At 39.8% G+C, this 72,089-nt stretch overlaps 2 protein-coding genes across 2 annotated transcripts; both read left to right on the top strand.

Moving 5' to 3' along the window:
- The first annotated feature begins 17,931 nt into the window (after positions 1–17,931).
- emilin1a (elastin microfibril interfacer 1a) lies at positions 17,932–41,833 on the top strand. The gene is made up of 8 exons (XM_036581403.1): positions 17,932–18,578; positions 30,971–31,090; positions 32,828–33,027; positions 33,121–35,202; positions 37,116–37,232; positions 37,345–37,362; positions 37,455–37,589; positions 39,868–41,833. Exons 1-8 carry the CDS (start codon positions 18,442–18,444, stop codon positions 40,203–40,205), a joined length of 3,147 nt encoding a protein of 1,048 aa, XP_036437296.1. The 5' UTR covers positions 17,932–18,441; the 3' UTR covers positions 40,206–41,833.
- Positions 41,834–46,006: 4,173 nt separating this feature from the next.
- Positions 46,007–66,060, top strand: ankef1a (ankyrin repeat and EF-hand domain containing 1a). The gene is made up of 11 exons (XM_036581402.1): positions 46,007–46,081; positions 47,259–47,414; positions 50,107–50,465; positions 52,951–53,150; positions 54,865–55,014; positions 55,580–55,703; positions 57,065–57,899; positions 59,558–59,784; positions 60,184–60,350; positions 62,357–62,497; positions 65,804–66,060. The coding sequence occupies exons 3-11, from the start codon at positions 50,114–50,116 to the stop codon at positions 65,954–65,956; spliced, it is 2,349 nt and encodes a 782-aa protein (XP_036437295.1). The 5' UTR covers positions 46,007–46,081; positions 47,259–47,414; positions 50,107–50,113; the 3' UTR covers positions 65,957–66,060.
- The last annotated feature ends 6,029 nt before the right edge of the window (positions 66,061–72,089 follow it).

The raw sequence follows: 72,089 nt of genomic DNA, 5'->3' as shown, positions 1-72,089 counted from the left end.
TCGATTCACTTTTCTTGCATAAAATGGACCTGATTTTGTGTGCAGGGGTCCTTTTTGGGTAGGTTGCTTGGGAGGAAATGATATAGAGCCGTGTTCCCTGAGGTTTGTGAGACCTGGCTTGTGGCTGGCCAAATCCATTCCACTGTTGCACAATGTTGCTTCTAGGCAACAAACATATTTCTGCAAATTCTCATAACAAAAAAAGTGATACTGAATGTTGAAAAAGAGGTTTAAAAGTGCCCACTAAGAGATGCTTTTCATTGACTTACTCAAAGTCTTCCCTTTATTGTTAACCCTATTGTTGTCTTTAAATATGTATAATGTTATCGTAAAGTGTGGGAAATGGGTTTGTTGCCCTGAGGCAACGTTGTGCAATAGAGGGTTAAAAGATAAAAAACTGGCATCCAATTTTTTGCTAAATAAAGATAGAATCACCATTTTCTTCATGATTTTGTTCCACAACTGAGGTAAGAGTTACTCTAATGTTAGCTTAGTTGTATTTATTAGCTTAAAGAGCAGTGGGTCAGGATAGCAGGCTAGCAGTCAGAATTGGTTGACACCACAGGGATTGACTAAAATGTGATTATATAAAATTGTGATTTCTATCAAAATGATGAAGATGAGGGATACACAACACAGAATAGCTGCACTACAGAATACTACAGCATAAAAAAGTAGCATATTAAGGCCAGAACACCCCTTTAATGAAATGGGTAATTGTAAATACCGGCCTGCTTTGAGAAGACCCTTAGCAATCGTTAAGCTGATAGACTGACAGGAATAAAATCACAATTTCTTATGTCAATGTTTATGTATATAGTATTATTAATGTTTTTGTCCAAGCAAATGAATCCTTATTGCCCAGATAAATATTGGACTGTATATGTTCTGTATATCAGCAGGACTCTGTAGGGACAGCAATACTCAGAAACATTAACAACAGGGAATATTAGCATAGAAGTGTTTTTTTCAGTGTTGAACAAACCTCATTAGCGAAGCCTTTGGCAGTGGAATTCAGTAAGCGGAGAGAACAGGATACAGTTGACTGGCGTTCTTGGGCCCCGTCGGGTTCCGTGGGCTAATGTCTTAAGACATAGGAATTAACATTTGTGTTGACTCTCAAAACATATTTTTACGACAGTTCTAAGGGTCATGAATTCCCCCCAGTAATGAATCACAAGCAGACAGCACATTTCAAGAGTTACTGAAATCCCAGCCACTTATAATGAAACTGGAGTCACAGTATTTATAAAATCTTCATTTGGTGAAGAAGAATCTCTCCATTTACCAAAGCACCCAACACCACCCCACACATACTATTTCAGAACAGTGGTAAACTTATCTCCTGTGTGACCCTGATGATGCTCAACTCCCTGTGTTTCATCGATTGGGCACTAACGGAAGTCCAGGACGGGGTCTGTGAAACCTTTCCCTACTTTACAGAGCCGAGTGTCCCCGATACCTCAGTTGATCCTTTGTCCTGTTTATTCTGTACCACAAACCCAGCTGCTCACCAAGGATTCTATAAGAGATTATTCAACACAAGTGAACACATCATACACCGATCAGGCATAACATTATGACCACCTCCTCGTTTCTACGCTCATTGTCCATTTTTTCAGCTCCACTTACTATATAGGTGCACTTTGTAGTTCTACAATTACAGACTGTAGTTCATCTGTTTCTCTGCATACTTTGTTAGCCCCCTTTTACACTGTTCTTCAGTGGTCAGGACCCCCATGGACCCTCACAGAGCAGGTACTATTTGGGTGGTGGATCATTCTCAGCACTGCAGTAACACTGACGTGGTGGTGGTGTGTTAGTGTGTGTTGTGCTGGTACGAGTGGATCAGACACAGAAAATAGTCCACCAACCAAAAATATCCAGCCAACAGCGTCCTGTGGGCAGCGTCCTGTGACCACTGATGAAGGACTAGAGGATGACCAACACAAATCGTGCAGCAGCAGATGAGCTATCGTCTCTGACTTTACATCTACAAGGTGGGCTGACAAGGTAGGAGTGTCTAATAGAGTGGACAGTGAGTGGACACGTCTATGTTACTGCAGTGCTGAGAATGGTCCACCATTAATGTTTACTGTCATTTGAGGATAATAAGCAGGACAACACCTTGTTAAATCTAATATCCTTATATGTTCTACTATGAGGGTATGTTGGCTAGTTTAACTAATGCAAGCTAACGTGCAAGTTGGCTTAAGTAGAGAATAAACCTGGTGAAACCTTGGAGCATCTTTCTGTGAAGTCAGTATTAACTAAAAGTAAGTGAAAGTAATAACTTTTTAAGTTCTTCTATAAGTTTAAGTTTTTGTAATGAATATTTTTACTTACATTGATGCACATTATCATAACAGAAGCACTACTTTACATAAATTACATTGAAGTAGAGGCCTTTAAATGCCTTTTCCTGCATTTGGTTTAATTAGTTCACGCTTACAGCTCATTGGAACAACAGAGGAATTCTGTAGGAAGTGCAACTTTCCATCAGTACCATGTTTTTGTAAGAAGAAGAGAAATGTTGTTTGAACTAGAACAGTTATTGCTGTGTGTTAAGTCTAATTTTGTATGATGCTTTGGCAACTTTTGCCATGTTTTTGTGATTTTACGCATAAATAATTATGCCATCTAAATGGAATGCAGAGCAAAATGACAGTTGTAACTCTTCTAAGGGTTAACTTGGTGTGAGTGAGTGTCAGCTGGAGCTGGTTTCAGGTGAGGGAGTCCTGCTGATTGGCTGGAATGCTGAGGCTGCTGCTCCACATTCCATCCACTCCCCCACTGTCACCACTGATGTCAGCCAGGTTCTCCACTCTGACCTCAGCATGGAGCCACTGACCTCATGTTGCATCTTAGTTTTAAAGGAGAAGATCAATTCAAATGCAAAATAAAATAGTCCTTTGTGGCTTTCATATGTGATGTAATGTAGAGGAGACAACTTAATGTGTGGTAAAGTGCAATTTCAGTATCATTAAATTGCAATTTATGAACGTGTTGTAAGCACCTCAGCTGACCAAGCTGTTTGTCTTCAGTAATGTTGATGAAATGTATTAAGATGGAAATGTGTCCAATTCAACGAACCAGAAATAATCTAGATTTAGCAATCTAGCAGTCTACAGCAAGTGAGTTTACACATCTATGAAAGTGTTATGATTGTATTTAAATGCTGTTTTTTATTGTTGTACACATTTGTTTGATATTCAGAAAGCTGAAGTTGTGCTGTCTGTTTTATCTCAGCACAGCTGTCTTTGTGTGAATTGTTTTCACACCAGGGGATTCTCAACCCTCCACTTTTACCACTCATTGCTCGCTAACAGCTCAACACAGAGACTCAATATTTCATACACAGAGAGCCAACAATGGTCTAGTTAATCAAAGTTATGGGGAAAACATTATATTTGATTATATTAATTAAAATACCTGCATCGATTTTCATTCTGGCAGCAGAATGAGGTTAAACAGATTCGAGCAGAACATGCCTTTAGTCATCTTCTTGTATTCCTATAGCAGCATCATCAGTGGATGCTGACAGACATCTCTAAAGATACAACCTGAAGACTGTTTTGTACCAGTTAAGTAACTTTTCGGTCAAAAATGTTTTTAATGACTGAGTTTTTCACACAAGTCACACACAGTATTCAAAGCTATATTATTTCAATCATCCCCCTGTCAGATGTAATTAAAGCACAAAAACAACTCACAATGATTAAAGTGCAGCCTCCACATGGCAGGGTTAGCCTCCTACAGTAAACAATGAGAAGTCCATATCCCCCATATAAATATTAAAAGTAAATTTTGGAACTTTTTATTTACAGATTCATCCAATACTATACTGTAGTACATGTGAATAATGTCAATATAGTAAAATAAAACACGTGAATACATGAAAATAAAATATACTTGGATTTTATCATGCTCATATTTGCTGTTCTGCTGTGTGGTCAAAAATACATTTGTCAGTGCAGTTAAAATATGAAAAAGAGGCTTCACTAGTTTGTCCAAAATCCACAATTGAGGTCAAAAAACAGGCGAAAGCCAAAACCAAAATGAGCCAACAATGTACAAACATAACAAAGATAAATCCAGGCAACCAAAGTCCAGAATGGGTGCAGGCAAATGGGAGAGCTGAAAATACAAATGCTGGGTCAGATACACAAAAAGCAGATCAGAACACACACAAGAACGATCCGAAGCTCTGAGCAACTGATATAGCTTAACCCTTGGGTGGTGTTCAGGTCTGTGGGTCCCATTTTCAATGTTTAACAAAAGAAAAAAATATGTGATTTATTATTATTTCAACCTCAGATTCTTGGCCTTTGCTCATTTTCTGTGAAGAGCATATAAAATAACCCATTTTCAAACAATAATGTGGTGGGTCCACCAGACCACTGAGTAACACACACATCAACACCACACAAGGGTTAATGCCTAGACTTATAAACTAACTGAATCTAGTCACGATAGATAAAACATGTGAAGAACATTAATAGTCAGGGGCAGCTGATCTCTTATGATGGAACCAGATGACCTTGGCGTCACCTATTCACCCAGAGGGTTCTTGGAAATGGAGCTCTGGGAGTCCTGGCTGGAGGGATGTGTGACATTACAACTTCCTTTATAAGTTAAGAAAGTTTTTTCTTTCTCCTGAAAAGTTAAGGAAGATACAAGGTTTTATTCTGACAGTTATATATTTTGTTGTGGATTGTTTAGCTGAAGTCATTTGTCTTGAATGAATTGTGTTTGTATAAATGTTACAGATTTTCTAGGGAATTTTACAACTAGCCCGAGTTACATTTAACCTGTGTTTGGAGAAAGTTGTAACATTTGCACTCATGGCACTTTTAGCTGAATTGTTTGTAATGATAAAGACGAAGCTGTTTGAAACAAAGAATATATTTTTATTTGTAACGGAGATGTAGCTTGTAAAAAAATTAATCTCGCTCAAATACGTCTTCTTACGGAGATAGGGGGGCAAAAATCTGCACTTTTTACTAAATAATTCAGAAGATACAGAGCCCCTAAGGGGCCGTGGTTAAAAAAAACATTAATGACATTGCGTTCCCTCGTTATATATATTCACGTCAGACAGCAAGCAAACGTAGGACCAGAGGTGCCCAACCACATTGCCTAGATTAGAGCTTTGTTTTTAGCATAGCTAACTTTAAAAGCTGTTTTCCCAGTTTCGCCAGTCTGAGCTGAGTTTATTCAGCAATTGTTCTTTCTAGTCTCTATAAATGTAGCTTTTACTGTACGAGGACACTCGGTCTCAGTTTGAGTCACTAACAGCAGAATCATGTTTTAGTTTGAGGGGCAACACGTCTTTATATTTCAATTCAAGATCAAGGTAAAATTCAATGAGCGGCTTCATGTCTGAGCTTAAGCAAAGCACAGCTTTTGCACGCGAATGCAAACCGTTTGCATCATAATGCAACACATTTACAAGGGAATGCATTTTATTTACAGGGGAACACAAAACCTTTGCGAGGGAAGGCTGTCACTTTTTTTTTAACCACGGCCCTTAAGGCCTCCATATCTTCTTAATTATTTAGTAAAAAGTGTGTATTTTCCCCCCCATCCTACTGCTTTTTCATATAAAATTCACTTGTTATTGCAATTACTTACAGTCATCTTCCAGGTCCTGGTGTTAGTAATCACACATCCTGTAATTATAATATTACTTTCTTCTGTCATTTGTAACCCACTAAAAGCCATTTTAGCTACGTCTGTCTTTCCCAGTTGATTTGTTAGTGTGTTATGTGTGCTAATGGTGTTCATTCCTGCCTGGAACATATCAGAAACGAAGATGCCTGACTCCTCCAGCAGTCTGAGAAGGTGTGGTGTGTTGGGGCCAAGCACCAGGCTTCCCCATAAGACCAGTTAAACCCCTTGCTCTTCATCTCAGGCATGGCGGAAAACGCTTTCGGATCAATCGCTCTCTGAGCTCTTATTCTTAAGCTGAGAAAGCGTTGTTAACCCCCTAAATGGCCAGGGCCTGTCCACAGGCCCAAAGTTTTATTACACACTTCTACAACCTAAGAATAGCTCAACCAGTTTGCATTGAAGTCCCTGCAGTTACCAAATAATAAGAATTAGCATTTAATAAGCCTAGTAGTAAGTAAGTAAGTAAGTAAGTAAAGTTTATTTATATAGCGCTTTTTACAACAGGTGTTGTCACAAAACAGCTTAACAAGGAAAATCAGCATTACAGAAAGAAATCCGGGTCCAAGCCCCCATGAGCGTCGCCAGTGGCGACAGTGGCAAGGAAAAACTCCCTAAGAGAAACAAGAAGAAACCTTGAGAGGAACCAAGACTTAGAAGGGGAAGCCATCCTCCTCTGGTCGACACCGGATAGTAAACAAGTAAACACATCACCACCACGTCAGTGTTACTGCAGTGCTGAGAATGATCCACCACCCAAATACTACCTGCTCTGTGAGGGTCCATGGGGGTCCTGACCACTGAAGAACAGGGTAAAAGGGGGCTAACAAAGTATGCAGAGAAACAGATGGACTACAGTCTGTAACTGTAGAACTACAAAGTGCACCTATATAGTAAGTGGAGCTGATAAAATGGACAATGAGCATAGAAACAAGGAGGTGGTCATAATGTTATGCCTGATATATCTGTGTATATATTGATATATTTGTCACAAGCTTCAAATAAAGCATGAAATGTCTTTTACAAGCTTCAAATGTCAGCAGCAATGTGAATCGCCATTAACTTAGCTAACATACTACAAATTAGAAGGCCTTGATGATCCCCCTTTGCTCAAACATAGGCTCTCCAAAGCAAACAAGTTGCGTCATCTTTTACAGGAAACATTTTGTGGTTGCAGGGCAGCAACACAAAGCTAACTCACAGAATTTCATTAAGTGCTTTACACTTTTATTACAATGTACTATTTTAGGTGCAGAATGCCACCACAGCACTTTCTTTTCCATCGACTAAGGACCACTATTCAAACCCACCTGTCACACCCAGTATTATGCATTTTTCTCTGAGGATGTTGACACTCTTTTGCTGGACTGCCTGTGTGAAGTATGAATGTCGTTCTTTATACCTACCGATCAGTGGGCCATAGTTGCGTCCCACCCCTCCGTTTCAGGGAGGAGGAGAAAAGAAAACAAAGTGTTATACACTCCTCCGTGCCCACCGCCTCCAGGTCGCTTGTAACCAAAGTAGCAGCTGAAATGTTGTTCTTGTTGTGCTATTTTGCTATTTTTTCAGCCTCCATGTTGGTGGGTCACCAGAAATTGGAAGGGCAGTATCAAATGTCTTGACCTCCCACTTAGTCTGTAATGAAGTGCATGTCATGGGACTCTTGAGCTCTAGGCTTGAGATTAACTGGTTTAGTTTCACAGACAGTGTCTTAAGGGTCTTGTTTCTCCAGTAGGCTCCAAGTTACATGTCCAGTTTGTGGCAGCCTCTAATTTCTCTACTACTTTCTATACAGAAATGAGGTTCTCAAAGGAACCATCCACTGAATGAAAAGTGGTTCTTCTATTGCATTGCTCCAGAGAACCCTTTTTGGCACTGTTATTTATAAGAGTGCACTTTACCAAGAATCCATGCCTGGATGTTCAGCTGAAAGAAGTTAAGAAGCATGTTTGGCTTGTATGGGATTTCACTGCTGGCTCCCAGGGTTGGGGTGCTATGGTAAAGCGGGGGATGGAGGAAGGAGAGGATGGCTTCTCCCCTCGTCCACTCATACAAAGGAGGGCTTTCTTCCCCTCTGTCCCTTTGCTTTCTTAACTCTTGCTCCTATTAAAATCCCCCTTTCCCCTGTGTGGGTCACTGAGGCCAGAATGACTCACCAGAGCAGCACCAGTCAAGCTCAGCGCTTTCAATGCACAGCAGGGGCACTAAGTGTCCAACCCAGAAGACCACTCCCTGGGTCTGGTGCCCAATGGACCACAATTTTCAACCTCAGGGACATGACAGAACACTGTGCAAAACAAATAATCTCTGTATTCACTGTTACAATAACCATACCTACATACATATAATACAGAGACTATGGGCTACTATAAGAGCATCGCTATGAGCCACAATCTTACGACCACTGCCATATGTATTACTGATTTTTCTAAGGAGATCAGATATAAGATCAGATCTTACGACAGCAGATGGAGAGAGAAAATAGAGGAGAAAATCAAGCTGCTTCATATCTGAAAACATCCACAGGTGTTTCTGTCCATCCTTCCACTGCGAGAAGACGACTCAACGCTATGAGTCTGAAAGGATATGAAGCTGTCAAGAAGCCGTTACTGAGAAAAGGAAACAGATTTTAAAAAATGTGTAAATCAAACAAATACGCTGGTTTTCTCAGTTGAGGGCTGGTCAGAGCAACATCACTGAATATGTTTGGGATTACTTGGATCGTGAGAAACAGAACATGCAACCAACTTCTAAGTGAACTTTGCAGGTGTGGACCTGCTGACCTGTATACTGTATATATCATTGTTGTTGGAACAAAACCTTGTTTTTCAGTTTTTGACATAATTTGAAAATACCTGTTGTCCTTTACATTCTATGTAGATATCATGATGAAAGGACCATACAAAATGACCAAAAATGACTTGGAAAAAAGTCTGGTTCCATTGAGTTACATAAAAGTAAAGTATGTTTTTTCCTTTTCCTGCAAAGATACCATTTTGGAGATGCAAGGTTTTAGCAGGGATATTATATACACAGGGTGGCACAATGGCGCAGTGGGTAGCACTGTTGCCTCACAGCAAAAACGGCCTGGGTTCGATTCCCCAGCCGGGTGACCGGGGTCCTTTCTGTGTGGAGTTTGCATGTTCTCCCCGTGTCTGGGTTTCCTCCCAAAGTCAGGCTAACTGGAGATGCTTAATTGCCCCTAGGTGTGTGTGTATGTGAATGTATATGTCTGTTTGTCTGCCCTGTGATGGACTGGTGACCTGTCCAGGGTGTATCCTGCCTTCCACCCAATGACTGCTGGGATAGGCTCCAGCTCTCCCTGCGACCCAGAAGGAGAAGCAGCTTAAAAGATGTGTGTGTCATATACACACAGTATGACCTTTCTGAGTCATGTCTTTTCAGCTTTGGTATTTGTCTCACTGTTCTGTTCTGCACTTTTGTATTGTCATGTGCATGTCGCACCACTGAGAAAACTATTTTTAATGTTGTTCTGGTACAAAGACATTCAATTCAATTTCGCAGAACTGTTGGCAGATATGTTCCATTGGTCAGTTATTAAAGTCTTACCAAAGCCTTAAAGATCTCATCTGTGGCTTGTTGTTTATTCACAGCCAGTAGTTGGATATGTGTGGTCTGCTTCAATGAAATTCTCCTTTGATCATTAAAAACATCAGCACAAATAACATTCCACTGTCACAATGTGAAAATGTGTCTGGCAGGGTCTGGTGTGTCTGACAAAAATGAACCTTACAAACTGCTTCTGCTTGTTTTGAACCGAGAAACAGCCGAGGTTGTTTTTTTCTCATGGGAGATGCCAACTCGTAACAGCCGTCTGTGACTGCTAACTGCACAGCTTCTCCTGAGAGCAAAGCAAGGTGCAGATGGTAAACATTACAGGCAGCATAGCAATCTCATAAATGAACAGAGTTAAAACGTGTTTAAATGGTTATTTTTTTGCCCTACAGAAATGTTTCATTAGTGTCTCCCATGTGTTGCCTGCACTGTGTATAAATGGCCACTTACAGCTTGGTTTTATTGCTTAAGGACCCCAATTGTTGTGTGGTTAGGTATTGCACGCATGGAGCTCAGGTTGGACTGCTAGAAGCAAGCGAGGTAGTTAGTACTGCCATGTTACTGTCCTGGCCCTATTATGAAATAGTAACAGGCATTTTAACACAAATACTTGCTCGTGCTGTTGCTAATGCTAAGTATAACTGACAGAGGGATCTTGAAGAAACAAGTTCTGTTCATTGTCTGTGAAGTCTGAAGCTGCCAAGGTCCGGTGTCTCTGCCAATAAACATCCGTGATGGTAAGAAGACAAGATAATAACCATAATCGGTGCTGAAATCACTTGAAATGTTAACCACCCAGCTTAACCAAACAATGACTGCCTGTACTGTATACACAATATTCCTTTAAAAGATTTCCAGTGTACGTTCTAAAAATAAAGGTAACCAAAAAAAGGTTCTTGCGTCAGTGAAATGATGTCACAGAAGAGCCACTTTTGGTTCCCTAAAGCAATGGTCCATATTTTTGCTTTATCCCTATGCACTGTTTGGACTGGAGCAGTAATGTGAACCATCTGAGAGGTCAAGAGGACTGGTTTGAGAACCACTGCCCTAAAGATCCTTGGGATAAATTGGTTCTCCAAAGAACCCATTGATGTGTGAATGTGAAGAACTTTTTATACCAGCTAGAGATTTTTCCTAGAACCACATTTCCAAGCCAAGAACCATTCAGGAACCGTAAGAGTAAAGAGCCTTGAAGAAGAATCTGTTCTGATTGGTGACTTTGACATGACTGACTTTGGAATGATTTAGTGATAGCAGAAGTTGTTTCAACTAATTTTTTTTTTTCAAATAAAAACATTTCATTGAATGGTTCCTTAGGAAACCAAAAGTGGTTCTAACATGACAGAGGTCTTTAAACTGGTTCTCAGGCCTCCCCTAGAGCATTAATCCTTAGGCATTGTGAGTTGGTTTGGAGAAAAACATGGACCATCTGGGGGGCCCTGAGAACCAGTTCGAAGGCCTCTGTTCTATGGCATCACTCCAAAGAACCCTTTTGGGCTTCTTGACAGGGCAGTTATTGGTCAATGTGTTTTCTCTCATATGTTAGTTTATTGGTCAGGCATTTAGCTTATGGATTTGTTGTAAATTGCAATATCATTCACATTGGCTTTATGTGCAAAATGGGCAATGATTTATTAAAAAAAACAACAATTAACTGAATCATTTAACCCTTTAAACTGCCAGGACTTAAATCAGCCAGTTCCTTGTTATCATACCTAAAATGACTTACATATTAGTTTCATATTTGTCATCAAATAATCTGTGGTAGATATTGAAAGACATAAGATTAATGTATGAATAATAAACCTGCTGTTTAGGGGCTCAATGAGGTGTGTATATGAAGAGAGTCTGAACATGAACTGCAACTCACCCTACAGTGACACAATGAAAATAATTATTAGAGCTCGACAACATGATGCTAAGCTAATCTTCGAAGTAGAACCAGTTCCCAGAGACTGACCTCCGTGTGGCTGTGTTTTGCTTTTGGGGCAGCTGTCACTGAGTTTGATTGAACGTATTTATGTTAACTCTAGGAATGTGAGTGGGGACGCTATAGCGGAGTTTGGAAGCAACGCGTGTGGTAGTGCACTGTAGTTTAATGACTCATGTTAAGCACTAATGATCGCCCCTCTTCAGCTGCTCCTTTTAAGTTGGGCCTTTTTCCTGGTAGCTGTGTAAAAATATATTGCAGCAGAGCAGCAGTCTACACTCATAGGCATTCTGTGGGTGTTTGAAAGTGCAAAATAACAACATGAGCTGTTCTAGCTCACAGAAAACCAAACAAAAGGCCTGCTGGTACTGGAAGAGAAGTCAGGAACAATATAAACACTCATCAGGACAGTAGATTATAAAGAAAGAAGCCAATAAGTGCAGTTTAGTATGTTGTGGTATAATTAATGGATATTTGATAACTTACAAATATAATAACTATATAATAGCTTACAAATGCACCCTTAGCAAAGGGTTCCATATACTGTAGAGTACATAGCAAAAGTCATAGACCTTCATTTATTTCATTTTCTGTCAAAAAGGCAGATAAAAGCAAGCTATTTATTTTTCAAGAGATGTTTCTGAGGAGATTAGATAGAACCTAATCCACTGGCAAGCTTAAAGACGAAGGAGGAAAAGTGAAAAATGGGACTCCAAACAATCGTGCAAGACCTGGTAGGCCACCAAAAGTGTCACCATCTGTTAAACAGTACTTTAAGCTTTAAGAGATAGGAGAAAATCAAGCTCCACTTTTGCCTCAGATCTGAAAACATGCACAGGTGTTTCTGTTCATCCTTCCACTATGAGAAGACAATTCAACACCATGAGTCTGAAAGAACGAGTACACTCTCAGAAAAAAGGTGGTAAACTGTTCCGCTCTTGTCACTGGGGTGGTTTCCTCAAGGGTCCATCTCAGTACCTTTAGTCAGGGAACATAACTGTACCATAATCCACTGAAATTATATGTTCTAAGCTGTACTGACTCCACACACCCCGTCTCGTCTCCAGGCTTTTTATTTTATTGTTACGTTTTAAAACATTCGGTTATGAAAAGGAACAAATATAAACTTTTCACCTGGAAAAACTTATTTAAGGTACATAATTGGACCTTAAAACCACTGTTGTACCTTTGAGGGAACATTTACAGTGTTTATACCTTGATGAATGAAAAATGTACCTGTACAGAACCTTTATTTCTAACAGTGCAGCTGTAAAAAAGCCAATAATGAGAAAAGAAAATAGATAAAAGTTTGGAAATGCTTGTTATAAGAGCAATTCAACCAACTTCTAAGACTGAACTTTCGATGGGTGGAAAATTATCCTTTAGATTTATGTGAAGAACTGAAAGCATGTCCCCTGAAAGGAATAGTAGAGGAATAAAGGCAACAAGTGGACACACTGAATGTAGAGCAATTTGATATCAGTTGTTGAGGCTTCTTTGCACTTTTCTGTTAAGTATATGTTTTCTGCTTTTTTCTGACACTGAAAAATGAATAATGTCCATTTTTACTAGGAATTAAACAAATGAGGTGTGGTCTGCATGGACTGAGTTTTGCATATTATGTAGTACCAGAAAAGGTTGTAACATTAGTGGAACCCATTTTGGTGCTTTATAGGACTTTTAATTAAAATATAACCTTTATTCATTACTGAAGAACCCTTCAAGAAATACTTGCTTAAAAGTGCATATTTGAATGTGCAAGAACCTGAATATTCATGGAAAGACTGTAGAAATCACAGCGTGCCTTAGGGTCTTGTGGAGACAATGAGCTCTGTTCTCTAAGTCTCAGGAGTGCTTGTGAATACATGAAACAGACTGTGTCCAGCAAAATACCCTCTTGTTTGTTGTGCGTTGTGTACCACAGCTTTAGTTCCCTCACTGCAAATAAACTGTCCTCACTGGAATTTTAATCTTTTGTCCAAAGTCCAGAGTCTTAACAGCGCTTTGAGGTTCAAAATGAACGAGGGGAAGATCCAGCAGAGACAGGAACATAATATCACAGCCCAGTTTAAATGACTTATAAGCACTTCAGTGCTGGACGCAGAAATCATGGCAATTAATACTTTATTTTTTACTGTTTAAAGGGAAAAAAGCATTAGGAGGATGAAGATGGAGCAGAATCTAAGTCAGTTTGACATAATTGGAGAATAGATTGGAACATGCTGTGATGAACGTGACACCTAGTACAGACAAATGTGGCATTTGTGTTATTTTAAAGATTATGAAGATCTCACTTTGCACCAACATTCAAATCCAAGAAAGGGGGTGGTTTAATGTCAAGCTGTGCTGGCTGCGAAAGCAATGAAAGGAAGACGCACACATTCCATGCTCAGAAACTTTTCTTATCTATCATCTACCCGGCTTAGTTGCTGACTTTAAATACATCCAACTTGATTGTTGTCCAAAAAACAGGACCCCCTGAATTTCTCCCTTTCACACAGATTAACAGCTGGGCCTCTGGCCTGAGAAGATACTGCTTTATTTCACATGGAGATAAGTGATCACTATATATCATCACACTCCTGTATTCCAAACTATCTGTGTTCCTGGATGTTAAGCAAATTGGTCCATTTAGGCCGTGGCTCTCAGATCTCTGGGCTCAAATGAAAATTCCACTGATTTGTGAAAATCTCTACTTAATGAAATGGCTAATATATGAACAAAGTCATTCAGAGAGGTTTGATATAAAAAGTGCCATTCTAGAGAAACATGGCAAGTCAGAACTATTCACAATAGTGGTGATAGGAACCAGACATCCGAAGCATTCCATGCCTCTGAAAGCCACCACACAGAAAACTGTTACATGTAATGGTTACGAATATTAGATGAAGACACTGTTTTACAATAAAAATGCAAGATATTATTTTACAATATAAATACCCGGTATTGTTTTACTAATACAAAACATTGTTTAATGGTAGTTCTGTGAAAATGCTTTGGCCTAAAACATAAAGGTGGAGAGGTACATGCAGATATGGCAAAAATAGCACCCAAATTTATCCAGCACCCAGATTCATGACTGTTTTACCATTATTAACATTACAAATAAAAAGCTCAGAAGACTCACTAGATTCACTGTTCATTTCAGATAGTAAATAAACTCCTGAGTTGTAGACATCATGACTCCTGGTTCCTTTCAGCACCACTGTAAAAAAATTGTGTCAGTAAGTTTCTCTGCGGTGCATGTTTTCACATCCACCCACTGAACCACTTATTATTATTCCACTATTTTGTAAAATTGGTGGGAAAAAAGTGGCAAAGGGATTCTTTGTAGAGATGCTGTAAAACAACCACTTTTGGTTCCTTAGAAAACCTTTCAAAGGATGATTCTTTAAGAAAACACTCTATGAAACTGCACCAAATCATTCCAACTGCCTTGTCCTTAATTTCGAGGGGAAAGGGCATGTCCTTTATCAGTCTATCTGCCCTTCCAGTTACTGTAGATATTCCCTTGACGCTATCCCTGAACCTTGAGAATCTGGGATGAAATGAAGTGGGTCAGTTGTTTCCTGCACAGGGCAAAATTATTTTAATTAACTTGGATTTTGTTGTTGTAATTTAACCCCTTAAACTACAGGGGCCAAGATCACTGCTGCCCTAACCATGTATCTCAATGGTAACTTCACAGAAGAAGGTAACAATATTGTTAACTTTTAACCCTTAAACGGCAAGGGCCCACCAGCAGGCCCATCGTTTGCACTTCAGCCAGTTTGTACTTAAATCCCTGTAGTTACTGATTGATAAGCCTTAGTATGTAATGAGCCTGTGATGTTAAGGGGTAAATGTATGTTAATGTTATGAGATTTTATGTCAGGTTATTGTGGACCATTTTTATTGGTCCATTTTTTATGAAATGATGTACAAAATTATGAAAAACATGAGACATGGTTTTGATATGACAGCAACAATATGCTGGATCACACTTCGATTGCCTACTTGCACAATACTACCCAATTAGTTTCACAGTAGTTACTATATAAATCACTGAATAAAAAGTTTTAAGAATAATAATTGAATACTATGCCAAGAGTTTACAACCCCATTTCCAAAAAAGTTGGGATGCTGGGCAAAATGTAAATAAAAACAAAGTGCAATGATGTGCAAATCATTTAACCCCTGTATTTAATGGAAATAGTACAAAGACAACATATCAAATAAAACTGAGGATTTTTATTGTTTTTTGAAAATATATAGACATTTTGAATTTGATGCCAATAACATGTTCCAAAAAAGTTGGGACGGGGGCAACAAAAGACCTGAAAAAAACCTGGTTGTTAATTGGCAACAAGTCAGTAACATGATGGGGTATAAAAAAGCATCCCAGAGAGGCAACGTGAAATAGCAAAGAACTTCTGCTTTTCATCATCTACAGTACATAATAACATTAAAAGATTCAGAGAATCTGGAGAAATCTCTCTATGCAAGAGACAAGGACGAAAACGAGCAATTGCTGCCCATGATCTTTGGGCCCTCAGGCAGCACTGCATTAAAAACAGACATGATTCTGTAGTGGAAATCACTGAATGGGCTGAGAAACACTTCTGAAAAACACTCTCTGTAAAAACAGTTTGTCGCTACATCTATAAATGCAAGTTAAAGCTCTAAAATGCAAAGAAGAAACATAATCCTGTACATAAATAGGATCCAGAAATGCTGCCACCTTCTCTGGGTCCGAGCTCATTTAAAATGGACTGAGGGGAAGTGGAAAACTGTCCTGTGGTACAAAAAATCAAAATTTGAAATTCTTTTTGCAAATCATGGACACTGTGTCCTCTGGGCTAAAGATGACTTCAGTGTTCAGTGTGCTCATCTGTGAAGGCACCATTGATGATAAACAATATATACAGGTTTTGGCAACATATGCTGCCATCCAGATGATGTCTTTTTCAGGGAAGGCCTTGATTATTTCAGGAAGACAATGTAAAACCACATTCTGCACGTATAACAACAGTATTGCTCCGTATGAAAAGAGTATGGGTGCTAAACTGGCCTGCCTGCAGTCCAGACCTGTCACCACTGAAACATTTGGAGGGTTATAAAATGAAAAATATGACAAAGGAGACCCCGAACTGATGAGCAGCTGAAATCCTATATCAAACAAGAATGGGAAAATATTTCAAATATATAAAAAATATTTATATTTGAAAACTACAGCAGTGTCTCCTCAGTTCCCAAACGCTTGATTTTTTTACTTGATTTCATTTTATTGCATTCTATTTTTATTTACATTCAGCAGAGCGTCCCAACTTTTTTGGAAATGTGGTTGTACATTATAGCTGCACTATGTAACATTTGGGGATTTGGAGACCTTAATGGTGAAAAAACGTAACTGCCTAACCCCTGCAAGCAGAAAAATATGATTGCTATTTGAGAGTACGAGGAAGTATTCAAAGAGAACTCAGTCAAAACTTGGTGAAGGAAGTGTCTCCCGATGATGTGAGTGAATTATCTACTATTGTCATAATATCTTCATTAGTATAATGCTGATTTTGCATCTGAGGCCTAAACTGGACCTTCCTGTGTGGCATTGCACTTCTTGAAAATTTTTACTTATAAATTATGTCAGGTTCTAATGGGTGAATCATAGCAGCACATGCGCACCATAGTATAGACTGTTTTTCTCCCGATCACTTCTTTCAGATTTAACAAAAAAGTCTTGTGTAGTGCTGCTTTAATATCATATAACTACATCAATAAAATAAAAAAATAAAAAAACTTTTATTGAAATGCAGAAGCATGGCTGTCTAAAGTTGCTCTTTTTATGTGCAGGGTTGCTTTCAGCCCCCCAAACCATATAACCAAATCCGATAACTGCAAGAAATCTGCAGTGTCTCCCACACGCTTACACAGTGTTGTTAAAAGAAGAGGTGATGAAACACAGTGGTAAACGTGCCCCCGTCCCAACTTTTTTGGAACGTTGTGTTGGCATTAAATTCAAAATGGTCATATATTTTTCAAAAACCAATCAATTTTCTCAGTTTCAACATCTGATATGTTGTCTTTGTACTATTTTCCTTAAAAAATATGGTTTACTTGATTTGCATTTCATTGCATCTTTTTTTAATTTACATTCTGCAGAGCGTCCCAACTTTTTTTGGACATGGGGTTGTACATTAAAGCTGCACTATGTAACATTTAAGGATTTGGAGACCTAAACATACTCATTTACTGAGACAGAAACGGTGTTGCGCTTCATGCTGTGCCTTTCAATGATAGTTGAACACTTTAACCCAAACCACGTGACTAATAGTGTAAAAGATAAAAACATCAAAAACGCCAAAAACGCATTGACGGTGAGTAAAACAAGGGGAAAGAAATACCCACTATGCAAATAGATGGAACCAGGAGCCAATAGGAAAGAAGTAAGTTTTACTTACTGCTGCCAACGGCAACAGACTACATTGCAAAATGCCATTTAAGTGTAGGTCAGCTTTAGGTACAACACACCTTATTTGAGTTAAAGCAAAAAAGGATTACAGTATATACAGTAGAATACAAGAGGAGAGGCAGTTACAAAGTTTTTGGCAGGAACAGATAAGAAGATTTCATGATTTCATATCCTTCCATCAGGGTAATTCCGCTGCCTTGGAGAGAGAGAGAGAGAGAGAGAGAGAGAGAGAGAGACAGTGAGAGAGAGAGAGAGAGAGAGAGAGAGAGAGAGAGAGAGAGAGAGAGAGAGAGAGTGAGAGTGAGAGAGAGAGAGGCAGTATTCACATTAGGGTCTGAGATCTGTCTGACGCTCTCCAGCAGAGTTCGCCACTTTCCTCCACCCCATCAGCTGTGCGGGTGTCGGTGGGCTCCTCCACTCTGGCTGCTTCTGCTGGGAATGATGGAAGCGCTTCATCAGTCACTGAGACGTCTGACGGTATCAGACGCGTTTTTTGCGAGGAGCTGCTGAAATATATGAACACCGGTCAACGTGTGATGGACAGAGGAGACTGAGAGTTTGAGGGGGCTGAATGAGTCGCCACGAGTTTATTTTACTCATTTAATGACATTAAATAACATTCAAGAAAAGTAAAAGTAAAACAGGACGCTTTTCTGGATTTATACACTGAGAGGAGCGAAGCTGCGGCTGCCGCTCTTCCATCGGCAGATCTGGAGCAGAAGCGAACAGGAGAACTTCTCAGCAGATTCCTTCTTTTCTTCGATGTAGTTTCCCTCCTGAGTCGCTGGACTGAGGATTTCTCCAGTGTCTGAGCGCCATGGCGCAGCACTTGCTCTGCTGGCTTGTGGTCTTGGTGGTCTCTGGCCACATGTGGAGAGCTGGAGCGTCTAGATACCCTCAGCATGCGGAGCAGAGAGAGTCTGAGAGCGCAGCGAGGGTGGCCAGCAGACACAGGTAGGTCAACCAGCCCCCGGCACACCCTCACAGTCAGAGCTGGACCTTAGCTCGGTTATATGTACTTAAAGGACAAGTCCACCGATTTTTTACATTTCTGCACAATTAAATGGTTAAAATATAGTCATTCATAACGGAAGTCTATAGAGGCCATGAGAGATTTCTAATTTTCTGGATTGCTATCTTGAGATAACAAGTTAATTATCTTGTTATCTCAAGATAACAAGGTTGTTATCTGGACATAATGAGTTAGATATCATTTTGTCTCAAGATAACATCGTTATCTTGAGATTATGAGTTAATTATCTAGTGATCCCAAGATAACAAAGTTGTTATCTTGAGATCACAAAATAATTAACTCGTTATCTCACAATAACAATGCAGAAAAAATTATAGCAACAGCTCATGGCCTCTATAGTCTTGCGTAATTCAGAGTGGTCTGAACTACATCTATCTGTAGGAACTTATTGAGTGGTGATAGGAACCAGACGTCCGAAGCATTTAATGCCCTAAACACTTTTTCCTAGAAAGCTGTTATATGAAATGATTATAAAGATGCCTCAGAAATTGTTTTTTTGTAACTTTGAGATAAAGTTTTGTCCTTTTTTTTGAAGCCATTCGTGGTGGAGAGGTGTATGCAGCCAAAACAGTACCTCAAAAACCATATTTATCAGATTCACCACTATTTTACTCTTATCAACATTACATACAAACACGCAGAAGACACGCGTAGGTTCACTGGTTGTTTTGGATAGCAAATAAAATAAAAATAAAAGTAAACAGTTAGATTGCAGACATCACCACCCCTGGTTCCTGTCATCACCATATAAAAGAAATCTGAGTCAGCAAGTTTTTCTACAATGAACTCATAGGGTTCTTTGCATGGGGAAGTGGTTCTTCAGATTGATGGAGAATATGTTGTATATGGATCTGTGTAGAACCTTTTTGAAAATGGTCCTTTATAGCACCAAAATGGGTTCTAGTATTGTTACAATGTCAAGCATGTAACAGAGGAACCCTTTTTGGTGCTATATAACTCATGGCCCTAATAGAACCATTGCCTTTACTTAAAAACCCTTGAAGAACCATCTTTTCTAAGTGTGCACTTAAGTAGCCTTGTTGTGATCTATTTTTTTTAAAGTAATCTATTTGTACTCAGCTCCACTTTAGCCGTTCATGATGTGTTACTAATTTCTTTTTCGAGTTAATGTAATTATTTTTTGCTTGTTCAGCACATGAACTGCTGCTCACTTCTCACTTTTGAACATCACCATTTTATTCCAGACCAAAATGAGTCCAAGACTAGTGCCTAAAAAGTTCAGTTCCTATGCTAATGGACACACCCACTATGTACCACTGTGAAGCACTATGAGAAACTCAGCAGTTGAGGGAGAGTCATAGTTATCAATGCCTTCACTTGTCAATGAGTGTGTTTACATGCACTCAATAATCCGATAACTGCAGAAAATCAGATTTTGTCAGTAATCCGATCAACACATTTACATGCACTTGAGTAATCAGATAATGGGGAAACTCTGGGTCTACATGAGTCAGGCAATAATTGGATTTCTGCTTTGCAACCAGCCAATAGACTCACAGAAGAAGACGAGACGTAAACACAATGTAAAACTCAAACTTTATACCGCAGATTTTATTTGAAACATCGCGTCACTTTACCTGAAAATATGAACATACATCATCTAGAAGATGAAGAATATTCAAATATTTATTTCTAGTTTGGTTTCAGCGCTGCTCCAACGGTGTTTTGCTGCGTCTCGCGACTTCCACCGTCTGATCTCCCACATGCGCAGCCTGAGAAATCCAGTAAGAGTTCACATGCACTGAGAAATCTGATTACTGAGCTAAAATCCAGCTTTCTAGATCGGAGTATGGTGTTTACATGACCATTTGAATAATCGGATAACTGCAGAAATCTGATTATGATTGGATTATTGAGTGCATGTATACGCACTCAATGATCATGACTAAATGACTAAAGTGCTGTATTTGTGTGTACTAACAGAATAATTGTAGATTAGCCTCAGTTTGCATTAGTCTTATACAGTGTTTATACAAAACATAGAAAATTGAACTGTTAACTGACTCCTATCCATGAACAAGTGTTTAATATGGAGAAACCAAGGTCACAGTTCTTTTGAAAGCAGCCTGCTACGCCACTGTTGTCAGCAGCATATGTGCAATGGAGCTTGTGTTTAGAGTGTTTTAAAGGTGGTGACCTCCTCCTGCCCTGAGAGAGGGCATGACATGGGGGTTGACAATTCATATTATCTTCATTCATTACCATTGCTAGGCTACTTGAGGTGGCTGGTACCCTCTAAAAGGATTCTCAAGTTACAGTATTGTTACTTTAATGAAAACACAGTGACCTCTGTAGTAGCTGGTCAAAGGCTGTTAGCTTTGGCTGGCTCTTAAAAGCAACAGGGATACCAAATGCAATAGTAATAGCTATGACTGTGTTTTTTCCAAAAGCAATATAATAGTAGTAGTTGTTACTGGCTTTTCAACAGAAGGAATATCAAATGCAGTGTTCATAGATTGTTTTTACACTGCCTGCTAAATCTTTAGGGACACATAATATTAGATTTTCAAAATGTTGAAATACAATTGAGCAGGTTTATGTGGTCAGTTTGCAATAACATAACATATTTAAGGCCAACCAGGTACATTTTGAGGAAAACAGTATCATATTTGTAAGCATTCGTGACAGCGCTACCTTGAGAACAATGCCCACAGATTTTATCTTCAACCAATATTGGTCAATGGAAAGCAGTCACTTAACATTTTAATTTAACATTCTGGTGTATCTCACATAGTTATTTCTTAACAGAGAACTCATAGTGACCATATGAGACCTTAACTTAACATATTAAAGGCCAACCAGGTACATTTTGAGGAAAACAGTATCATATTTGTAAGCATTTTTGACAGCGCTACCTGGAAATTAATGCCAAAGGCCACAGATTTTATCTTCCTGTGGTGATATCAGTGCTCATCAGCGATCAAATCTTTTAAAACCACATTTGGAGCAAAAGATTTTCAATATTTTTAACAATAGCTTAGAAAAGACTGTCAAATCATAATAGAACCTACTCAAAACCTACACTTTGATGGACAGGAGTTCCAAATTATACTCAAAGTATTTGTAATTATCTATTTTATAACAAAAAAATTGTTGCTTATTTGATTGAAAAGTTGTAATGTACACATTAACATAATGCTGTCTTTCACATCCGACCTCACTTTAATGCTCTTTAATAGAGCTGAAACACAGCCTTTTTAGTAGAATGGGCCGTTAACCAGTATTTGTGCTTTGAGTCGCACTAGATATAAAAGAAAATGACAACTTCATCACTGTTACTACTTGATGGACCCATTTCTTCTTCCTCTGCAGCTTCTTCTTGTGCTCTCAGCATTAAAAATGCACATTGAACTTGATGTGAAGGTTTCAATGCGTTACACTAAGCCCTTTTTGGGCATCACCATCACTAAAATGCCATAAACAAAAGCACATATGCTGCTGCCAGCAGTGACTTGGCAAGCTGCTATTTTATCTTTAAAACTACTATGACCCCTCCAACAAATATCTATGCATGATATACCCAAACGTTCTAATAAAGAAATGTTAACTGGCTCGTGCTTTTAGACAGGCTTTTAATATAGGAGAACCAATATTGGTCAATAGAAAGCAATCACTTAACATTTTAATATAACATTCTGGTGTATCTCACATAGTTATTTCTTCACAGAGAACTCATAGTGACCATATGAGGCCTAATTTGAAACTGTGGCAAGGAAGCAAAGGGCTTAAAGTTGCCTAGTGTTTCCATCAACTTGCCCCCCAGTCAGACTAAGCTGCTGTTGGTTAGGCCTGCCCTTTTTTGGCTTTTCTTCACCCAGTGAGCTCGACCTTAGCTGCAGACCAGAGTCCTTAGCCGCACTCACTCTTGGGCTAGTGGAGAGCATCTACAGTGCTGGAGAAAGAATGCGCTGGCCCGTAGCGCTACTGCTTTGGATCCTCTGTTTGAACTCCATTTTGTTTTTACAGATGTGTGAAATATTACACGACCCGCGGTAGCTCTAACCTCCCTCTCCGTTAACGATCCAGATTCTTTCTTTGCCCACTAAGATCGCCCATTGTTTATAGTTATCAGAGATGAATTTGGGTTTCAGATGGATTTATTGTGTTCATATTTCAGTCTGCTGTGGGCAATGGCAGCACCTGCCAAGTATAAAACAGACACTGTATAATCCTATAACCCAGTTTGGCAGTTGTATCCGCTTGGAGGGTCAGTTTATCAGCTGGATTCACGCCAGTCATGGACCAGTTTGGCCCTGTTTGACTGTGGTCAGTAGAAGTGATATCAACCCAGGCTACAACACAGCTAAACATCCCATCAGCTCCACAAACAATTTGTGAAGAAGTGCAGAGGTTTGATTTGTTAAGTGATTTCTACTTGAAACAGGAAATGCGTACTTCTGTCGAACTCATGAAGACCATTAAACTTTTGTGAAGTTCAAAGATTGTTTATCCAATCATTAACAGATAAATGGAAAATACAGAAATGCACACTTGGCTCAAAGTTCCCTGAGTTATCCCACGCTACCTCCGCTTTCAGATACCACAAAACCACCAGGCCACATACTTATTGGAAGGGAGGGCAAGAACCAACTGGAATGAGACATATTTCAGGGCAATTTTGACCACAAGTTTGGCAAAATGTGGCCCTGGATTCACTGAGCAGCTCAGGATATCAGATCTGATACAAGATAGCGATGTGCTTTTCTACTAATTTAGATTCATGTATCCATAAGTGTTAATGAATTGATAATTGGTTACCCACAGAGAAGAAAACACGTGAAAAAAACAGACTTTGACCAACATTAATGTAGAGCTGTGGGCTTACCTGTTTATTACCTGTTTAGGTGAAATCACTGGTGTAGCAGAACACATTTTAAAACATGTTATAAAGGTCAAAAATACAGTAGGAAATTAGAATGTCTTTGATTTGGCTGAGTAACTGAGGTTCTCTTCAGATGACCTAATGAGCTAACAGAGCTAACTGGTGCAGCAGGTAGTGGTGAGGATTCATTGTCTTCTTACAGGTGCTAACATGTCAGTTTGTCAGAGAAATATATTTTCACCGTTTGTGGATTTAAAGTTATCAAAAAAGCTGTACCATACCTGGCCTCGCTCTCTTTGGCTTCTGAGTTACATCCTAACAACGTGCCCTTGGCGATGGGCTCATGTTGAGGCAGATGGGCTCACATTGAGGCAAAGTGTTGAGGTAGAGTGTAATATAATATAATTAGTTGTGAATAGAAGTACACTTACCACATTTTATAGCCCTGTTAAAATATAAAAACAACAACAACAACAACAACATTTATTTGTATAGCATCTTTTACAACTAGTGTTGTCTCAAAGCAGCTTCACAGAAAAGCAGTTTAGGAAGGATCAAAAGAATAAAAAAGGAAATAAGAGAAAAAGGAGTCCATGTATAGACGTAAGGATCCAGGTCCAAGCCCCCCATGAGCAAGCCAGAGGCGACAGTGGCAAGGAAAAACTCCCTTGGAGTAAGAGGAAGAAACCTCGAGAGGGACCCAGGCTCAAGGGGGGAACCCATCCTCCTCTGGTCGACCCCGGATAAAGAGAGAATGACTTAGCTGAAGAGATTTTGATGCAAAGAACTCAAAGCTGCTGAAATGACCATTTCAATGAAGGACCACTGCTCATTGTCACAAAACAGCTCAGTGTAGGGTGCAGTGGTTCTGGGTCAGGTTTGAATTGTTTGTCCGTTTTCTCTGTCTTTTTCTACAAAATCAAACTCTATACCCGAATAGTGATTTTAGTATTTGAAAACTGGCACCTTAAGTTGTTAGCCGAGTACTCAAGCACTCATGAACAGCCCTGATCTAAGATCAGCATTCTCAGTCCTTTTACAGACCTGTATCATTATGCAGTAAAAAGCAAACCTGACCCAGAACCACTGCACCCTACACTGAGCTGCTTTGTGACGATCAGCAGTGGTCCTTCATTTAAATGGTCATTTCAGCAGCTTTGAGTTCTTTGCATCAATGGGCCTAAAAGGCAGGGCATTGGCCTGATTTAGGTTTTCAAAGAGGCTGTCAGTCTCTCTCTCAGTAGGATTGAAGAAGCAAAGCCAGACAAGAGAGCTTCAAAGGAGGCCTTCAAGTCTGACCTGTAAGCCTTTGTTGACCTCTGGGCCTGAGCTTGCCTCCAAACAAAAAAGTGCTTTTAAGGATGCTCTTTGTGGTTAATCAAGAAGTACTTTGTGGTCAGTGCAGATCACAGGTTGCAGCTCTGTTTGGTAGACGTTTGCTAGTGTGGATGAATTAGCCCATGTTTATGCTTCTTCTGTTCTGAGCAGGAGCGTGTGAGCGCGATATGTTTCTTTTCATAGCTTCTTCATTCAAATTTATCTCTTGCTCTGTACCACATTCCTTGCCAAATTGGGCTTACCAGACTTTCCCAAATGGAGGGAAACTATTTATGCCCAGTCTCTCAAAGCATGATTTGCCAGGATATGGGGGAGAATGGTCAGAAGCTTGCTGTTTATATGATAATCAGTGTGTTTTATTTGTACATGAAATTATGCTGGCTGGTGCTGCCTGTCACAGAAAGTAGTAAAAAATAATTAGCCAACATACAAACCCAGGTATGCTACAGAATAGTGATTTATGTGCTACTAGTCCAGCTGAACAAGCAATGCAGTGCTAATGCCTTGGCAAACTACTGCCTGGTACAACCACAATGTAAAACACTCATATACTTTCTCAAGAGTGCCTTGAAAAAAACAGATTTGTCCTGTGTGGAAGTGAGGGAAAGAAAGGGACCATTGTACAGGATAAACACTTTTGGTTTCTTTATGATTAATGTGTCATAGACGGACGGAGATGACTAGAATAATGTTTCCTGTTTTCTGAGAATTGTGGATGTTACTGGATCTGAGCAAAGGCAAGAGATAGCTTTTAACCCACTTCAAAACACTCGCAGAAAATAGCACTGGAACAACCGCTTACTGTTCTGGCACCATCATTTCTTTTCATTTGTAATGCTGTAGTTACTGTAGTGTTAGCGACAGCTGGCTCTTTCAACTCCACACCCAGGACTTCTTTCAGAATTCAGTACATTCTGTAGTCATCAATGATGTGGTTCACTTTAGAGCATGAAAAATATGTGGGGCTCGGGTTGGGTTTAAATTTCCTGCATTTCCCCCGGCTTTAGTCTCTGTCTTCATTCTTCACCACTTCCACTACCTGAAATCGAGGTCCATGAGGCCCATGCTCATGAGAAAACAGGACCTAAACAGGGAACTGATTCAGGTAGTCACTCTTCAGTGCAGCCATGAGAGCATTTGGCCATTTGTTTGGCCAAAAAGATTATATGTTCAATATGTTCTCTGTAACATTTTAGAGTTCTAGTATTAAACAGGTGAAAGCCAACATCTTGCCATATCAGCACCGTACAGCATAAGAATAGCACAGAATGGAAACATTTGAGATGCTGTTCAAAAGCGCACACACAAAAAATCCCAGCAGCCATTGGGCAGAAGGCAGGAAACACCCTGGACAGGTCGCCAGTCTATTACAGTGCAAACACATACAATCACACACACACATATTCAAACCTTGGGGCAATTTAGCATCTCTAATTCAACTGACTGCATGTCTTTGGGAGAAAATCAGGGTACCCAGAGGAAACCCACACAGAAAGGGCCCTGGTCACTCGGACAGGGACTGAAACCCAGGACCTTCTTGCTGTAAAGCAACAGCACAACAGCGCCTTTTATTTATCCCTGCTGTAAAAGCCACTATCATCACTACACCATAAATGACACTATCCTGTCAGGCTTTATTCTGCACATAAAGGCCCAATCCCATTTCTTCTTTTTACCCCTACCCCTTGTTTTCGAGTGTCACCCTAACCCCTTGGAACTGAGTTACAAGGGGTAGTTGTTGAAATCTTGCCTTACGAAATGGGACAACCTTCAAATTAAAAAAAAAAACAAAAAACACTGCTTCATTAACAGCTACTAGCGCTGCTCTGTAGGCGACCCGGCCCGTCTTCAGTGATAGCAGAGAAGAGAAAAGTTCAGCTCCTCACTGCTGGGCTTTAGTTACATTTAGGGCATCATATGCTTTCAAAGAGGGGGAATAAGACAATTATTATTTATCACCCACCGCTAATTCTTTGGTGATATGAAGCTGAAGTCAGATATTCACCAGCTTCTTGTTCAAATTTTCCCGTTCCACCTTAAATGGTGCAGCAGTTACGTTCTGGTGCTTCAGGCGTCAGAACTGCTAGACTATTTAAGGTGGAATGGGAAAGTTAGCTAGCTAGCTACCAAGACATTAGCATGCTATTAGAGTTTTATTACAGTGCGATTTTTTACGCTCGTTATGAAGAAAACGACCATAATACACTGAAACAACATTAAACTAAGATAATACAATGATTATCGTAATTTTTTAACGAAAAAAATTCTTACATTTGTGGGTTTCTTTGGTCTTTCGCTCAGCCATCTTGCCAGTTTTTCTTTTTTTCTCATAACACTCTGTTTGGAGTGTCTCTGAAAAACCTCCGTTTGGAAGGCCATGTAGCCCAAACACTTCACCCTCCCCCTCTATCTCAGGGCTTTGCTGGATGATGGCACTTTGAATGCATAACTTCATGTAGCCCTCATAACAGTTTATAATTGGGGCAGTTGCTTGCCACATATGCACCTTCACAGTTTACAGTGTCTCACAATACACTGTATATATGTATATGCTGTATGTACAGTGTATACAAAGTCCAAGTAAACACCCCCCTCCAACATCGCATGCTCTCACCTGCACTTACTATGACACAGATGCACCCTTGAACTGAGAGGAATTAAAAGTTGGAACCGAGTTTGAAAAACAGAGATATGTGGCGAAAGCTGAAGCTTGTTTATGTTGTGCTCAGGGTCTGCGTTCTATTAGATTGTGTGAGCAAGACAGTTCTTGGGGATGCAGCACTGAAGCATTCCTGTTCCGACAGTGTTCGTGATAACGGGTGATTAACCAGCCTTGCAGGGATATTGTGATGGACCACAAGCTTTGGAATTTGGCTTTGATCCCTACCAATGAATTGCTTATTTCCCATCCAGTAGAAATAGCTGCATATAACCTCCAGCATTTTTGTCAAGAAGAAATTGTATATTGCACACAGCTATGTTGACTGTTTGAAACCTCACCCACACCAAGCTGAGTTCTTATCATGATGCTTTATCATATGATGCCTAGGGGTGATTATATTTCTCGTTATTGTGGTCCGTTACGCCACATTACGTCACAATATGCTTTTCTGAGTGTATTGTGAAAATCATCAGTGCTTAAAGAACACTGACCAACTGCATGTTTCATTACGAGAAGATAACTAGACTTGTTTAATTGGGTTTTGTCCAGTGTAATATGTGAAATGACAAAAAAAAAACATTTTTTTTGATAGTACTTTTAAATGCTGGTGTGTTTTGTCTGTTACAACTTATGAAACCCTGTGATGCAAACTGTGTATTGTGAAAATACCTTGAAGTAGACTGAAGTTATATTTTTGTTGTATCTCCCAACCTTAATAATGCCACATATGTTGAAAACAAAGTGGTTCGCTCTTAAAAATATGGTTCTTCAAGGGTTCTTCATAAAGACAATGGGCCTTATTCACCAATATCTTCTTAAGTTTTTTCTTAAATGTGTTCTTGAGAAAGGTCCAAAGAAAAAGTCTACGTCCGATTCATGACGTGTTCTTAATCCCCAGAATTGTTCACATCTTTGTGCTCTTGAGTGTGTGTCTTACCTAAGAACAAATCCAAATAAGAAAACACTGATGTCAGAATCTTATAAATAAATAAATAAAAACTGCATAACACTGTTGTCAGAAGAAAACCTTGTATCTCTATTTCTGTCACTTTTCAGTTTTTGACATAATTTGAAAATGTCTGTTACCCTTTAAATTGTGTGTAAATTTCATGATGAATGGACCAAAGGAAATGGCCAAAAATGACTTGGAAAAAAGTCTGGTTCCATTGACTTACATTAAAAGTAAAGTAGGTTTTTTCCTTCTCCTGTAAAGCTACCATTTTGGAGATACAAGGTTTTCTTCCGACAACAACGATAAGTTGCTTTTAAGAAGAAATTTCTGCTAGGAACGGGTGGTGAATGAGGCCCAATATTCCTATATAGAATTTTTGCATGCTTAAATGGTTCTTTGCATGGTGAAATAGTTCTTCAGTTTGATGGATAATGTGTTTTATGTGGATCAACATCAAATCAAAAAGGGTTCTTCTACTGTTAAAACCTTCACATCGCAACAATAGCAGAACTATGGCACTATTTTAGAACCCACTATTTTATTTTAAAAAGGTTCTATGTAGAACCATAAGCAACACATTCTCCATCAACCTAAGGAACCATTTCAACTTACAAAGTACCATTTAAACATATGAATGGTTCTTTGAGTGTTCATGGTTGTATCTAATTCTATACATGTTGGCTTTACTAAAGAACCCTTGAAGAACCATCTTTTTTTAAGAGTGTAGAATGAAATAGTTTGAATGAAATCCCCTCATTCATCATTGGATGCTTGATCACTGGATGTTTGATCATTCATCCTTCACAGTGTTTGATGTAGGATAAGCTGTGGTTTAAAAAAATAGCAGACAGTCTGAGCGGAGTGCTCACAGCAGGATGGGGATATCCCTGGAACAGGATGGGTGGATATCTGTGATCGTAAACAGTTTGAGATAACTGCGAAAAAAGTGTCAGGAAAGCACAAGTTAAGGGAGCCTGGCCTTGACGCCTTGGCCAGGCTCTGCGTTGTCACCAGAGACTTCACTGTTAGACAGGATGAAAATAATTTAGCCGTAGTTATGGGAGTTCAGGAAGAGGTGGTTTGTGATGTAAAAGATGCTGACGGATCCTGTGTGTCTCCACCGGGATTACACAAAAGGATGTAAAGGTCATAGTCTAACCACAGTTTAGGAGGTGGATGATGAATACCTAGGGCTGGGCAATGTAACCATAATTATCATTGTTGTAATGACTTATGTCACAATATCCTTCTCTGAGTATATTGTGGATATCGTCTCTCTTTAAACAACACTTTCCACTGCATGATTAGTCCTGTTTCATGGAATTTAGTGCAGAATAGTGTGTAAAATGTGCGTTAAAAACAATTTAAAAATGCTGTCCCATGTTTTCATGTCACTCCCGAAACACAGAGCCTTAGTTTAGCCACACCCTGCATTTTAGAGCAGGAAGTGAGACTGCATCCCTATCCCTCAGGGCCACATCGTGAGCAGTTAGATCTCACTGTTCTGAAATAAATGTGTTCCAAAGTCTGAAAATCAGTGTGTAACATTAAGAATTGTCATCAAAACACGTATTTTCTTTTTTTGCGTTTTAATGAAAAATATTATGATTTTATGTGTGTAAAACTGTTCAAAGCTGTGTTTGCTAGTCATGTACTGTCTAGTAAATTGTGACTACCAAAACATCTGGTAACAATTCTTCAGGGTTATGTTTGTTTAGGTAGTGACAAAACTCCAAGTCAGTTAATCAGGCATAACATTATGACCACCTCTTTGTTTCTACACTCATTGTCCATTTTATCAGCTCCACTTACTATATAGGTGCACTTTGTAGTTCTACAGTTACAGACTGTAGTCCATCTGTTTCTCTGCATACTTTGTTAGCCCCCTTTTACCCTGTTCTTCAGTGGTCAGGACCCCCATGGACCCTCACAGAGGAGGTATTATTTGGGTGGTGGATCATTCTCAGCACTGCAGTAACACTGATGTGGTGGTGGTGGTGTGTTAGTGTGTGTTGCGCTGGTGTGAGTGGATCAGACACAGCAGTGCTGCTGGAGTTTTTAAACACCTCAGCGTGACTGCTGGACTGAGAATAGTCCACCAACCAAAAATATCCAGCCAACAGCGTCCTGTGGGCAGCGTCCTGTGACCACTTATGAAGGACTAGAGGATGACCAACACAAACTGTGCACAGCAGATGAGCTATCGTCTCTGACTTTACATCTACAAGGTGGACGGACAAGGTAGGAGTGTCTAATAGAGGGGAAAGTGAGTGGACACAGTGTTTAAAAACTCCAGCAGCACTGCTGTGTCTAATCTACTCGTACCAGCACAACACACACTAACACACCACCATCACATCAGTGTTACTGCAGTGCTGAGAATGATCCACCACAATGAAACAAGGATAATGTTATGCCTGATCGGTGTCTATGATTGCATACATTTCTGTGCAAATGCTAATTACCCATGTTTTTCTCCATACATTTACACTGTATGTATGTGTATGTGTTTCTACAGGAATTGGTGTGCCTATGTAGTGACAAAAACTGTTAGCTGTGTTATGGAGGATGGAGTGGAGACATACGTGAAACCAGAGTACCAGCACTGTGCTTGGGGCCAGTGTTCCCGGGTGGTTGTGTGAGTGTTCCTTTTTTTGGTGGAACAGGAAATAGTATGTGGCTTGTCTTTTATCCCCAGTGACTGTCATGACTCTGTCTAGCTGGGAAGGCCTGGTCAACATCCTTCTGTTGTCATGACAAGGAATGAGTGCAGACACCACTAATAGACTCCTGATAAAACTACCCTGTGACTACCAAGAAACCCTGCTTTCTGTTTTTACCGAGAAAAATAATACATTGACCTAAAATGGCCATAATGATTTGACCACAATGATCCAAAATTTGGTAATGACTTGGGTACAATTTTGTTCCTAGATCAACAAGCACAGATAGGATGTCCTTTTTTAAAATGGCCATATATAGAATGACTTATTGTACTTGGAATTCAAAGGAGATACATTTCATAACAATGCCTTTGTTTCACGATTATTCACCAAGTAATGGTTCCAAAGAAAGCCATAATGTTGGTTCAGAAACCACATCACGAACTGTAAAGATGTAGAAAAATATTCTAATAATAATAGAAACTAAACTTCAGCTTGGTGCATTTATATGTAAAAGAACCTTTTGGATTACAGTCTCAGGTGTTTCAGTAAGAGTAAAATGAGGACTCTGTAAAAGCAAATAAATTTTATTTTACTCATCATTTTTTTTTATTATTTAATGCTATTTTTTGTTATCCAGTTCTGTCCTTTTGAGTCATGTGTGAACAGGAATACGTTAACAGAACAGGACAAATATTTTTCTGTCTGCTAAGCTGGGCTTTCTTAATAAATCACTTGGGCCTATTTTGAGCATATTCGTTCTGATACCTTGCTTACACAACATATACAGCATTTCCTAGAATTAACAAAGTTAACATGCATTGAAAACCTAATACTACACAGCAGGGGGGGTAACGATACACAAAATTCAAAATTCTGTTCAATACAATATGGTGGTCTCAAGGCAATGCATTTCTCAATACAAACAGGATTTTTGTAGGGGTGCAAAATAGGCCTTATGTTCATACATTAATGTTAATATTTTAAGTTTGCATGAACAGAGCACACATGCACACAAGGGGTCATGATTCAACAGAGCTCTGATTATATAGACTGGTTTGGCACAGATAAATAAAAGTTCTCCATTAGAACTCAGGGTGTTATGGAGCCCCTAAGGGGCTGTGGTTAAAAAAAAATAATAATGACATTGCGTTCCCTCGCAAATGTTTTGCATTCCCTCGCAAATGTTTTGCATTACGTCGCAAATGGTTTGCAATCGCTTGCAAAAGCTGTGCTTTGCTTAAGCTCAGAGATGAAGCAGCTCATTGAATTTACGTTGATCTTGGGTTGAAATATAAAGACGTGTAAAATGTTTCTCAAAATCAAACATGATTATTAGGCAATGTCATTGGGCACCTCTGGTCCTACGTTTGCTTGCTGTCAGACAAGCATATATTTTGCGAGGGAATGCAATTTTTTTGCGAGGGAATGCAAAACATTTGCGAGGGAATGCAATGTCATTAACTTTTTTATTTTTTAACCACAGCCTCTTAGGGGCTCCGTAGGGTGTGAAATGTTGAATGCAAGTGATTGTATTCATAGTATCTGATAGTAATTTTTAAAACGTTGCACCACTTTGTTCTGGCTTATCTGTTTTATTGTGATATTACACTTTAACCAAATCGCCCAGATCTAAACGGATAACATTATTTCAGCACATTTCAGTAGATATTTTGTGCCCACTGAAAAATATATCTTGCCTTACCTGACAGGTATCGGACATACAGAAGACCCAGGTACAAGGTTGCCTACAAAATGGTGACACAGATGGAGTGGAAGTGTTGTCATGGCTACTCAGGTGAAGACTGCAGTGTTGGCCCCAGTGGCGGCTCAGATTCCCATGTCATCACTTCCAGACCTTCGACATCACAGACTGGATCCAGTACCAGGAATGAAGAGAGGGGTGGAGAAGGTATAGGACTTACTATGGAAAGTGTCATTTTACTTCACATTAATAAAGCTACTAGCAACTAGTAGTATTTATGAGTATTTCTTTCCTCTTCAGGAAGAGGGGACAGTGATAAGATCAGACAACTTGAGGAGAAGATCCACAGCCTGACCAAGGAACTCCATGACATGCAGTCCACAATGCAAGGAATGAATCAGAAAATACACGAGGAGTCTCATCATGGGGGCAGTAGTGGTGGTCACAGTCCTGCTGACGCAGCCCAGCCAGAGATGCGGGAAACCATCAACAGCATCCAGAGCAAGTTGGATCTCCTGGACAACATGACTCAAGTACATGACAGGACCCTCATCAGCATCAACAACCATCTAGTTAGTGGCAGCGGTGCAGGCAACGAGCTAGACAGGGGAGATCGCTACAACACACTGAAGGAAGAGATTCTACGGGAGCTAGAATATCGTGTCACACTGTCCTGCTCCTCCTGCCAGACTGGAGTGGAGGACATTCGGCGGCTGCAGCAGGAGAACGAGGACCAGATCAAGGCAATGGAGAAGCACATAGAGCAGCAGCACAAGCACACAGTTGAGTTCCTGCAAAGGGAGCTGTCCCACTTACAGGGCTGTTGTAGCTCCATAGCGGACCTTGAGAGGAGAGTCAGTGCCGTAGAAAGAAAGGTCAGTTCTACTGCAGAATCATATGACGTCTTACAAAGCTGGCTTGAAAAGGAGTTGAAAGGGTCTGGTGGAAATGGAGGCCGAGGAAAGATATCGGAGGAGAGACTGAACACCCGCCTCAAAGAACTAGAGCGACGGCTGAATGGAACAGTGAGGAAAGCTGAGCAGAAATGCTCATACACTGAGAGCAGCATGAAGGAACTATTGCAAAGAGAGATCAACCAGATACGCAACTCTGTCCAGGGCAAAAACGTTGAGCATAGTTACAGAATTTCTAACATTGAGCTGGACGTCAGGGATCTGAGGGATTCTGTTGATGACCACAAGGGTCGTATAACTGAACTGGAGAACAAGACGTCTGTCTTTAACAGCAAGCTCAAATCTGCAGTTGCTTTGTGTGCAGAGACATGCGCTGCACAAGAAAAAGCAAGCAAAACTGAGGACACTGTGAAAACTCTGGAGTGGCAAGTAATTGCCAATCAGGAAAACATCCAGAAGTTTGACACCAAGCTAAAGGATCTCTCAGTGTCTGGCGACTCCCTGATGGACCGCATTTTAGACCTCAGTCAGGATGTTCAGAAAGTAAAGGATTTGATGGGCGAGAATGGTGAGAATTTCGAAAAGATTATCACTGAGGTAGAAACGCTAGGGAGTAATTGTGATGTCTGCAGTTCTGTTTTCAGTTCCCTAGAGAATGACCTCCAAAAGTTTAGTAACTCAACAAGAGATGCCCTGGAGAAATGGCAAGGTGAAATCACCAACTTGAGGAAGAGAGTCGATTCTGATGAGAGCACATGCTCACAGGTTTGCTCAAATCTACAGGAGGAAGTGGGCAAACTCAAGGAGGACGTGGAGAAATGCCAGGGGCAGTGCAAGATCAGCATGGAGGAGCACAAGAAACACACAAATGGACAGCATGTCATAACTAGCACACTGGGCAAAGAACTTAAGTCCATTCAAGGTGAGCTCTCAGGAGTCAAACTGACCTTCAACTCCATCAATGATACCCTGAAGGGGCTAGGTCGTACTGTTCAGAGACATGGCAGTACCATAACTGACCTGGGCACTTCTAAGGACAGGATCTTCTCTGAGATTGACAAGATCCAGCGGGATCTGAATGAGCACGTAGAGGACAGTCTAGGACGCTTCAGCAATGTTAGGCATGAGATCCACAACTTCAACAGCAAAATATTGGTTGAGATGGGTGAGTGCAAACGTGCTGGCGAGGGGCTCGAAAAGAGGCTTTTGAAAATGGAGGACGTCTGTGGCAGGCTGGACTCGCTTTCAGAGAGCCTGCAGCACATCAAGGACGGACTGAGTAGACATGTGTCAGGACTCTGGACCTGTGTCAATGGGCTCAATGCTACCATCATTACTCAGGGAGAGGCCATAGACAACATTCAGGACATTCATTTGGAGAACATCCATGAGATGATGGATAACCTTAACTCCTCACTACTGCACTTCCAAAAAGAGTTCCAGACCTTCACTGAGCAAGACTTTACTGGTGAGTGTCCAAGAATACAGAAAGTAGAATAGTAGCTTGGTCATTAGACAAATAAATGATAACACATAAGTGATGATAACTTACATTGGATTTGTTTATGTCCATGATCCAACATCCAAGTTCTAGAACTGAGTTCTAAAACCCAAAGTTTACATTATGTTCATTGCAGTGAATTACTTTGGCAGTGTGTATATATACATAAATTGGAGAAGGATAAAATAGTACCACACAATGTTTTCCAAATTTGCAGTTGTATAATTCCAACCATACAACATTTTTGCAAGGTCTACAGAGAATCTGACTTACTTGTCTCTCCATCCTAAAAGTGTGCATGCTAGACAATTTGATATGAATCAAGAATTAGACATCACACTCAAACATTCAAATATGATTCTTCCAAAGACTGTCAGTAATAATTATCATCACATTTTACACAATTTGAATGGACAGAATATTACTCATTATACAACAGTTCCGGCCACGCAAGCTGATTGGTTGAGAAGTGTTCTAACTGTGCTGTTATTTCACCATAACAGCACGTTTTTTTCACAAACACTCCGCTGTATCACTCCGCTGAGACACCGTTGCTAAGCAATGACTTTGACAGCTGTAGGAGACGCTTAAGCCATTTGAATGTTTTTACTTCTTAAGTTGCACACAAACAGAAAATTGACACTTTTAAGATCACATTTGACCGACAGCTGATTTGGTCAGACTCTGAAGATGAGACAACACTAAATTCCGAAATTGTCATTACCACTGAGCAGCTTTTCAATCGGCAGCTGTGACAGAAGAACAGCTAAACAACCTGGAATCAGCCAGAAATGAACCCAATACCATTCGCCAAACTAAATGGGCTGTAAGATGCTTTACAGACTGGCTGGATCAAAACAACTTTAATATTGATCTGGCAAAAATTGACAAAACTGAGCTAAACTTGATATTGTGGCAGTTTTATGGCTCAGTCCGACTCTGAAGACGAGACTACATGTTTGGCGAATGGTATTGGGTTAATTTCTGGCTAATTCCAGGTTGTTTAAATGTTCTTCTGTCACAGCTGCTGACTGAAAAGCTGCTCAGTGTTAATGATAGTTTTGGAATTTAGTTTAAGGAGCTGGAGAACGAACTGCTGGCTTTGCAGTGAGCAGAGTTCGTTACTCTGACGTAGCAACAAGCTGCTCCGTGATGTTATTTCGCAATAACACACTCCCTCTCGTGTTCTATTGCTTAATAATTAAATAAACAAATATGTTGTAGCGCAGTGGGTAATACTGCTGCCCTGTACATAGCAAACTGGGTTCAGTTCCCCACCCTGCCAATGGCTATACCATTATTCAATCACGTTTTACTGTAGTTAAACTGCAGTCACTCTGTGTAAGAGCAACATGCACAAGGATGCAGGTAGGAAACAAATAGGGACTAGACACAAGCACACTGTTCGCAAAATAAGGATAACATGGTCCTGTAAATGGTTGTTTTGTAAAAATGAATGGCAAATAATTTAGCCTAGCCTACTGCCTGTTCAAAACAAGTTTTACATTCTACATTTATCCCACTTATTATCTAAAATCCGCTGACCATCTTTCACCCTGTGGACAATTCTGGAGTATAACACACATTGTTATACATCAGGGGTGTCCAATCTTATCCACAAAGGGCCGGTGTGGCTACAGGTTTTCCCTCAAAACAAGCTGAAGCACACCTGATTCCCCTGTTTAATCAGCTGGTTTCAGTCTTCAAACTGTTGATCAGGTGATCTCCAGCTTTGCTGGAATGAAAACCTGCAGCCACACTGGTGCTTTGTGGATAAGATTGGACACCCCTGCTTTACATCATGCACTAAGCTACTCCGACTTTGTTACTATTTTTAATTAACTTTTTTTTACCTTCTTTTAATTTTTTTTTAATTCCAGGGCCACAAGGACCACAAGGAGAGCGGGGCTTACCAGGCATAGCAGGGCCAAGGGGCCCCCCTGGCGAAGAAGGTCCACCAGGAAAACCAGGAATTCAGGGTCCAGTGGGACCACCAGGTACAGAAATTTTCTACTGAAGAAAGTAAATACTTTTTTTATTATTAAATACAATGATGTATTGTATGCTGAGCAGTGATGACATTACTTATGTCCCCCTTTTGCTCTGCAGGCCTCAGAGGTGAGGAGGGTAAGTATTTTTTCCTCATTTACTTCAAGAGCAAACATTTCATTTCTTTGCCATAGCCATCTTTACAATGAGCTTGTCTTGTCATGTAACAGGACCTCCAGGAGATGATGCAAAAGTACCGAGGCTGTCGTTTTCCGCAGCCCTAACACGACCACAGAACGATCCAGGCACCATTATCTTTAACAAGGTTTTTGTTAATGAAGGACATTCGTACAATCCATATACAGGTATCTTAACATCTGTTATTGACTTTAGTCATAATAATAGTCTAAACAGTCAGAATTATTGTTTATACAGAATTTCCTCAGTAATTTATAGTTTGTTTCCAAGAAAGTTGGGATGCTGTGTAGAATGTAAATAAAAATGCAGGATGCATTGATGTGCAAATCATGTAAACTATATTTTTAAAGGAAAATACTACAAAGACAACAAATCAAATGTTGAAACTGAAAAATTGTATTGTTTTTTTGAAAAATATGGGCCTGTTTACCACTGTGTTTCATCACCTCTTCTTTTAACAACACTCTGTAAGCATTTGGGAACTAAGGAGACACTGCTGTAGTTTTGAAAGTGAAATGCTTTCTCGTTCTTGTTTGATATAGGATTTCAGCTGCTCCACCGGTTGGGGGGTCTCATTTGTCGTATTTTTCATTTCATAATGCGGCAAATGTTTTCAGTCGGTGACAGATCTGGACTGCAGGCAGGCCAGTTTAGCACCTGGACTCTTTTAATATGTATGGAGCAATGCTGTTGTAATACGTGCAGAATGTGGTTTGACACTGTCTTGCTGAAATAATCAAGGCCTTTCCTGAAAAAGATGCCGTCTGCATGGCAGCATATGTTGCCAAAACATGTATCTAATGGTGCACTCACAGATATGATGTCACCCATACCATGTGCACTAATGCACCCCTATACCATCATGAATACTGGCTTTACTGTACGCTGATAACAAGCTGAGTGGTCTTTAGCCCGGAGGACACAGCGTCCATGATTTGCAAAAAGACTTTCAAATGTTGATCCGTCAGACCACAGGACACTTTTCCATTTTCCCTCAGTCCATTTTAAATGTGCTCAGGCCCAGAGAAAGTGGCAGCCTTTCTGGATCCTGTTTATATATGGTTTCTTCTTTGCGTTTTAGAGTTTTAACTTGCATTTGTGGATGCAGCAACGAACTCTTTCACAGACAGCGGTTTTCAGAAGTGTTTCTAAGCTCATGCAGTGATTTCCACTACAGAATCATGTCTGTTTTTAATGCAGTGCTGCCTGAGGGCCCAAAGATCACAGTCAGCATATACTGTTTTTTGGCCTTGTCCCTTGCATTTAGAGATTTCTCCAGATTCTCTGAATCTTTTAATTTTATTATATACTGTAGATGATGAAAAGCAAAAGTTCTTTGCTATTTTACGTTGAGAAACGTTATTCTTGAATTGTTGCAGTATTTGCCCTCTCAGTCTTTCACAAAATTGGCGAACTCCTCCACATCTTTACTTCTGAAAGACTCCACCTCTCTGAGATGCTTTTTTATACCCAATCATGTTACTGACCTGTTGCCAATTAACCACCAGGTGTTTTTATTAGCATTATACAACTTTATCAGCCTTTTGTTGCCCCCGTCCCAACTTTTTAGGAACGCGTTGTTGGCATCAAATTCAAAATGGGCAAATATTTTTCAAAAAAACAATAACAGTTCTCAGTTTCAACATTTGATTTGTTGTCTTTGTACTATTGTCCGTGAAATTTAGGTTTTAAATTATTTGCACATCATTGCAGTTTGTTTTTATTTACATTTAGCACAGCGTCCCAACTTTTTGGGAAATGGGTTGTAGATTGATTGATTTTTGGATAACACTTTACTGAAGGCCAGCATACGTACAGCTACATGACACTTACATTAGCCTTAATATAGGCTTATTCCAACATCCGTCAGTTACCATAAAGGCTGCTTTTGTCAGTTTTTATGTCATTTCACCTTAGCTACTATTATAACAGTGTGCTTGTGTTTTCTGACTTATTAGTCCTCTGCTGGTATGGTAGGTTCTGAGTCTTAATTTACTTTGGCTCAGGCTGTGCTAGTCTTATTGAAATTGATTTTTTAGTTATTTAGTTTATTAAGTTATCTTTAGTTCTAGGTTTCAGCATTGACACTGGCTTTTTTCTGGCAGTGTCTTAGCCTAAGGGTACTTTGGACCTTTTTGTACTACCTAGGATATATTCTCTAAGTGGTCAACAAAACACTTTTGTAAGTCGCTCTGGATAAGAGCATCTGCTAAAAGCCGTAAATGTAAATGTAAAGAGCAACTGTAGCTTTATGCAATTAGCATTTATAAATGTTCGTATAGGTTTAAGTTAGTGGTCATGAAAGGCATATGTAGGTGTTGTATAGCCTTGTAAATACTGCACTTCAGTAAAGTGTTGCCATTTTCATGATATGCTAATTAACTGATGTCAATGACTTACATATATGGAGTCTAAAACAAGTGTTTTGCTGTGATGTTTCAAAAGGCACATTCACGGCACCAGTGAGCGGTCGTTACTTCTTCAGCGCAGTTCTGACTGGTCATAAGAACGTGAAGATTGAGGCAGTCCTGTCTAAGTCTAACTACGGTATTGCCCGTGGAGACTCTGCTGGTTACCAGCCGGAGGGCCTGGAGAAGCCCATAGCTGAGGCCAGGCAAACCCCAGGCTCCCTGGTCATCTTCAACATCATACTCCCACTACAAGAGGGAGACACTGTCTGCATTGACCTGGTCACGGGTAAACTGGCCAACTCTGTTGAACCTCTTACTATCTTCAGTGGAATGCTACTGTATGAGGAAGTGGATGCCATTGCTACTCCATGATCAAGAGAAGAACTGTGGTTGTAGATTTGTGGAGTTAAAATTGAAGAACTTGAGAAATAATCTGCTTTTTACAGTGTTCAGTGACAGCTATGAAACGGTATGTATTATACGCTGCCAGTCAAATGTTTAGATACATCTACTCTAAGAAGGATTGTCCTTGTTTTTAGCCTACTATTTTACTCATTTTAGAATAAACGAAACCAAAGTATAGGAAGACATGGAATTATGCAATAGGCATAAGAAAAAACTTTTTTTCAAGTCCCGATGTCAACTTTATGCACGCTTAGCATTACGATCTGCGCTATTTGTTTTGGTAAGAACTTTTAAAAAAGTATGCAAGCATAAGCCTGTACTTCAAAATGTCTTTAATATTATGAAATTGTACAATCAGTTGTGTCTAAACTTTTGACTGGTAGTGTACATTCAGGTTTATTAACTATTTGAATACCACCTGTGACGTTTTTGGGCACAGGAAGTCTGTTTGTGTCAGAACAGTGAAAGATTTAAATGTTTTGACTCTAAAGCTGTTGTTTATAGTCATTTATAGTAACATGTATCACTGCTTTGGGAAATAGTATTAATGTGTTTTACACAAAGCAAGACTGTATTCTTTCAATGGCTTTGAGTTAATGCTGTTACGTGCACCACTGTAAGTGCTTTTCCATTTGCTCTGACATTTATCTAGCGAGCTCTCCTAGATGGGAGAGTTAACTCTCAGAATGTAAATTGAAGTGTTGCCAAACTCCTCCTCCAACCACTGCCTTAAAGCCAGTTCCTTTTGAAGTGCAAGGCTGAATTCAGAATGATCAGGGATAGAGAGAGAGAGAGATGTCCTGAAAATATGTATTTCTGGACTTTCAGGCAGAAGTTTTTCCTCAAAGACCCCACTGACAGCTTTCTCTTAAATTGCCAATACATATGTCTTTATTATTTTAATCCATTTGCTGTTTTATTCATTCATGTTTCTGTTTTTTTTTACTTTAAAATCACCTTATTTGGGAATACAGGCCTCACTCCTGTGCGAATACAATTCAGTGAGCGCAAACAAATCTTGGCGTGCTCAGAAGAGAACAATTTAAGACCAGAGGCTATGAGAAAGGATGGCTTTTCAAACCCAGTCCTCCAACCACAGAACTCTAAGAGTGTTGTAAATGGTTGCATAACTGTTTTTTTACTGTTCCCTTGACAATTGAACTTTTACACTTCAAATAGCTCTTCAATCAAGTTAAATATAACACTTTGCAGCTCATGTTTCTGCCAGGAATTCCAGTGTGTGACATGAAGACTCTTGGTGGTCTGAGGCAAATGGAAAACTTGAATGTGTTTTCACCAAGGATGTTGTGAGAACAAACACTGACCTCTCAAGCTCCATTAACCTAAATGAAAGAAGAACAAAGGAATGGGCCTGCACAAAGCCCACGGACTTATGTTTCATTAAGTGTTAATTTTGCTGAGATTTCAGTGGCTTTTTTTTATTTGAGCTGAAGCAGATACAGAGTGGATCATCAGTTTGAGTAACTATGTATATGAAACATTGCCTATATTTGGTTTTGTACCCCAAATTCCCATGGTTCCTGTACAATAATAAACTACACCAAATACAGACCATGTAATGATTCGCCACTCAACCTTGCTGTGGGAACTTTTTTTTACTCTTTTCTGGGGCTGGTTAACATGATGACAACTCCATATGCAATGTTTTGAGGGATATACACAGATCAGGCATAACATTATGACCACCTCCTTGTTTCTACGCTCATTGTCCATTTTATCAGCTCCACTTACTATATAGGTGCACTTTGTAGTTCTACAATTACAGACTGTAGTCCATCTGTTTCTCTGCATACTTTGTTAGCCCCCTTTTACCCTGTTCTTCAGTGGTCAGGACCCCCATGGACCCTCACAGAGCAGGTACTATTTGGGTGGTGGATCATTCTCAGTACTGCAGTAACACTGATGTGGTGGTGGTGTGTTAGTGTGTGTTGCGCTGGTCTGAGTGGATCAGACACAGCAGTGCTGCTGGAGTTTTTAAACACCTCAGTGTCACTGCTGGACTGAGAATAGTCCATTAACCAAAAATATCCAGTCAACAGCGTCCTGTGGGCAGCATACTGTGGGCAGTGTCCTGTGACCACTGATGAAGGACTAGAGGATGATTAGCTCATACTGTACATCAAGAGATGAGCTATCGTCTCTGGCTTTACATCTACAGGGTGGACCAACAACACAGGTGCGTCTAATAGAGTGGACAGGGAGTGGACACAGTGTTTAAGAACTCCAGCAGCACTGCTGTGTCTGATCCACTCAGACCAGCACAACACACACGAACACACCACCACCACATCAGTGTTACTGCAGTGCTGAGAATGATCCACCACCCAAATAGTACCTGCTCTGTGAGGGTCCATGGGGTCCTGACCACTGAAGAACAGGGTAAAAGGGGGCTAACAAAGTATGCAGAGAAACAGATGGACTACAGTCTGTAACTGTAGAACTACAAAGTGCACCTATATAGTAAGTGGAGCTGATAAAATGGACAATGAGTGTAGAAACAAGGAGGTCATAATGTTATGCCTGATCGGTGTACACCATAGCATATTTGCAGGGTTGAAAAAAATACTTAGAAAAAGTAGTGATGGCTGAAATACTGAATACACAGTCATAAATGTGTTCAGTAATGTATTCCATTACAATAAAAAAGTAATGTAGTCAGAATACATTTACAATATGTTTACAATACATCTTGGCACAAGGGAAAACTATTTTTTGTTTACTTAACCCTCTATTGCACTACGTTGCCTCTGGGCAACAAACCCATTTTCCTCACTTTATACTAACATCTTATATATTTAATGATGATGACAGGGGTAATAATAAAGGGAAGAGTTCAAGTAAGTCAATAAAATGATGTATTTGGTCATACGATCTCTTAATTGAGACTTTTACACCTCTTTTTTAACATTCAGTATGATTTGTTTTTGTTATGAAAAATTGCTGAAGTATGTTTGTTGCCTAGAAGCAACATTGTAGAGCAGTGGAATGGACTAAGCCAGTCACAAAGCCAGATCTAACCATGGCTTTCTATAATTTCTTCCCATTGTAGCACAATGTTGCCTCAGGGCAACATACCCCAAAAGGACCCCTGCACACATTATTATTTTGTTATTTTGTTATTATTTGAATTTCATGCAAGAAATGTTAATCGAGTATTGTTTTTTTTTTATTGCTCTCATAATGTGTGCAGTCACTGTTACTTGTTGGCATTTTTTTATGTAGATAATAACTGTATAACTAATAAATAACTAATGCAACACTCACAAACATGTCCACTACTGCAGAGATTATTAGCTTGCTACCACACCTCAGTAAAACGGAGATTAATAACTGGCTCATCAGCTTGATTTATCAGTCTACTCAGGCTTTAGTATGAGCTTCAGTGTTTGTAAAAAAGCTGTTAATTGAGATCCTCTTTAGACTTCATCTAACAAGCACATTTGCTATATGCCATAGTTAACAAATAAGCATTGATGGTGTTTCTTTGAAGATTGTATGTTTTTTGTTATTATTCAGTGGCTACATATTCTAAAAGTATTCCTCTAGAAGTGTAAAAGGTAACTGTACACTGAATACCGCTTTTTAAAAAATGTTACTTGGACTGAACACAGGTACTTAATTTGCAGTGGTGGGCAGTAACGAAGTAAATGTAATTCGTTACTGTACTTAAATAGTTTTTTCGTGTATCTGTACTTTACTGAAGTATTTCCATTTTGGGTGACTTTTTACTTTCACTCCACTATATTTCAAAGTCGAACATCTTGCCTTTACTCCACTACATTATGCAAAATCTGTCGTTTCTTTTGATTTATGTGTGCATTAAAACGTAACGTCAAAACAAAAGAAGCATGAAGCAAGAACACCATCGACCCAGTGCAGCACACGGTTCAACGACAGTGTAACAGTGTAAAATTTTAGGAGTGTCTATTCGAACATAAATAATGGAACTAACCTAACATTGTGTAAATAGACCACAATATAGAAATATGTGCACATATGCAGTTGTGACTGTCGTGTCTTTTTTCTGAATTTATATAAACACTATTTCATTTTATAGTAAATTTGTTTTTGCTAGTTTATGTTTATGAACAGAGACCTACAAATTGAATATAGTAAAGGAAAACTCATTTGTGAACCTCTGTTTAAGGTTTTTTATTAAACTTAAACTTGTAACTAAGTTTATTAAACTGAAACTTTGCTTGTTTGCAGAAAGTTATTTCATAGCCACTCGGTTCCACCTAATGGAAATTGTTTGCCTTCAGTGTTTTATGTTTATGATAATTTTAATAGATATCAGTGACTAATTAATGACATTCTATTAAAAGACTGGTTTACCAAAAGTGACACTGGAGTATTTTCACCTAAAATGAGTTAATGAAGCAAGAGTGTTACAAAAATGATAATAGGACATGGTACATGGTTTGTGTACTTCGTCCACCACTGTTAATTTGTGTATTCTGACGCATGTTACATCACAACCCTGCCTATTTGTTATGTGTGTTTAAAATAAAGATATTTAATTTCTACATGGAAAGCCTGTGATTATGAAGCCATTATGACTAAGGCCCAATCCCATTTCACCCCTTGCCCCTACCACTTAGCCCTTAGCCCTCTGTTTTGCGTGTTCAAGTCTAGGGTTAGGGTGTCCCAATTTTAGTTGAGATAGAGGGTGTTAGGGCTACATGGCCCTCCAAACGGAGGTTTTTCAGAGTCACACTCCAAACTGAGTGTTATGAGAAAAAAAACAGCCAAGATGGCGGCGTGAGCGACCAAAGAAACCCACAAATGTGAGAATTTTCTCCCTTAAAAAATGACAATAACCACTGTATTATCTTAGTTCAATGGCGTTTTAGTGTATTGCTCCAACGTTTTCTTCGTAACAAGCATTAAAACTCACTAATAGCATGCTAATGTCTCGGTAGCTGGCTAGCTAACTTTCCCGTTCCACCTTAAATAGTCCAGCAGTATTGACGCCAGGAGCGCCAGAATGTAACTGCTGCATCATTTAAGGTGGAACGGGAAAATTCGAACAAGAAGCTGGTGAACATTGAATTCAGCTTCGTATCTTTACCCTCCTCTGCTATCACTGAAGACGGGCCGGGTCGCCTACAGAGCAGCACTAGTAGCTGTTAATGAAGTAATGTTTGTTTTGTTTTTATAATTTGAGGGTCCCATTTCGTAGGGCAAGATTTCAACCAGTTAGGGTGACACTCGAAAACAAGAGGTAGGGGTAAAAAGAAGAAATGGGATTGGGCCTATGAGGGGCATACAGTAGTCTAGTCTGCCACAGTCTGTGTGGTGTTAGTGACCTCTTGTGTCAAGAGCTGAAGTCTGCAGTGTAAAGATTTAGCCTACTGTACAGAGCCCAAGGGACGCCACAGAGGTTTGAGCACTGGTTGTCCTCTAAATTATGCAGCTCATGAATTCCACTGTGAGTTCCTTTGTGAGGCGACACGCTATAGCCCGCCTCTTTGTTAGAGATGTCATTTCCTGTCACTCACCCGCACTAAAGTTACTCACCGGCTTGAGGACTTTGCCGTGTAAACTGATATTACTTTTTCCCATGAAACACGACCGGTCGAGTGATCTCGCAAACGCGGTGTAACTCTACCCGACAGCGGCGATTAAATAAGAAAGAAGCCGACTAACACTGAGGCCTGCATTTCTTGGCGCGCTTTCTGAGGGCGCGCGCGTGGCTCTCTGTTGCCATGGAGACGAGCTCGCGCAAGAAAAAGAGACGCCGAGCTTGGAAGTTTACTCAGCTGACAAGAGCTGCCGTTGAGAAAGTGTCCCTGATCGACTGGATTATCGACAGAAACCGGGTAAATCTTCTTCTTTTCACTATAAACAGAACATCTAACCGGTTAGTCTTTTAACTGTGCTTTAAAAGTGTCATTCGAGTCTGGAGGTTCAACTCATACTTGTCAGCCTTTTCTATCAAAGTTTAGCTATAACGTTACAGTAGCCTCCCTGGTATTAGCTGTTAAGAGGCCTGCTTGACTTATTTAAGCTTTTAAATAGGTCATTTAAGCCGTATAATCACTTTTTCAGCAGCTTCATTCTCCCATAGCCTTATTTTAAGAATTCCAAGTCTTGCTCATTTTGTATGTAACAGTTAAACGAGAAGAGCTGAGTGAGTTCTTACAGTATTTATCTGTGTTCAGCTGGACTCCAAGGGAAATTCCACTGATTTTTCAAAATTTCTGTATGATTAACCCTCTATTGCACGACGTTGCCTCTAGGCAACGAACCCATTTACATCACTTTACACTAATATTATATATATTTAATGACAATGACGGGGTAATAATAAAGGGAAGAGTTCAAGTAAGTAAGTATTTGGTCATACTGTCTCTTAATGGACACTTTTGAACCTCTTTTTTAACATTCAGTATGATTGTTTTTGTTATGAGAAATTGCCGAAGTATGTTTGTTGCCTAGAAGCAACATTGTAGGGTCTAACCATGGCTTTCTATAATTTCTTCCCATTGTAGCACAATGTTGCCTCAGGGCAACATATCCCAAAAAGGACCCCTGCACACATTATGCTCTCATAATGCGTGCAGTAGAAAGTTAAAGACTAAAGATGTAAATCAAGCCATTCAGAGTAGTTTCATATAAAAATTGTTGCATTGTAGAGAAACTTACCGAGTCTGAATTGTTCACAGTGGGGGTGATAGGAACCAGACGTCTGAAGAGTTTAAAGGGAACTTTCACTAAATTTTCTAAATGTCTATATAATTCAGCGCTTGAAATATAAACAACGTCACTGAGTGGTTTGATGCGAAATGGTTCATTTGTAGAGAAACTTACTGACTCTGATTTATTTACAGTGGTGGTGATAGGAACCAGGGGTCCTGATGTCTACAACACAAATGTAGCTGTTGTATTTAATATCCCAAACCAGACTCAAGTCTTCTGAGGTTTTATATGTGATGTTGAACGATGGTAAAATAGCGGTAAATCTGGGAAAAAAGAACTAAAAAGCTTTCTTTCTAGGGGTGTGCGCGTGGCTTTCTGTTGCCATAGAGACGTGCTCGCGCAAGAACAAGAGACGCCAAGGTTGGAAACTCGTGGCGCTGGAAGTTTACTCAGCTGACAAGAGCTGCCGTTGAGAAAGTGTCCCTGATCGACTGGATTATCGACAGAAACCGGGTAAATCTTCTTCTTTTCACTATAAACAGAACATCTAACCGGTTAATCTTTTAACTGTGCTTTAAACGTGTCATTCGAGTCTGGAGGTTCAACTCATGCTTGTCAGCCTTTTCTATCAAAGTTTAGCTATAACGTTACAGTAGCCTCCCTGATATTAGCTGTTAAGAGGCCTGCTTGACTTATTTAAGCTTTTAAATAAGTTATTTAAGCCGTATAATCACTTTTTCAGCAGCTTCCTTCTCCCATAGCCTTATTTTAAGAATTCCAAGTCTTGCTAATTTTGTATGCAACAGTTAAACGAGAAAATCCCCAGTGCTGAATGAGTTCAGTGGGTAGCGCTGTCGCCTCACAGCAAGAATGGCCTGGGTTCGATTCCCGGCCGGGTGATCAGGGTCATTTCTGTGTGGAGTTTGCCTGTTCCACAGTCCAAAGACATGCAGTCAGGCTGATTGGACATGCTGAATTGCCCCTAGGTGTGTGTGAATGTGTATGTCTGTCTGTCTGCCCTGCGATGGACTGGCGACCTGTCCAGGGTGTATCCTGCCTTCCGCCCAATGACAGCTGGGATAGGCTCCAGCACCCCACCGCGACCCAGAAGGATAAGCGGTTTAGATGATGTATGTATGTATGAATGAGTTCTTACAGTTTTTATCTGTGTTCAGCTGGACTCCAAGGGAAATTCCACCGATTTTTCAAAATTTCTGTATAATGAACCCTCTATTGCACTACCCATTTTCCTTACTTTACACTAACATTATATATGTTTAATGACAATGACAGGGGTAATAATAAAGGGAAGAGTTCGAGTAAGTAAGTATTTGGTCATACTGTCTCTTAATGGTCATACTGTCTCTTAATTGCATTGTAGAGAAACTTACAGAGTCTGAATTGTTCACAGTGGTGGTGATCCACTGTGGCGGGGGGGGGGTCCTGATGTCTACAAGACAAATGTAGCCGTTGTATTTAATATCCAAAATCACTAACAAACACAGGTCCTCTGAGGTTTTTATATGTGATGTTGAACGATGGTAAAATATTGGTAAATCTGGAAAAAAAAAGAACTAAAAAGTTTTCTTTGGGAACTATTTTGCCTCAAAACACTCTTAATGTGTCCCTCCACTATGAACAAACTGATTAAAATACGTTTTAGAGGCCTTCAGATGTCTGGTTCCTATCACCACCACTGTGAACAATTCTGACTTACTATGTTTCTCTATTATCACACATAATGCACCAACTACTCTTAATGACTTTGTTTACATCTTAACCATTTAATTATGCAGAAAAAATTGGTGGAGTTCCCCTTTAATGTCTCTAAAAGCTTTCTAACAAGAATATATTACATTTAAAGCTCAAAAATGCATAAGACATTTGTCAGTACCTTTGACAATGTCTTCTGATGCCTGAAACATTTTTTGTGATAGTTTTAAGTAAAGGTTTTGGCTTTAAACATATTTTTAAAAAACTCTTAAAGTGGAGGGGTATGTGCAGGGCATTGTGAGGCAAATAGTACCCAAAAAAAAAGGTTTAACCTGTTTCATCATGATTAACATTACATATAAAAAGACATATATAGATTCACTGGTCATTTCGAATAGCAAATATTATGACTGTATTTGCTTTGTTAACATTGTGAGCCCTGGTTCCTATCACCACCACTGTACAGAAAAAAAATAGTAAGTTTCTCTAGAATAGAGCAATTTACATACCATGAAATTCCCCAGGGAATTCCCCTATAAATGAACTGTAGTTGTTAACGCTGGGGATGACAGAGTTACACTGCCATTGAAAAGTCTGAACTAGTTATATTAATAGTTTGTATTATTAATGGTTACAATGGTAACTTGTACAGTGTAGATGTAACTTTTACAAGCCGCACACCAAAATGTATTTTATTATATACTGTAAATTAAATACTGTAATTGTCTATTTAGAGTCATTTTTGCAGAGTTATCTTCCTCAAGATATCATCACCACTTTTCAAATATGAGTTATTCTGGGTGTTAATTTTATTATAACTTCATTCTCAGTGTTATACAGCTCTGTTCATCACTCTCGACACATCTATTTTTTATAGCTTCGTTGATTTCTATGCCGTTCTAAACTGTCTATGCCATTTTCAGTCATCCCACCACCACAACCACCACCAAAGTTAGGAGCTTTTATGTCAAGGGCATTATTTAAATACCATCTGAGGACATTGTTTATCTGATTTTATCACATATATTGGTGCATTATGAATGGATTTGAACTTAAAACTTTAGGTAATGTCTATTAGACTGCTGCACCCTATGTTACACATTTTTGGGTTTCCTTTAAGCATTAATGTTATAATTGAAGGGTTTCATTGCAAAACGCATTGTAGAGCATAATGAGTACACATCAGGTAATAGAGAAACTTTAAAAAGCTCTTATATTATCCAATTTCAGTTTCTTCTGAACCTAATTCTAAATCAGAAGGCTAATTCAATTACAAAAGTAATTATTAGCATAAATTCGAATGAAATAATGACTATCATTATATCAGAATATCATTCTGTGCCTATATCTTCCATGTCCCGTATTATGAAGCTATGTTAAAGCACACTGTGCATTATTACCTGATGTCTTATAATACATAAATCTCTGTAAGTGAACAACATTACTTACTATGTAGCTAAAAGCATAACTTCATGTAACCTTATCTGACCAGGCTCCAGATGGCATTTACGGTGGCTGAAGGCCGGCTGGAAGTTTTGCAGATCTACCGACTGCTGCAGTGTGTCCATGAGGGCAACAAGGCCCAGATAGAGAGACTGGTCAGTCTGGGTGTTGATGACCTCATCAATCTCACTGAGCCACACGAGGGCAAGGGTGTTTTGCACTTAGCTTCCGTGGCCAACAACACAGATATGGTGGAGTTCCTCATGGCTCAAGGTGCCCGTCCCGATGTTCAGGACAAGCATGGGCGTACACCAGTGATGCTGGCCGCAGAGCTCGGACATGACAGCGTAGTTGCTCTCCTGGCCAAGCAGCATGCAGATATGAATCTGACAGACGTAGAAGGAAAAGGTAGAGTATCTCTCTCTGTCTCTTTTTCTCATGCACTATATATAGTGCTTTTCAAGCCCTCAAACATTTGCATATTTACATTTGCATAATAACTAAAATAACAATTACATTTTTTTATCAAAAACCTCCTTTATCTGTTGTAAGCCCTGCACACACTTTCTCCATATGAGAGGTCAGGAATGCCTGGAAAAACTGGTATTATGGGATTTTAGATTTTAATATTTGTATAAACTGGTGCAGTTTTAGTTTTGGCTATCTAATTATTGTGCTATATATTTACATGTGTCATTATTAGTCACTGAAAAGAACAATTAAAAACCAGAGCTTCCAGACTGTATATTAGGCCCAGAGTGTGGCCTACAGGCCAGAGTTGGCTTATGAGGATGTTTGATTTGGCCAACCAGTTACACTAAGCCCACCCACTCAGCCAATGAGAGAATAAACATATTTTACATTGTACTCATTAAATTCTTAATTTCCTTTTAAAATTGTTTTTTTTTAAGTATTTTAGTTACAAAATATAGCATAATGTTATAAAATACAATTTTAAAAGCACGACTTGAAACTTACCTCTTTGTTTGTGCATTGTATTGTCTTTTTTTGGCCTCTTAAGACAAATGTTTGAGCAACTCTGATCTAGGCTGTTTTTAGTCACCCCACCAAAAGTGGGAGCTTTTTTGTTAATGGCATTATTTAAATACATTTGTGGCATTTGGCAGATGCTCTTATCCAGAATGACCTAATTGACCTAATTGTAGTGCTAAAAGGTAGTGTTAGGAGTCTTGCCCAAGGACTCTTATAGGTACAGTGTAGGGTGCTTACCCAGGTAGGGATTGAACCCCAATCTACAACATTGAAGGCAGAGGTGTTACCCACTACACCATACCAACCATATCCCACCAAATGTCACCTGGGGATGTTATGTATCTGATTTTATTGGCTACATTGGTGCATCATGAATGGATCTGAACTTAAAACCTTTAGGTTACGTCTATTAGACTGCTGCATCCTATGCAACACATGTTTGGGTCTCCTTTAAACATTATGTTAAAAGAAAAGTTTAAAAACGGTTTAAAGGGTTTCATCCAAAATACATTCTAGACCACTTTCAAGAACTTCCTTTTTTTCACGATATACATTGTTGATAATGCACTTACACATACAAGAAATGTTAATACTATATTATGATTAATACTACCTTTATTAGGGAAATAAAAATGTGCTTTCCATGATAAGTCTGCTGCTATTCTTTTTAAAAACGTCTGTATCCAAAATTGTTAGAAATGGAGATCCATCGTTTTAGCATCAAATTATTCAAGTGTACAAAGGGCTCTTATAGTTGTTTGATTAAACCTGATTACTTGATTTGCCTGCTTAATGAATTGTCAATGATTAGTTTACAGTTTGCATGATGATAATGCATATCGCTGCTTTTGGAAGAAAAACTCATATCTCCAGTTTTTTTATTCAGTTTTTGACATAATTTGAAAATATCTGATGCCCTTTACATTGTATGTAAATTTCATGAATAATGGACCAAAAGAAATGTCCCAAAATGACTTACATTAAAAGTATAGTATGTTTTTTTCCTTCTCCTGTAAAGTTACGATTTTGGAGATACAAGGTTTCCTTCTGACAACAGCGATATTTTAAATTCCCTTACTAATAGTCTGGTAGTGACACTCAGTTATTTATTTATTTTTTTTTTTTTTCCCATTGTGATTAGATAATGAGATCTTTTAAAATGTCTTCCTAGTTTATCTTTTTTCCAAAAAACTAGAATCTTACTATTGTTCAGCACATTTGTATTATTTAGCCTTTTTAAAAATATCTTGATTACTCAATTAATCATCAAAGTAAGCGATAGATTATGTGATTTCTTGATAGCGGCAGCTCTTATTGTCGATAAAAGCATGTTATACAGAAACACACTGAAAATGTAGATATCCATAATGTAGAAACACACAACACACTTACAGTAGGCATTTTTTTCTTAGAAATGCCAGATTATATTGTATATTGCTGAAGTCTTGATATGGTCAATGTTTGACTGCAGTAGCCGTGCCTCATCTACTGTAAACAATGCTGTCAGTAATGCTTTAAGTAGAGCTCCACCACAGGGATAACTTTAACGCATCTTCATGCTCCACTGCTTGATAAGTGGTAAAGTAGATGGACTACCTAAGATGAAACCCTTGACATTCGACTTATTGAAATGCACCCTCTCTCCCACTCTTAAGATATTGATGAGGTTTCAAGCACTCTTCATGAGACAGTAATTCCACGGAGTGAGGGGCTCTCCAAAACTCCTATTAATTCATCTGTCACATAATTTAACGATTGCCGTGCCATCTGCAGGGATCAGACCTAACAGCGTGCAGCATCCTCCCTTTGTGCAGGATGATGGCTTCTGTCTAATTACAGATCAGGGCAGGGCCCAGCAAAGCTTGTCCGTAATCCGATCTGACTTTGGCTGCTCTCCCAGGCGTGCTCTTCTACTGCGTCTGTCCCACCAAGAGACACATGCGCTGCCTGCAGGTGGCGCTGAACAGCATGGCCGACGTAAACAACGTGTCGCACGCGGGCGTGCCACTCTTCTTGCGGGCCTGCGAGAACGCTATGGAGTGTGAGGGCATGTGCCTCAGCCTGCTGGAGAGGGGGGCTGACCCCAACGCCACCAATCAGGTACAGCAACCCAGGAGTGTGCGCTGTACTGACCAAGTATGAGTAAGCAGAGGAGCTGTGAGAGTGTGTGTGTGTGTGTGTGTGTGTGTGTGTGTGTGTGTGTGTGTGTGTGTGTGTTCTTGTTTTTGTAAATTTCAGGACAAAAACACCCAGACTTTTATAACAACAAAATGCTCCTGACTTTGTAAAGTGCTATTTTCAAAAGCTCTGTTTAATTTTTCCTAAAAAAGTAAGAGCTTTAGGTTAGGATCACATCTAGATAGTTATACACAGTTATAGATCGATAAACATATAATGCATATGGGACATATGTAAGATTACAAATCCCATCTTTATAAAAACAAAAAATTAATGTTATATGATTTGATGGACAGAGCATATCACAGTTTGTAGGAGTGTGTGATAAAGAATAAAAGATACTATTTCTATATAACATGAGTGAAAACAGGGATATGAATCATTGGTTCTACAAAATGGTATGATTCATAACCTATTTGGAGACCAAGACATCCTTTGCAGTAACATTATTTATATGTTTTTTTTGCCCTTGTGAGCAGCAAAGGCCAGTTTCTGTGCTACTAACTGTAACTCAGTTCCACTGTAAAGGGTTTTAATGCTGTCCAATGTATTGTCTCTACCATACGTGTTTATATCCAGACCTTAAATCCAGATTCTGGTTCTGGATTTTGTATTCAGTAACTGATTGGCCACCAAGTGTTATACCACTGATCACAAACCCCAGCAGCAGAAGCTTCAGGTAGGCAACAGATACTAAATAATATTTAATAAATTCAATAAGTGGGGAAACAAATCAAGCCAAATTCTAGCAGCTCTGCACATTTGATTTGGCCTCGTTTGTGAGATTACCTTGACTCAAGGCGGCAGTATCAGTCTAAACTTCATGAACAGTTCCTTTATGCTCTGGATTGCTAGCCAGCATGTTCTCTATTGCATTTATTAACAAGAATAAATGAAAGCATGCTGCTGGCTAGCCAGTTGTCTGGAACTGTAGGAAAATTATACAGACTGTGCTGGGCGATAAAACCAATGCTGCAGAGTTTAGTGTGCTCCGGAATAAAGCTGTGTGGCTTAAGAACCTTCATCACTCCCCCATTTACTGACAAAAGTAGACTAAAAAGTTGTTCTCATTTGGAAATAAATTGAAAATATGGAAAAAAACTATTTATCAGTGATATTTTTCATTACCGTGTAGTATTGCAATTAGGTTTTATTTGCATCTAAATAAATAATAGAATATATGAAACAGTGCATGATAGCGTAATAATAATAATGATAATATAAACAATAAGAATAAAAGAACGAAAATATTCAGTAGTTGCAGCCCTTGATTCAACTTCCTGAAATGCCATCTATTTCAACCTAAATACCATCCAAAACTTTGATACTGCGATATAAAATATTGTGATATTGAACTTTGTCAATGCAGGCCAACACTAAAGGGTTTAAGCCCTTTCTGAGATCAAAGAACCCAAACTCAGGAGATATTCTTTTGGGACAGCAAGTCACTTTGCCAGATCATTCTTTTCCCCATTCCGACACACTACATCAAAAGCCGTGTTCTGAAAATGCTGACAGCGTGTATCCGTCAAATTCCTGTCAGCAGCCGAACGTAGGGGGAGGCAGGACTGAATGCATGAACTGAATGGACTTTGATAGCAGGTGTGTGAGGATGGATTCCTGGGTTGTTTTTCAGGTGACAGGGCGCACTGCATTGATGGAGGCGGTGAAAGCAGGGGCAGTGGGGCTGGTCAGAGCCATTCTCAGAAGAGGGGCCAATGTCAATGCACTGGACGCCAAGAAATTCCATGCAGTTCACTTTGCAGCTGAAGCAGGCTACTTTGAAGTAACTACACAATTATTATTGTATTTTATTTTGTAGCAGCAGTCACATCCCACACTGGAAAGATATACAATAAAAAATGTGTCTGAAAAAACTCAATTATATCATTTTTTCCCACTTTTTATTTTTATACATCAATCAAGCACAGCAGCTGCTCTTTACATTGTGTGTAAAATATGATCAATGGATGAAAAGAAATGATCCAAAATTTCTTGGAATAAAATCTATTTACATTAACTTGCATTATAAATAATAACATTAGCTAAAGGACATTAAATAAAAATACATTTTTGGCCGTTCTCAGATATTTTCTAATGTATTTAATGAATCATTTTGCATATATATTTCTTTTCCATATGAAATACGAACAGCATACAGAGCCAAACTGACCATTTTTAAAAGTTAATTTAATTAAGCTGGAGTGCATTATGTTATTGGGTAACAGTCAGGTTAAATTAGTAATTTGTTTGCATCATGCCATCTAGTCTCTTCTATCTTGTTTATTATAAGCAGCAACAGCATTTTTAGGCAAATTATTTTTTTCAACTCCACATTATTCCCTCTGCAGATCATCCAGGTGTTGTCTGCATATGCGGCGGATATGGGAGTATTGACAGCAGAAGGGAACACGGCTCTGCACTACGCTGCGAGTGGAGGCTTTGCTGACTGTTGCAGGTTTTTGGCTCAGAGAGGTAGCCTACTTAAATGATTTACAGCCCTGTGGGCGTATGAGAGTGAATACAAGAAACAAGCTATATCTTCAGTTGAATCTGATTATGGATGTATGTTGAAATGAAAGCAACTTGCATTATGTGAATAAGTATCTTTATCTTTAAGGCTCAATCCCATTTCACCCCTCACCCCTACCACTTAGCCCGTTCACGTTTAGGGTTAGGGTATCCCAGTTTTAGTTGAGATAGAGGGGTAGGGTGAAGTGTTAGGGCTACATGGCCCTCCAAACTGAGGTTTTTCAGAGTCACACTCCAAAAAAAACAGTTATGAGAAAAAAAGAAAAACAGGCAAGATGGCTGAGAAAGAGACCAAAGAAACCCACAAATGTGAGAATTGTCTCCATTAAAAAATTACGATAACCACTGTATTATATTAGTTTAATGTTGTTTCAATGTATTATGGTTGTTTTCTTCATAACAAGCATAAAAAGTCGCTAATAGCATGCTAATGTCTCGGTAGCTAGCTAGCTAACTTTCCCGTTCCACCTTAAATAGTCCAGAAGTTTTGACGCCTGAAGCACCAGAATGTAACTGCTGCACCATTTAAGGTGAAAATTCGAACAAGATGCTGGTGAATATCTGACTTTAGCTTCATATCCCCAAAGAATTATTGGTGGGCGATAATAAATAATTGTCTTATAGCCCCTCTTTGAAAGCATATGATGCCCTAAATGTAACTAAAGCCCAGCAGTGAGGTTGCTGAACTTTTCCCTTCTCTGATGGGCCGGGTCGCCTACAGAGCAGCGCTAGTAGCCTGTTAATTAAGTAATTTTTTCTTTTTTTTTAATTTGAGGGTCCAATTTGGTAGGGCAAGATTTCAACCACAACCCATTGTAACTCAGTTCCAAGGGGTTAGGGTGACACTCGAAAACAAGGGGTAGGGGTAAAAAGAAGAAATGGGATTGGGCCTAAGTATCTGTACATTAGCACTTCAATGACCATACTGCCACTGCAGTTTGAAGTTTTCTTTGCTCCCACACACTTGATTTAACTTACTCATTGTTTCATAATTGGCAGGTTGATGTTGAAGCAAGTGTGTCAGAGCAGTCCCCTCAGAATGATAGCACAGAACACAGTAGCAGCTCCCTTGTTCACAATGTAACAGAGTCACAGTTGCCAAGTTGATGTGACCAAATGCCACACTGCAAAATAGCTGCTATTCATCCTCATGCTAATTTGAATTTCTCACTGACTAAGCAGTAAAATAGAATCATGTCTGCCTTTGATGGAGTTTGCAGCTGAAATTTGTGACGATTTCAATATCTAACTACATTGTACGTCTCCAGATTGGTAAAGCTAATGCTTTATCCTAATGATTTCAGGATGCAACCCCAAACAGAAAAACCTGGAGGGCCTGTTACCCCGTCAGATTGCCAAGGACTTGGGTCACAAGGCCTCAGTCAAAGAACTGAAGAAAGCCGAACGCTTACATGGGAAGTTTTCAAAAGGCTCAGGTGGCACTAACGAACCATGGGCGCTGACCCTCCATGACTGGTCTCATGAGTATGAGGCTGAACTGCGTAAGGCCTTCGAATCTGCTTCAGACGGAGTTGTCGGCATTGAGATGGTCTCCAGGGAGACGTTTGTCTCTGTTCTCCAAGAGCTCAAGCCGCCTGTAGAGGACGAACATGTCAAGAGAATCCTGCTGGCTCACGACAGGCGAAGGGAAGGCCTGATTAACATCAACGAGTTTTTCAAAGGTCTCAGATACCTGCCCAGGACTTTCGTCATGGCCTCTTATGAGCCAAGGAAGAAGAAAAGGGCGGGGAAGGCAGGAAAGGCCAAGAAGAAAAGCAAACTGAACATTCCCATGCCGATTTGCACCATCCCTCCAGAACTCATCTACCGTCGTGATGATGGCGGGCCACCACATTTTATGATAGAGAGCTACCAGCTTGTTACGGACCCTAACCGCTTTGACAGGGACCATCCACCAGGTCACCCTGTAGAGGACGACTCAGTCTGGTACATAGACGAACCAGAGAAGATCTACATAAACATCAGCTACTGCGTTAAAACCGGAGACACCGACTCCCTGAAACTCGCCTTTAGTCAGAAGGTCCCTGTGGATGTAAAAGATCGCTTCTACAAGACGCCGCTCATGACTGCTTGTGCAAGTGGGAATTATGAAGTGGCCAAGTTTCTGCTTGACCTCGGGTAAGGATAACCATCATATTTCAGGCAATTAAAGGGCTTCTATCACAGAAAAACAAATTTTCCTCACTTTTTTGAGTGTAGTGTATTTTGTTTAAGTTTCAAAATTGTTATGACCCGTTCTAGGCTCAGGCCATCATAGAAATTGAGAATGGACTCTCTCCCTCAGACCTGCTGCCAGACCAAACCCTGGACACTGTTTCAACAGTAAACCAGTTCAGGTTTATTCACGGTTTCTTAAAAAGTCAAGGTGTTAGGATTTGGAATGTGAGCTTTGGATGAGCATGTGCCAAAATAATAAACTAAACAACTAAAGGTTCTACAGACTAACTAAACCTGAAAACGAAAATGAAGCACACACACATACACACATACATCTTCTAAGCCGCTTATCCCTCTGGGTCGCAGGGGGGAGCTGGAGCCTATCCCCGCATTTATTGGGTGGAAGGCAAGATACACCCTGGACAGGTCATCAGTCCATCGCAGGGCCGAAAATGAAGCAATGATACAAAAAGCTTCTTGAACCCTTGAGAAAAGATGAAAAGAAGCAAAATGAATGGCACTCATCTCCTACTTTTTTCACAAATTTAACAAAGTTTCATGAGTTTCACAAAGTCTAACCAGCTTTCACAAATTTAACAAAGCAAACACAGCAAAGCAAAGAGTGTTGGATGGGTCTAGATAGGTGTACTTCTGGGTCATGTCAGATTGGAGAGAGCCCTGAACATCTCCCCAGGGAGTGGGATCACCAACCTCTTTTATAGCAGAGAGTGCTGCACATAAGGCAACATACACAAAACACAGAACAGCAGCAGCAAGCTCATAAAACGAATATTACATCCGGAGGTCGTAACAAAACATACTGTCCACTCTCAGGTCCTTAGAGCCTATGCAATAAAAACAGCCCATTTTACCATGTTACACGGGAGTCAACAAGAGGCATAGATCATTAATATATAGAAATATAGAATATAGAAATATAGAAATTAGATATAAAAGCTATTTATCTGGGCATTAAGCATTTAATTGCTCAGAAAAACACTAAAATTGTCAAACACACTAATATTGTAGTTTTCATCCAATACTTGGTTTGGCTAATTAGTCATAATTATGTTAAATCAAAGGGGCTAAGGATGGAATTTAACAAATCTGGAGCCAAACATTTTCTTTAAACTTCTCAGACATCTATAAAATATAAAATATAAGATAACTATAAAACATATCACATAAATTCTTGTCACTACTGTGTTTATGTGTATTTATGTCCAATCTATTAATCTGTGATGTTTTACATGCAAAACCATCCTTATTGCCAAGTTAAATACTTTTAAAAAATATGCTTAGGTGATCTTGCATAGTACTGTATATGTATTTATATGAAAATATATGTTTTTTCTCAAGTGAATGCAGCTGTCATTGGGTTGACTTGTTTGTCATTTTACAGTATAATGTGTAAATTTCATAGAACTTTTCTATTCATGAATGTTTTTATCTGCATTTTATACTTTACATTCTTCGCACAGATACATAAATGTTTAAATTTACACAGATTTATACAAATACTGCACTGCATATACTCTTTTCTATATATATTGCTACTATAACATTGTTATATTATGTAAGTGCTAGTTAGGGATAACTGAAATGTAACTGTATGACAGAGCTGATGTGAATGCACGTGACCAGTTCGCCTGGACACCACTACACCACGCCTGCCACGCCGGACAGCTTGACATCATTGAACTACTGGTGGAATCAGGGGCTGCAGTGGACACTCCAGCTCTCAATGGGGCCACGCCTTTAATGAGGGCCATTGAGAGCGGCAGGCCCTGTTGTGTGGATTACCTCCTCAAAGCTGGAGCCACTGTGACTGCAGAGAATAAAACAGGTACAGAGAAACTTCAGCACATACATCAGTCTATATAGCTTCAAAAATAGCACAACATTCACTGTTCTTGATGTCATTCAGTTTTGACCCCTTCTGTTTAATTAAACTTCAACTCATCATCACAACCTTATGACATTATTGACCTTAAATAACTCCACATCCACACTCTACTGTCTTTACTGCAGTGACGCAGCAAGAAAATCCCACTACCTTATTATCTTCCTACACAAGCAATCTCATTGCAGGCTCGAAGCATATATCACCATTTCACTATCGGATCAGTGCTACCACATCACAGTGGGGGCTCTTGGAACTGTGGTGTATTAAATCGTTGAGATTGATCAACATTGGGCACAGCTGTCACACTGGACTCAGGGTCTTTTAATCTTTTAATTGCAGAGCAAAATTGCTTGGACATTGCCCGTGCTTACGCGGACCTCAGGATAGTGGAGTTGATCCAGGCTAAGATTGAGAGCCTCCCCAAGCCAAAGGACAACAAGAAGGACAAGGCGGCCAAACCTCAGGCCAAACCCCGACCAGCTACCTCCACGTCATCTAAGGAGAAGGTATAAACAGTACGCACGATGACACAGCATTTTTTTAGACGCACGTTTCCATCTCAGAATCGCGCATAGACAACATTTTGCAGTCATGCATATCTAGGAACTACAGCTGAGAATTTTGTAGTTTCATATTATGTTTAAGATTTGAGTGACAGCTGGAATCTGACTAGGCCTGTTATGAAAATGAAATTAATGAATGATTAAAATAGTCTTTTTTATTGTTCATTTATGGTTCTATGGACTCTTTTCACACTTATGGATTGTACGCAGCAAAAGTCATTATAGAAGGTAAAACACTTATAATAAGTGTTGCTAATAACTGTGTAGTTACACATTAACAATACATGCAACAACAATATAACTACTGGTGAAGTATTTATTGTTACAGATGGGTTACAGAAGTACAGCTTGTGCATACCGATCAGGCATAACATTATGACATTACAACATTATCCTTGTTTCTATGCTCATTGTCCATTTTATCAGCTCCACTTACTATATATGTGCACTTTGTAGTTCTACAGTTACAGACTGTAGTCCATCTGTTTCTCTGCATACTTTGTTAGCCCCCTTTTACCCTGTTCTTCAGTGGTCAGGACCCCCATGGACCCTCACAGAGCAGGTACTATTTGGGTGGTGGATCATTCTCAGCACTGCAGTAACACTGACGTGGTGGTGGTGTGTTAGTGTGTGTTGTGCTGGTCTGAGTGGATCAGACACAGCAGTGCTGCTGGAGTTTTTAAACACTGTGTCCACTCACTGTCCACTCTATTAGACTCCTACCTTGTCAGTCCACCTTGTAGATATAAAGTCAGAGACGACAGCTCATCTGCTGCTGCACAGTTTGTGTTGGTCATCCTCTAGTCCTTCATCAGTGGTCACAGGACGCTGCCCACAGGACACTGTTGGCTGGATATTTTTGGTTGGTGGACTATTCTCAGTCCAGCAGTGACACTGAGATGTTTAAAAACTCCAGCAGCACTGCTGTGTCTGATCCACTCAAACCAGCGCAACACACACTAACACACCACCACCACATCAGTGTTACTGCAGCGCTGAGAGTGATCCACCACCCAAATAGTACCTGGTCTGTGAGGGTCCATGGGGGTCCTGACCACTGAAGAACAGGGTAAAAGGGGGCTAACAAAGTATGCAGAGAAACAGATGGACTACAGTCTGTAACTGTAGAACTACAAAGTGCACCTATATAGTAAGTGGAGCTGATAAAATGGACAATGAGCGTAGAAACAAGGAGGTGGTCATAATGTTACGCCTGATCAGTGTAAGCCTAATAACGTAATAACACCCACACATTGGCTGCATCAGCCATGGTCGATTGACTACATTTGGAGTAAGTGAAAACTGCAAATATAATTTTTCACCAAAAAACTTTGTTTACATTTTTTTTTTGTTTACAACTTTGTTTATTTGCCTCTCCACGACTGAGAATGCACCTAATTCCTGACTATGTCTGGCCGTAAATCTGTTTGTTACAATGTAAACATGGTATGGTGAAATTTAATGACTCTGGAAAATGTTCATGGTCAGCCCAAATAATCAAAGTCAGATCAAATAACTACACTCAGGTGATTGTGTAATAATTGACAGGCCTAAGCTTTAGATGAAGGACTCAAGGCTGTTGTATAATTTACAGCCACATACTGTATGAGCACAATACTCTACTGTAGGTTTACGCAAGCTGGTTTGTCACTTAATACACAAGCTGTAATTGATCTGTCTCAGTGTAGCCACAGCCTTTTCACCATCCAAGTATTCACTCTGTGACTGTGGAAAAAAGAGGTAGGCCTTGCTCGAGGCAAAGTGTAAGCAAATGAGAAAGGAAGTGTCAGATTACCCCCACACGCAAACACCCACACACATGACAAGGCAGCAGCGCTGCCTGTTACTGTGGCCGGGGGAGGCCGTGTAGAGCCCCTCATTAAAATTCACGCAGCGTTAGTGGCCGTGTCAGCATGTCCTGACTCCATCTTGACTCCATGTCTTCCCAGCGTCTTCATTCAGCGTCTTCACAGCAGGGGGCGAGCTCAGCAGTGAAGACAGCAGCGAAGGCGGACAGCGTGATCCTCCACAGCACTCAGATCACCAGTGGAGCGCTTAACAAAGTGGACATCAGCTTTGCATCTAGAACGGTAGGTTAAATAGTTCAATTGTGAACACACAGCTTGTACAATCTCCATAAAAGAGTAGAATGGGACGCTCCAGAGCAGCTGCACATGAGCCTAAGGTCACCATAGCTAATGCCAAGCGTCTGCTAGAGGGATATTTCTTTCTCTGGAGTGTACAATCAAATATGTTTGCCATGAATTGGAGTTTGTGCTCTTTTGTGATCAAGAACTTATGGGTCATTCTTCAGAAACGTCCATTTTTGTGTCCCTAGCGTTTACAGATATATTACACTTAAAAAAACATGTTAGGGTTACAATTTATTTATATTTTAAAATAAAACAATGTTATTTTAACAGTTACCCCTTCTTGAGCCATCGATTCAGCAATATTGGTTTTTAAATCAATTTTATAGAATTTCAAGCACCACAAAAGTGCTCGAAGAAAAAAAACACAATAATCTATACATGACTATGGAATATATAAATTACATGACATAAAGAAAACAAATGCCAAATAAATATTATAAAATATAGAATGAAAGTTCCCCAGGAGTCGTGTCACTGGTGTTACCACGTAACAAAAAATCTCTTATTTTGAAATAAAAGTCACACTGATGACATCACTTGACTTCCTTTTACCTGTTTTCTGAGGATCTATGAAAAAAGCACATGGTAAGTCCACTGTGTCTTTTCAGTTATCAGAAAATTTCTCATTTAGCTCATGATTTCATGTGAAGCTTTTAGCTGAAGTCACTGGTGTGACCTACTTTATTCTTAGGTAACTGTGAAAAAATAGAATACAAATGGATTAAATTACATATTTTAGTGGATGTTCCATGATTGACAACATGTGGTTTGATGCTCTGTAGCAGCCATTTTCTAAAATGCATTTTTCATTAAAAAGGTCTCTGGTGTTGCCTTTCTTATGTGTAACACCAATGAGGATTGGTAACACCAGTGACACCTATGGATAGACAGAAAAGCAGACGTTTCTGTAGAATGACCCTAATCATCCAGTATCAGTACCTGACCTCACTAGTTCTCTTGTGGCTGAACGTAATCAATGTTTCAACATCTAGTGTGAAGCCTTCCCAGAAGAGTAGAGGCTGTTACTACAGCAAAGGAGGACAAACGTTGGATGAGCAGGTGTCTACAGTCCTTTGGACATAGTGTATATATATTGAGCACTATAGTCAAGTCAAGTCAAGTCAAATTTTTTGTATAGCGCTTTTTACAACTGATGTTGTCACAAAGCAGCTTCAAAGAAATCCATTAAAGACAAAGTTTTAACATGAAATGTAAATCCTCCAAGTGAGCAAGCCAGGGGCGACAGTGGCAAGGAAAAACTCCCTCAGAGCTGAGGAAGAAACCTTGGGAGGAACCAAGGCTCACATGGGGGGACCCATCCTCCTCTGGTCAAACTACCTACAAAATTATTATACTACTAATATTAATAGTAGTAGTAGTAGTAGTAATAGTAGTAGTAGTTAGGAGAGTAGTAGTAGTTAGGAGTATACTATAGAGTTTCACATTCTACCTACTAGGGATTTTGGCAAATTCTTAAACATTAAATTAAACATTAAGTTAATTAAACATTAACTGGCAAACCTAAAATCATTTACATGACCCAAGTAGCACGGTGTGTTACATAAACAAGGCTTTAGATTTTACAGAATGAAAAAACCCAACCTAACATAACAGATATGATAGTAATTTGATGTAAACTACTTATTTACTTTTAACAAGTTAACAAACATATATGGCCTGACTGGGGCTAGCATGAAGTTCATAAGCATAGTTTAACAGCAATCAACAAAAGGTCTTTGCATTTAAGCTTTTTTATATATTTTGATATATATATATATATATATATATGTATATATATATATATATATATATATATATATATATATATATATATATATATATATATATCGCCTACCTTAGCACTGTGTCATGTGGCAGTGATAGTGCTGGAAACCACATATAGGATGGTTTAATCTCTGCTGTATTCCTTTATCAACAGCTCTGGCACTACTGGTTAAAATGACATGAAATTAAGGATTTAACTCTATTCACTCCAGCAGCATGAGTTGAGAGTCATAGGCCGCTTTTCCACTATCGAGCCAAATGGTTCTCAGGGCCATACTGGACCGTTCCGCGCTGGTCTGAACTTACGAGACCGGTTACAGTGTCTCTTTCCATCTGTTTTACTGCTAAATCAGCACCAGGAAATACCCAAGAAAACTACACAAACAAATGGCTCACTGCTGATAGGCTTATAGCAACATAGACACCACCCACCACAAACACGTTTGATTCTGTCTGTCACCCCAACTCCGGGCTCTCGGCGTGCTGTCATCTTGTTCATCCTCTAAACGGGTGTTATTTGAGCATCTGTTACTGAAACAGACTGTGCTGCGGTGGGTTTGACCTGTAGCCGGATAACTGCAGTAGCATCAGCATCGCCCAGCAGGGTAGAACTCAAAGCACCACAGAACAAGTCTATTTTTTATCTTTCTTCCACTTCAACACCAGTCATTTGAAGTTGTTCTCTCAGATTTGAGTCTTTCTCCTCTAAACAGGCATTTTTAAGCATCGGTTTGCTAGAACGGAGCCCGTACTGCAGTGGGAGGCGCCATGCATTCTCGTTAGCTTACCCTAGCAGGCTACAGCTTAAAGCTCTAACAGAACAGGTCCCATTTTGGCTTTCTGTCACTCCAACACCGGTCAGTCGATTTGCTCTTGCTATTATTAGTTTTTATCATCTATACTTGTGATACCAGAGCAGTTAGTCGAATCAAATGTGCACTGGGGTGTTTGGACGTCTTTAGCTAAGATAAGTTAGCTAGATACCCACCGTGCTCGGAACCATTCGGCCCTGCAGTGGAAAAGAGGCCAGAAAACTTTGAGTTGTGCATCAATAAGTTGCGCCCCTGCGCCCTCCTGCATACAATTTAAAAATGCTCCTCAAGCTGAATGAAAAACATACACCGATCAGGCGTAACACTATGACCACCTCCTTGTTTCTAAGCTCATTGTCCGTTTTATCAGCTTCACTTACTATATAGGTGCACTTTGTAGTTCTACAATTACAGACTGTAGTCCATCTGTTTCTCTGTGGTGGATCATTCTCAGCACTGCAGTAACACTGACGTGGTGGTGGTGTGTTAGTGTGTGTTGCGCTGGTCTGAGTGGATCAGACACAGCAGTGCTGCTGGAGTTTTTTAAACACCTCAGTGTCACTGCTGGACTGAGAATAGTTTAATAATTCGAAATTTAAGATGTGAGTTGTTGTAAGTCTTACGCAATTTTTTGTCTGTGTTTTAGGTGTGGGGTAAGCAACTGACCACCAACCAACTGATGGAAAAGAAGGAGAAAAGAAGACAGCGTTTCACCTATGAGATAGACTTTGATGATTTCAAGATGCCTTTCAATAAGAACCTTCAGAAGAAGACTCTGGAGCTGTTGGACGAAAGCTGAGAAAGGATATTGCATCCAACACTCACCCTGCTTTAGCATTATGCAGTATTCTAGCTCTAAGGCATCTATTTGTAATATCACAGAATCTATGATTAGGAGTGCTGAACCATAGTACAGTAATCACCCCACTTACAAAGTGCATATACTGCTGTCCACTCATCGACACTGCTGGCTCAGAAGCAAAGTCAACTGAACATAAAGATCCCTGTCACTAATGGGCTACATTCGTGACGGGGATCGTTTACACCTTGTTTACGCATTTCATAGCCATCACGTCTTGGGTCACAGAATTAAAGTCAAATCGGTGGCGTCTCATTGTAGTTTTGGAGACCCCAAAATGCTATCTTGTTGCCTCTCTACCCACCTTCCACACTGTGCCTGAGAGCAAAATACACATGACGTGCATTACAGCTCTGGTTGTTCAAAACTTCATCATTATTGTACTAACAGTGGACATGGGCATTTTCCATTGTGTAGCTATTTTTTATAGCACTTCCCTGATTTATGAAAGTCATAAAATCTCATTTAATAAGGGTATTCCCTAATCTTCCCCATATTGATGAATGACTACAGGAATTGGCCTCGAATTTAGACTCCATGGAAGTTCCTAAACACTCAGGTGGACTCAAAAAGTAAAATAAAAATGGCAACAGGCTGCATTTTATTCTTAAGAATTTCTAGGGGTGCCAGTAACTGTGACATATGCGGTTTTCTGTTTTGTTAAAAATATATTTTTGATATTTTTGGTTTCTAAGACTAAATTCACTTTAGTTAAATGTTAGTTTTTTTCATATTTTTACTGTAAGCTAATTTATCACAAGTACAGTTTTTCATGACCCATCTTTACTAAGGGTGCCAATAATTATGGAGCTGACTGAGTATAGTGTTGCTTGGTCTAAGATTTGTAATGTGAAAGTTGGTATAATGATATCTGACAACAGTCTGTAAAGAAGTCAAGTAAAGGAGGATTTTCTAACATTATGGATCACTTGTACATTTCAGACTAAACGGTTAAAGAATGCTTATATGCCAGTGTAACTGCATAGCATATGTTGCAGTTACATAGTTATATAATGCAACTACATAGTAATGTACTATACTTATTGTGTACTGTAACTACATTGTGATTGTAACTGCATAGTTACGCATGTTTTATCTGTTTGCCACGATGTATTGGTCAGACGAGGATCAGTGGTGTATGAAGGTGAAGCAGGAGATGAGAGATGCTGCCTGTGTGGGCGTGTGTGTGTTGGCACGTAGTGTGTGTCCTGTCTGCTGTAGCGTCTGCTCTCTGCAGGCAGCTCTGCACACACTCTCCTCCTTTATCCTGTTTACCTGAGAGCACAGGCAGCCATGTGTGCGCTATTAAACCTGCCTCGAATCTCAAAACAAGAGATATTGAGAAAAGAGAGTGGTGTTCTTGACTGAGACACTGAAAAGCTGTTTCCTCACCGTTGTCCCAAATCAATGTTCCCTGCGTCTCAAACTGTTGAACGATGTTATTCAATTTAAAGGAGAATCTCAGTTCTTGCCTGTAGTTGGACTACATGGTGAGCTTTTTCTGGGCCTGTTTTCAGCTTCTCACGTCCACATGGGGCAAATGCGCCATTCTGCAGCACTCTACAAGCTTGCGGTTCCTGCGGACGGCCAGCAGGGGGAGGATGTTTACATCACAGTAATGACTTGTTTTGGAGAGCTGGCTGGGCTCCTCTGGGATTCTTGTCTTACAGCTAGCACACAGTATAGCAAAATGGCAGCCAACACAACAGGGATTGTTTAGAGCTGCTGTCCAACTGCTTCATAATGCTGCTTGCTGCGGCTCACATGTAGAATCAAAGCATTAGACACTTCACATGATCCATGCCTGGCTTTTTAAGTCACGTACCATTCGCTTTAGGCCTTGTGCAGTGTTTTTTTTTCTAGAACAATCTATATACCAGAGGTCTGAAAATCAATAACAGTCTCCAGGCGTGAGCAAGCTGGGTTCTTGGAGACGCCTAATTTACTGAGAGGCGGTCTAATGACACATTCTAACAGTGCAGAATAAGGTGTGTTTTGAAATGTCAACAGTGGCATCTGAGGAACAGAGATAATGGCGTCGTTGAGCCGCACAGCAAGAATCCGATTAAACGCGCCCCGGTCTGCTGATACAAGGCTTCGCCACTGAATTAGATTGTTAGATTGCGGCGTCTTCAAGGTCCACTGGGTGTAGTTACGTAATCAAATAAATGGACGAAACCGACGGCCACAAATCAGACCCCCTTCCGAGCTCCCGATACTCAGGTGTTTGTTCTGCTGGTGCTTAGTGAAGTAATCAGGTTCAGTTTATGATTTTCACTTTATGGCAGGCAGCTTTGCAATTACAGGAGCCACCCTGACTGTCAGAAATGAGAGACCCAACACAATAACGTGTGGGGGGGGTGTTGCATGGCATACGAGGGTGTTTTGAGTGCATTTGCAATGAAGAGGTACATAAAGTGAAGTGATGGGAGAGGCAGAAACACAAAGAGAGGAAGAGGGAGAAGGCGAGAGACGGGGCGGCTAAAGGGGAGAGCATGCGGGAGAGTGCGTCAGAGAGGCTGAGGCAGAGAAAGAGGGAAGGCCAGGATGAATGAAAGCGATAGTGTCAAAGCGACCCCATTGGTGACACTCATCCCTGTGGATGGGTCTAATGAGACGTGGAGAGCAGCACAGGGTGAGTCAGGGATGCAGAGATAGAGAGGGAGGAGAGGAGAGGAGCGGAGGAGGAGGGGTGAAATTTTAATGAAATCAATGCAGTGCAGCCTTAGTGTAAACAAGGGCTGTGGGCAGTGCTGAAAAGCTACTGATCTATTTGCTGTCGGAGTGTGTGCGTGTTTGTTTTCATACATTTTCAGGACAGAAATGTCCTGGCTTTGTGAGAAAAACAGGGGTAGCCAACCAAATAAATGGGTTCTTACTGTGCTAAAGTCAGAGACCATGTAAGATAATCCACTTGCATAAGGAATGGGAATGTCAAAGGAAAATAGGTGAAAAAACAAAGGTTCCCAAAACTGGAGTTCAAAAATCATTCCAAGATATAGGAAAAAACTGGACTCCTAACAACCATGTTAAGTATGTTTTCTGCTCTTTTTCCTCATGCTGTAAAATAAATAACTTAAATTTATAAAAATATTTTTTTTGCCTGAAAATGACATGAACGAAGGGGGACCTTTGTTTTTGACATAATCTGAAAATGCCTGTTGTTCTTTACATTATGTGTAAATTTCATGATGAATGGATCAAAAGAAACAGCCCAAAAAGTCTGGTTCCATTGATTTACATTAAAATTAAAGTATGTTTTTTCCTTCTCCTGCAAAGTTACCATTTTGGAGATACAAGGTTTTGTTCTGACAGCAGTGATATATATATATATATATCACTGTTGTCAGATATATAGATATATATAGCCCCCTTTTACCCTGTTCTTCAGTGGTCAGGACCCCCATGGACCCTCACAGAGCAGGTACTATTTGGGTGGTGGATCATTCTCAGCACTGCAGTAACACTGACGTAGTGGTGGTGTGTTAGTGTGTGTTGTGCTTGTACGAGTGGATCAGACACAGCAGTGCTGCTGGAGTTTTTAAACACTGTCCACTTACTCTCCACTCTATTAGACACACCTGCGTTGTTGGTCCACCCTGTAGATGTAAAGCCAGAGATGATAGCTCATCTGCTGCTGTACAGTATGAGCTAATCGTCCTCTAGTCCTTCATTGGTGGTCACAGGACGCTGTTGGCTGGATATTTTTGGTTGGTGGACTATTCTCAGTCCAGCAGTGACACTGAGGTGTTTAAAAACTCCAGCAGCACTGCTGTGTCTGATCCACTCACACCAGCGCAACACACACTAACACACCACCACCACGTCAGTGTTACTGCAGTGCTGAGAATGATCCACCATCAAAATAGTACCTGCTCTGTGAGGGTCCATAGGGGTCCTGACCACTGAAGAACAGGGTAAAAGGGGGCTAACAAAGTATGCAGAGAAACAGATGGACTACAGTATATATATATAAAACATACAAGGGACATTGTATGAGCTCATGTACTAACATTGCATCAAAACAGACCTGCTTGTGTGTATAAACGTGTGTTTTTGTACATTATGGATACTTTGTTGTGGTCATCTAAATCTTTGTGTTTAAGTCCTGTTGTGCTATAATGCTTGTGTTTTGCTCCTGTCTGCACTGTTTTCTAATGAAAGTCTTTCCTCAGAGTACTGCAGTGCCTCAGCCGTACACACACACACACACACCTACACACCAAGCTTACTCAGCATTCCTGCTACCCCTGGGACCCACAGGAGACGGAGTACTCAGACCAGGCCGGATCCATCCCTCTCTCTCTCTCCTTCTCTCTCTCTCTCTCTCTCTCTCAGTTCTGCTTTTTCAGCGTCTGAAGCTGGTCTGCCTCACTGCCTGCCAAATCCCACAGATATGAGAACAGTCAGGCTGGATAAAACCAGGCTCCTTATCTCAGTCTGACTGACCAGGGATCTGTCCACGCTACAGCAAAACCAGCAACTGGATTGCAACACTCAACACTGCAGAATGTATTTATATATTGTGTGGACAGATTAGCACTAGACTTACCGGCAAGTTTATAAGGTACCTTGTACTTACACTTATTGGCCATTCAGGTCAATCTATTATACAGGTGTATTTTTAGGTGCATAATTACTGACTACACACTTCAACAAAAAGGTACTGTACAGGTAGAAATGTAACTTCAAAGGTACCACATGGTCCTTAAGGTTCAGTTGCCCACTTTAAAGGGCCTTTAACCTAGAACACTGAAAATTCATTGCTTTTTTGAAATAAAATGCTTGATGTAGTATGTAAACATTGTTAACGTGAAAATGTACCATTCACTCTCCAGTTCATACGGTCCATATAAGGAAGCCTGTTTGATGTCACAAAAACCAAACCATATACATACTACATCAAGCATTTTATAGAGAGTAAAGATTAGTTTGTCTGCCAAAAATATCCAGCCACAAGTGGTCATGTGGTCAGAAACTAACCACTGATGAGGGGCTAGTGGACGACTAACGTAAACTGTACATGGAAAAAGATGAGCTACAGTGTCTAACTGTAAAATTGCAGTAGCCAGAAAATGTCTTTGCTACAATCAATATAGGGTAGCCAGTCAGGACCAAGCAAATTTACATATATCTTATTTATCAGTCTTAAAGGGACAGTAACTGTGTTTGAAAGCGATCATGTAAAAATACAAATTAGTTTTATTAAAATAAAAAGGAAAAATGTATGAATTGGGCCTTTTAAATAGGCAAACACTACTTTTATGTTGCACTGTATTCTGTTAAGCTGTAACAATTTGAATACATTTCTGTGTTCGATCCAATAAACAATGGCCGTTTATTGATTTCTTTTTATGCCACACTGGTATCGAGCACTGTGATACCACACTTAGTATTGGTATCAAAGTCAAAATTCTGGTATCGTGGCAATGCCAGTCTGGCAGTAGTGATAGGCTGTAGTAGACTTTACATGAACAAATGTTAAGGCATCATTCATTCAGTGGTAGGGCTATAACAGAAGAAGTGCTATCCTATGTAGAGCAAAGGCCACACTGGCATTAGGCATTAGAGGAAAGGCTAACAGCAAAGCTGATTGTACGTCCATTTCAATGCAAATAGGCCACTAAAAAGTAGAGTTGCCGGATTGCTCCTCAAAGAAACGATGGTCTTGGAATGACCTCAATCTATTTGTGTAGCACAGGCTGATGGAACAGACTGCAGATGGGAATTGTAGTTATTTATGGCTCACCAGGAGAAACCCAACTTCAGAGATTATAAAAAACGTAAGCTTAACTTACGTATTGAGTGCTTATCTTGCTAATAGACTGTCTGCGTTCATATTACCACTGGGATCAGAAACATTCTAATGCTAGAATAATGTTTTAATTGGAGAATTTGTCTAAATAAAGATCAGAAATACACATATTAGTCATGCTATTCTGTGTTATGCATTGCTAATGCTTGTAAGGATCAGACTCAGGTTTTTGGTTGGGCATTTGATTAGATGCATATTATTTATTTGTATACATGATGCTGCTCAAAATTGATGGGCCTGGTCTCCATATTTGCAAGA

This window comes from Colossoma macropomum, unplaced genomic scaffold (assembly GCF_904425465.1).
Source record: "Colossoma macropomum unplaced genomic scaffold, Colossoma_macropomum, whole genome shotgun sequence".
NCBI lineage: Eukaryota > Metazoa > Chordata > Actinopteri > Characiformes > Serrasalmidae > Colossoma > Colossoma macropomum.
Note: the sequence above shows the minus strand (reverse complement) of the source record. Positions and strands in the feature narration are given on the sequence as shown.

Bases quoted from the DNA above. Each gene is read 5' to 3' on its own strand.
- ankef1a (XM_036581402.1), top strand. From the start codon at position 50,114: ATGGCATTTACGGTGGCTGAAGGCCGGCTGGAAGTTTTGCAGATCTAC. The intron at 55,015-55,579 runs GTAACTACACAA...TTCCCTCTGCAG, and splicing joins CTGAAGCAGGCTACTTTGAA to ATCATCCAGGTGTTGTCTGC. The intron at 60,351-62,356 runs GTATAAACAGTA...ATGTCTTCCCAG, and splicing joins CCACGTCATCTAAGGAGAAG to CGTCTTCATTCAGCGTCTTC.
- emilin1a (XM_036581403.1), top strand. From the start codon at position 18,442: ATGGCGCAGCACTTGCTCTGCTGGCTTGTGGTCTTGGTGGTCTCTGGC. The intron at 18,579-30,970 runs GTAGGTCAACCA...GTGTTTCTACAG, and splicing joins AGGGTGGCCAGCAGACACAG to GAATTGGTGTGCCTATGTAG. The intron at 33,028-33,120 runs GTATAGGACTTA...TTTCCTCTTCAG, and splicing joins TGAAGAGAGGGGTGGAGAAG to GAAGAGGGGACAGTGATAAG.